Consider the following 72,089-nt stretch of genomic DNA (forward strand, 5'->3'; position numbering starts at 1 on the left):
AGCTCAACTAGCACCCAACATGTGGGATGGGTGCCTCCCCACCCTTGGCGCCTTGTGTTCTTTATGAAGCCCAACCTCAGTACAGGTCAGGCTGCACACACTGGGGAAATTCAACTGACATCGGTCACATAACTGGGATGGTAAACTGCCCAATCTTATTGGAGCGCCCATGGTTGCCAATCAAAAATAGACTAATCAGGTTTGAATGGCAGGCATCCTGAAGAGTATGTAAGTCAGGTCCCAGCCAGCTTCCAGTCACTCACACTCACCCAGACGCTCTCCCGTGGAGACCTTTGTAGAGCTGCAACATTAGTCCCTGTCCTCCTGCTCCACTACTTCAGTGACCTGTCTTCTGACTCTGCATCCAACATCACATGCCAAATGACACACTGGCCCTATGCTGGGCATCCTAAAAGGGCAGGAATGGGAGAGGATATTGGCACACCATTCATCTGACAGGGGACTGCTATCAAAGATCCACAAAGAACTCATATAAATCTGAAAACAAAACAAAACAAACAACTTCTTCAAAAATATGGGCAGGAGAACGAAACAGACAATTCTTCAAAGACAAGCAGACTGCAGACAGATGTATGAATTAATGTTACAATCACTAATTTTCAGGGAAATACAAATCAAAACAACGATGAGATAACAGTTCATATCGGTGAGAAGGACTCACATAGCGAAGACCAGGAAAAAATATTAAAAACACAAATACTGCCTAGAATGTGAGAAAAAGGAACCCACCTATACCGCTGGTGAGAACACAAACTGGTTCAACCTCTATGGAAAGCAGCATGTAGGTATCTCAAAACATTAAAAATATTATCTGCCTTTCAACCCAGTAATTCCACTCCTAGGCATCTACCTCCAATATTTAAATATATTCATTCAAAAGGAAACTTGCATTCCACTGTTTACTGTGGCACTAATTACTATAAGCTAAATTATGGAGAAAACCTACATGGCCCCAAACAGATGAGTGTATCAAACAATGTGCTATATATATACACAAAGGAATAGTACTCAGTGATCAAAGAAGATGAACTCACGCCATTTGCATCAACAGGGATGGAAAGGATAATGGTAAGTGAAAAATGTCAGAAGGAGAAAGATAAATACTGAATGGTGTAACTAATTTGTGAAATACAGAGTAGCTAAGAGTCAGATAAAGACAACCTTAAAAACTATTCAAAGCTGAGTACAGAACTAAAGCAGTCAGAAAGGGGAGAGGCTGGGGAAAGAACAAAGTGGGAAGGAAGCACAATGGACTATGGTAGTGGACGCCAAGTGATGTGGTAGTGGGTGTGCTATGCTGATAATATGTGGTGGGGTATCCAAACATTAACCTGATTGAAAATAAATAAATTTAAAACATTTAAAAATATTCCATGTAGCTGATTTTCATTCATCAACTGTATTCCTGGCATCATCAACGCTCCTGTTACTCTATGATTTTCTTCCAACACTCTGAGTAGAATACAGTTAATAGAATACTCTGAGTAGAATATTATTGACTTAAGTGGTCTCCCTGGCCAGGGATAGAACTCATGCTGCAGTAGCTAGTGATAGCTTGATAGTGCTGAGACTTTAACCCCTGTGACACCAGAGAAGCCCCAAAATAAAGGTTTAAATGATATTAACAAGTATATATAAATCTCACCTAAGTTTCCTATTCATCTTAGGGCAAGCTATGTGTTTCTGAGGGGGATGACATGTGGATGACTTTCACATTCCCTAACTTTTAAAATGAACAAGTGTTACTGCTGTTAAGAAGAAACTATAATAATAACACAGACAAGAACAGTTTACAGTCTTCACAGCAATGTATACCCGATCAAAAAAAAAAAAAAGAAAATATTGGTTGATGGCCTGGCACATATATTTGAAAGAATTTGTGACAATGCCTTCTGAATTATTATGAATGGACTCTTTGCATGGCTCCAATGTCATGCAAACTCACTAATAATATATAAGACTCGAATGGGGATGGATAAAATCAAGATCTTTCATCCTGGTGGGAAGAGAAATCTCAGTAAACTACCTTGCACTCATACTTATTGGACCAGAAAGGAGTCTCTTGATGGAAAGACATGGAAGAAGTGAGCTGAAATATGTAATGAGCTTTTCATGACAAAGAAAACTTGAGTTAAACATCAACCGTTTAATAAAAAGATGAAGTCATTGCCCACATCAGGCACTGTTTTCAAAATGTTTGCTTCCCATGGGGGGTTTTCATTTCTAACTTTCATCTTCCCTTCATATTTCAGCAAGGTCTTTGCCTCTTCTGTTCTTCAAATTGTAGTTAAGAATGGAAATAGTGAAAGGGATCAATTTGGTGGTGGGGAAATGCTATGGGTAAGTCCTCCCATTAAAAAAAAAATGCTAATAGGGAAGAAAGGGGGCAGGTCCCTGCAAAAACCAGGACACGGAAGATAAACTGGTGAGTCTGGCAAACTACCCGAAGAGGAAAATTGCCATAAAACAGGAGGAAAAGAGAGGAAGCTCAGAACCCTGCTACCCTCCCCCACCCATAACGCAGGTACACTCCAACCAACAGAAAGAAAAAAACAACAACACGAACAAACTATACATCATAAGGGACTGTGAGTGGAAAGGAACTATTGCAGGCACTGCACCCCGTGAACAGGAACTGTGGAGAACCGTGCGGGAACCGCCACAGAGGTGAGAGAGCGGCTCTGGGCGCCATTGGAGGAAAACAAGGACTCTTCTGACAGACCTGCAAATAGCACAAGGCCAGCCAGTAACCTTGTGCAGAAAAGCAGTGGCCACGAAAAGCATATGTGGATCGGCGGCCCAGGTGCTGCGCCCACGACCTAGGTTTGTGGGGAGATACATGGGGGCCCTCACTGAGGAGAATGTCCCCGCTGAGTAATCAGAAACCAGGCGCCCAGACATGGGAGCAGGGTGCAAAAGGCACCATTTCTGCAGACAGTGAACTGGGCTACAGCCCGCGTCCTGTATGCGAGGGCTTCGGAACTGAGACCCGGGGTTGAAATTCGGGGCATGGGATCCCCACGATGGTGAGGTGCAGGGCACACAGCACCCCCACGCCACTGAGGCGCTCCATGCTACCCCCATTCTGTTCCCCAGACCCAGGGGAGGAAAAAACAGTCCTGGAAGGTCACTAGGAAAGATCTCTAACGACCAGAACAAAATTACCAACATCCTGATAGTTGGAAACCAGGCATCCCAAAAACACCCTCAGGCTCTGAGAGAGGGTGGGCCAACCAAATGGGGGTAGGGAGGGGAATAAGGTGTGGAGCAAGACCCTATTCTGGAACTGAGAGCCAGGCACAGGATCGGGGGTGTGGGACGAGCCATAGAGTGGGCACTGTACAAGGTGACACCCAGCATTTTGGATCTGATAGCCCTGGATCTAAGACCTAGACGCAGAATTCAGGGTGCAGGATCCATTCAGCTGCAGGCACAGCACCAAGTCAACAAGGGGAAGACACAGCACCCAGCATAAGCAATAGACCCTGTGTGGAGAGAACCACTGGGAAAGAGCACAGGTCAGCAAGTACAGGTCTCTGGCGCCACCTCGTGCCCAGAACTAAATCACCAACAGGCTGATTCCCTGTTGGAACTGAGTAAATACAGAGGGAGGGAACTGTAAGGGACAGTGCCCAGCAACACAGCATCAACACCCTGGTGGAGTTTTGGCCTACCAGTGTTGGTCTCAGTCTGGTAAACAGTTTCTGACACCCCTAAAGCAGCACTCCAAAGAGATGCCCGCCAACACCAGTGGCACAACATCCCAATGCATAGAACTAATTAGAAAGCAAACAACAGGGAGAAGAAAAAATAAAAATAACCAAGAAGTTCTCAGGAGAAGGACACACCACAAGAAGAAATACAGTTACCAGAGCTCAACAATGACATGGAATAACTTCTCGGCCTATCAGATAGAGAATTAATAATCATCCTGATTAAAAAGCAGAAAGAAAACGAAAAGGGAAAAAAATGATTTGAGACAAATAATCACTGAACTGAAGAATGAAATTGAGACCTTAAGAAAGGAAAGAAAAGAAATGCAGGATACTAAAAGATTACTAGAGAAGATAAAGAACTCTGGGAAAAGCAATGAAAACAGAATCGATGAAAGGAAGACGGATCAGTACTATCGAAGATACAGAAATAAAAAAGCCAAAAGAGAAAAAGAGAAGTGAAAATGAAGAAGTATGAGGATAATATTAGACAATTATCGGGCTCCATGAAGAGAGGAAATGTAAGAGTTATAGGCATTTCAGAAGGTGAAGAGAGAGACAAAGGAACTGAGAAATTATTCAAGGCCTTAATCGAAGAAAACTTCTCAAGCATGAAAAGGGAGACGGATCTAGACATAAAATAAGCGAGAAGAACCCCCAATTACCACAATGAAAAGGAAACGTCAGCAAGACACATAATAGTAAAGCTTGCAAGAGTCCAAGACAAGGAAAAAATAATGACACTGTCAAGGAGGAAGAAACAGATAACTTATAAGGCAAAACCAATCAGGTTAACTTCAGATTTCTCCGAAGAAACATTATGGGCAAGAAGAGAATGGAGTAACTTATTCAGCAAACTTCAACACAACAAATGCCAAGCAAGAATATTTTACCCTGTAAAACTCCTTCCTCTATGAAGAAAAAATATGGGCCTTCTAAGACAAACAAAAGCTCCAGAAATTCATTACAACAAAACTTCCACTCCAAAAAATTCTACAAGAAGTCCTAAAGCAAAAACCAACAGAGGAATGAACAAGAAGAACAGAATAAAGCGAGGAACAAAATCACAAAAATGACCAAAAAGTGGCAAATACAGATGCCAACATATCAATATTATTAACTCTAAATGTAAATAGATTTAACTCATCAATAAAAAGACACAGAGTAGCAGGCTGGATTGAAAAACAAAATTCAACCTTCTGCTATCTCCAGGAATCATATTTAACCACAAAAGATAAACACAGACTGAAAGTAAAAGGTTTGAAAACAATCCTACAAGCAAATGGACCAAAAAAGAAGGCAGCAACAGCCATACTTATATCAGATGAAATAGACTTCAAATTAAAAAAGGTAAAAAGAGACATAGATGGACACTATCTACATTATGATCAAGGGGACAACACATCAGGAAGATATAACACTCATAAACATATACTCACTGAATGAAGGGACACCAAAATATATTTGACAATTATCAGCTCTGAAAACAGACATTAAAGAAAATACATATATAGTGGGAGACTTCAACACCCCACTCTCACCAATGGACAGATCAATGAGAAAAAAAAAATAAACAAAGACACTAGAGCCCTAAATAAAGACATAGAACTCACGGTCTTAACAGACATCTATAGGACACTGTACCCAAAACAATCCGAGTAAACATTTTCTAACTTGCACATGGATCATTCTCCAGAATCAATCACATACTGGGCCACAAGACAAATATCAACAGATACATGAAGATCAAAATCATTCCAACTATCTTCTCCGATCATAAAGGCATCAAGCTAGAAATAAATCATGACAAGAAAACAAGGCAACTTCCCACTTCATGGGGACTGAAATCCATACCACTGGAAGACCACTGGACTAATGAAGAGATCAAAGAAGAAATTAAAAAAATACTTTGAGTTGAGCGACAAGGAGGACACCACTTTTCAGAATGTATGGGATACAGCAAAAGCAGTGACAAGAGGAAAATATATAGCAATACAGGCTCACATCAACAAACAAGAAAGAACTCAAAGAAACAACCTAATCTCACATCTCAAAGAGCTAGAAAAAGAACAACCAAAAAACTCTAAAGCGAGTAGAAAAAAGGAAAGAATAAAAATCAAAGCAGGAATAAATGAACTGGAAACAAAAAAGAAGACAACCTAAAGATCAATGAAACAAAAAGTTGGTTCTTTGAAAAAAATAAACAAAAGAGACAAACCTCTAGCCAGGCTCACAGAGAAAAAATGGGAGAAAATACATATAAATAGGATTATAAATGAAAGAGGAGAAATCACAACAGACTCAGCAGAAATCAAAAGAATAATCAGAGATTACTATGAACACTTATATGCAAACAAATTCAACAACCTAGAAGGCATGGACAAATTCCTAGAATGATACAATCATCCAAAGCTGGGCAAAGAAGAAATAGAACAACTAAACAGACCAATTACAAGCAGCTAAATTGAGGCAGTAATCAAAGCACTCCCCAAAAGCAAAAGCCCAGGTCCAACTGGCTTCACAAATGAATTCGACCAAATGTTCAGCAGTGAATTAGTACCTATCCTACACAAACTCTTTCAAAAAATTGAAAAAGAAGGAATACTACTAAATACATTCTACGAAGCCAACATTACACTAACACCAAAACCAACAAAGACAGCACAAAAAAAAGAAAAATACAGGCCAATCCCCCTAACAATTATACAAAAATCTTCAACAAAACCCTTGCCTAACAGAATCCAACAATGTAACAAAGGGATAATACACCATGATCAAGTGGGATTCATCCCAGGGGCACAAGGATGGTTCAACATACAAAATCGATCAGTGTAATCCAACACATCCCCAGAGAGAAAAAAAAACAAAAACAAAACTTATGATCATATCAATAGATGCTGAGAAAGCATTCGACAAAGTCCAACATCCATTTATGATGAAGGCCCTTGAAATTCTCGGGATAGAAGGAACATACCTTAACATGATAAAAGCCATATATGACAAACCCACTGCCAATATTATTCTCAATGGCGAAAAGCTGAAGGTCTTTCCTTTAAGTCCTCTCTCACCACTGCTCTTCAATATAATACTGGAGGTCCTACCCAGGGCACAAGACAAGAGAAAGACATAGGAGGAATCCAAATGGGGAAAGAAGAAATAAAACTATCACTATTTGCACATAATATAATAATATACATAGAGAACCCTAAAAATTCCACAGAAAAATGACTCAAAATAATAACCAGTTTAGTAAAGTAGCAGGATACAAAATCAACACACAATAGTCAGTAGCCTTCCTATACACAATCAATCTGAAGAAGAAAAAATCAAGAAAACCATCCCTTTTATGATTGAAACAAAAAAAAATCAAATACTTGGGAATAAACTTAACAAAAGGTGTGCAGAACCTACACAAAGAAAATTATGAAACACTGTTAAAAGAAATAGAAGAAGACACAAAGAAATGGAAAGACATTCCCAGCTCATGGATTGGAACAATTAACATTATTAAAATGTCCATCCCACATAAGCAATATACAGATTCAACACTATTCCAATAAAAAATCTCAATGACATTCTTAAAAGAAATAGAACAAATACTGATGAAATACATATGGAACCATAAAAAAAAAAAAAAAACACAGATAGCCAAAGCCTACTGATGAAAACAAAGGAGAAAGGTGGTATCACACTTCCAAACTTCAAGCTATACTACAAAGCCATAACAGTTAAGTATTGGAACAAAAACAGACACACAGACCAAGGGAACGAAATAGAGAGCCCAGAAATAAAACCACACTTATATGGACAACTGATCTTTGACAAAGGAGCAAAAAATATGCAATGGAACATGGACAGTTTCAATCAATGGTGCTGGGAAAACTGGACCACCACATTTTAAAAAATGAAACTAGACCACTACCTCTGACCATGTACAAAAATCAACTCAAAATGGATAAAAGAACTGGACATAAGACCTGAAACCATAATATATATAAAGAAAATATAGGTAAAACACTATAGCTATGGAAACAACCCAAATGCCCATAAATAGATGACTGGGTCAAGAAGATGTGGTACATATACACCATGGAATATTACTCAGCATTCAAAAAAGATAAACACATGCAATTTGCAGCAAAATGGATGGAGCTAGAAGGGATCATGCTCAGCAAAATAAGTCAGAAAGAAAAAGAAAAATACCGGATGGTCTCACTCATAGCAGGGATTTAGAAAACCTAAATAAGAGACCAGGAAAAAAACTAATCAATACAAAGTAAAAATCAAAATCAACAAGCAACTATAAACCAGAGACACACCACGGGGGGGGGGGGTGTGGTTTTGATTTGCATTTCCATGCAAAGGGAGGGGGGGCCAGGGAAGGGGAGAGAAAGGACTAGGGTCAAAATAAGGGGGGGTGTAATTGTATGGGGAATATAACCAAAATAAAAATGCATACATCATACAAAAATGAAAAATGATGTAAGAATTATATAAAAAAATATTAATAAAAAAATTCAAACTCAAAAAAAATAACATACATCACAATAACATCTTTAAAGACTCATCACCCAAAGCAAAGAAAGTCAAGGAAAAGATGAACACCTGGGATTACATCAAACTGAAAAGCTTCTGTACAGCCAAAGAGACATTAACCACGACAGAGAGACACCCCACTGACTGGGAAAAAAAAAAAATCTTTGCACTCTATTCAAGTGATTAGCGACTGATCAAAAAGATATACAAAGAACTCACATGACTCAACAAAAATAAACAATCCAGTCAATAAATGGGCAGAAGAACTTAAAAGACATTCTCCAAACAGGAAATGCAAATGGCCAACAGCATGTGAAAAACTGTTCAACACCCCTTATAATCACGGACATGCAAATCAAAACCACATTAAGATATACCAGTTACACCAGTTAGAATGGCACATATCAAAAAACAAGCAATGACAAATGAGGATGTGGAGAAAAAGGAACTCTCCTACATTGCTGGTGGGAGTGCAAACTGGTCCAACCACTATGGAAAGCTGTCTGGCGGTTCCTCAGTCTACAAAAAATGGAGCTACCACATGACCCAGCAATTCCACTCCTAGGGATCTACTCAAAGGACACAAAAACATTGATTCAAAAGAACACCTGTACGCCTATGTTTATTGTAGCACTATGTACAATAGGGAAAACCTGGAAACAACACAAATGCCCAAAAATAGATGACTAGATCAAGAAGATGTGGCATATATACACAATGGAATATTACTCAGCAATCCAAAAAAGATAAACTCATGCCATTTACAGCAACAAGGATGGAGCTAGAAGGAATAATGCTCAGCGAAATAAGCCAGAAGGAGAAAGAAAAATATCAGATGGTTTCACTTATATCAGGAACCAAGTAAGACATCAGCATAAAAAAGTAACAACAGTACAAAACACAACAAAGCAAAAACAGACAATTATAAATCAGAGACATACTTCAGGGGACGAGGAGGTAGAGGGATCAGAGGAGGGAGGGGACTGTGGTGATGGTGCAAGGGTACACTGGTGAAGGAAACCCTACGGGGACTACACCTGAAGGGGTGGGGGGAAGCAAATATTATTTAAAAATAAACAGTGATGAAAAAGTAAAAAAAAGTCAGTAAAAAAAATAAAGGTTGCAAGAAATAAATAAGAGAGTGATACAAAAAAGAAGATATTTTCAAAGCTACAGAAGACAAAAAAGATTTTAAAGCTTCTATGAAACAAGATTAATAATCCAATAAAATGATATAGATAAAAGATTGGAGAAAATATTTGCTCATAACATGTTTGACAAAGGGCAGATATAGCCAAGATATACAAAGAATACATGCAACTTAACCATAAGAAAACAAATAACCCTAAACAAAAATGGGAAGAAGAGCTAAGTGAGCATTTCTTCAAAGAAGACATACAGGTGGCTACCCAACTGTTAGATGGGGAGGGGTGCCTCCCTGGCGGCACAGGGGCTAAGTCTCAGCACTATCAAGCTGTTACCAACTGTTAGATGCGAGTACCCACCTCCACATGGCTTCAAGAATATTCAGGAGTGCCCACAAGCAAGCTGTGGCTGAGATATGAACTCCATGGTCTCAAACATGCACTCTGGGCAGCTTGAGCTGATATCCAAGATATGCAAAGAACTCATACACACTTTCACACATTGCTGTTTACTGGCATTGCTTCGCAACCCCTGGTTATCCCAAGTGAAAGTTTCCAAACCCTCCTGGAGCTTGGCTGCTGGTGGGTTGTGGCGAGATCTCTGGCTCTTGAATCAGTAGTTGATTCCTCTAGCACTGCCAGTTTTGGGTGTTAGAGGCAGCAAACCACCCAGGAAGAGGGGAGGCTTCTCTGAAGTCCTGGGCTGTGCCATGAAGAGGTTCTCTTGACTGGTCTTTCTGGGGCTCCTCCTCCATTCTCAAAGGAAAGCTTCAGTAACCGTATTGATTCAAGGCAGCTTAGTTATGGCAACATCAAAGACAAAGGTCTCAAGAAGATCCACAGAGCTCTGGTTGCCGGTGATGTAGCAGGAGTGCAGTGATTCTTCTGCTGCAGAAATGTGGCTTGAATGGCCTGGACCAGCAGCTCAAGAAATAGGTACTGCAAGGTGGCAGAGAGCAGGCAGGAAGTACTGGGGAAAAGGCAAACTTCTTGGGCTCATCCCATTGGCACCAGCTCTCCTTTTCACTGCAGGCCTCCAGCCACACCTGCCCAATGAATGCCAACAATGCTCAACCATCAGCACCTAAGGAGCAGACTCAAACCCCATAGAGCTCATAGGGCCTCCTTCTATAGCAGGGCCTGATAGGGCCTCCTTCTACATCAGTGATCTTCAGCAACCCTCTGCCCTCCTGGCCACCAGAAACAGGGCTGAGCCACCATTGACAAAGTCATTTCTCAAGCTTTTGCTTCCTTGTGATGAGGAAACAAGGTTGGTTGTTTGCATTTTTTCTAGTTTCTTAATGTGGGCCTGTATCACTATATACTTCTTTCTTAGAACTGCTTTTTCTCTGTTCCGTATGTTCTGAAAGGTTGTGCCCTCATTATCATTTGTCTCAAGGTATATTCTGATTTCCTCATTAACCCAGTGATCATACAGTAGTCTACTGTTCAGTCTCCATGTAGTAAACATTTCCTTGTTTTCCTTTTGTAGTTGATTTGTAGCTCAGTACCTTTACGGTCAGACAAGATACTTGGTATGGTTTCTATCTTCATCAACTTGTTGATATTTGACTTGCGATCCAGCATGTGGTCAATCCTAGAGAAGGTTCCATGGGCACTTCAGGAGGCGGGGTAGGTGTGAGGTACCCTGTAAATGTCTATTAGATCCAGCTGGCCTATTTCTTTGTTTAGGGCAAATGTGTCCTTATTTACTTTCTGTCACACTGATTTTCCCCTTGGTGAGAGTGGGGTATTGCAATCTCCAAACATATATGTATTTTCTTTGATGTCTGTTTTTAGATCTGATAGTTGTCTGATGTATTTTAGCACTCCTTTGTTTAGTGAGTACATATTGATGAGTATTTGTCCTCCTCTGGTATGGTTCCTTATATCAATATATAATGAACATCCTTGTCTCTTTTTACTTTTTTAAGCTAGAAGTCTATTGTGTCTAATATAAGTATGGCTTTTCCTTCCTTCCTTTGGGTGCCATTTGTTGTCAGGATTGTTTTCTGTTCCTTTACTCTAAGTCTATGCTTATCCTTGGTATGTATGTGTTTCCTGGAAACAGCAGCAATTTAATTCTGATTCCTGATTCAACTATGTACTCTGTGTCTTTATATTGTTGAGTCCATTAACGTTTAGAGTGATTATTGATATGTGAAAGTCCATCACTGCCATTTTGTCCCGAGCTTGTGGTTCTTTTGATTTCTTCTTTAATTGTTTGTTTGTTCCTCTCTTCATTTTAGATCCTAATGCTTCTTTTAATATTTTTTGGAGGGAGGGGGTGTTTAGTGGATGCAAACGCCCTAAGATTTTCTTTGTTTGAGATGGTCCTTACCTCTTTCTCTCATACAAAAAGGAGAATCTTGCAGAGTAGAGTACTCTTGGTTGGCTTTTTTTCAATTGGAATTATTTGAATATATCATTCCATTCTCCTTGCCCTTAGTGGTTCTCAGAAAAATACAATGTTAGCCTAATTGGTGTTCCTTTATAGGTTATCTGTTTCTTCCACATCATCAGCATGTTATTTTTTCTTAGTCTTGGACTCTTGCGAGTTTTACCATTCTACATCTTGCTATAGTTTTCCTTTTAGCAAGGTGGCTTGGTGATCTTCGTGCTTCTTCTATTTTTATGTTCAGTCCCTTCTTCAAGTTTGGGAATTTCTTCTCCACTATTTCCCCAAACAGATCCTCAGTTCCCTTCTCTCTCTTTTCTCCTGCGATTCCTATGATTCCTACATTTACTTTTCTCATGGTGCCAGATAATTCACGAAGTGTTTATTCAGTCTGGTGTCTTTGTTTCTCTTTTTCTATCTTGCTTCTTACCCCTTTATCATCTTTGAGATCACTGATTCATGCTTCCATTTGATTTATTCTATCTCTATGGCTTTCTCCTAAAATTTTTGCTTCCTCCTGCAACTCTATTATCTTCTTTTAAAGGCTAAGTTTCAATCTTGCTTGTTTATTGTGCTCCTCATATAGCATTCTTATCTTTTTGAATTTTTTTTTTTGCATTATCCCAATTCTTGAATTTTCTTAACCCTGGCCATCTTGAATTCTATGTTTGATAGGTGAAAAAGCTTTTCTATGTATTTGTGGTTTGGCTCAAGGGTTTTGTTTTCTCTCTGTGGTGTACTCTTCCCACAAGAGCTGTGTCATTTGTATTCATCTTTCTCCCTATTTTTTGCTTGGTTTGGCACTGCTGTAATTCGTGATTTTATTGCGTATGAGTCCTTCTCTCCCACTGTTATAGGCATTTGCTTGATGGTGACTACAACTACTGGGATCTTATAGGGCCTTCCCCAAAAGCATATCTGGGCCTTGTTTTGGTGTCTCTGGAAAGGGTGGTGGAGGGCACTGGGTTGTGAGGCTGAATTTCTGTGACCTTACTTCACCCAGTCGTGGTGGCTCTGGGCCTGTTTCTGGTGGTTGGGAGGCCCGGGCTTGCTGGAGATCCCTGTTATGAGTAAAGCATTACACAGTTCAGACTGGAGCATGCATCTGCTCCAGAGGCAAGGGTAGTCGAGTTCTTAGTGGACTGCACTATTCTGGTGCAGTTAGGGACTCACATTAAAGTGCGCTGGCCCCTGCATGGACCAGGCTGGGTGTGCATCTTCTTCTCAGGTGCTGATGTCTGAGTTCTGAGTGGGTTGCTGGGTATGGCTGGGGACCTGCATTGAAGAGCTAGTCTCTGCAAGGCCTGGCCTAATGTGCATGTCTGCTCCTGAGGAGTAAGAGACTGGACGTGGAATCAACACTGCTTATCAGATGGCTGCTTAAGATCCCTTATGTAGAGCAATGCCCTGCAAAGCCCAGGCTGGGTCATGAGTCTGCTCCCAAAATGCAAGTGGCTTAGCACTGAATGGAATGTGTTGCAAAAGGATGATTGAGAGGCAACTTGCGGATGGCAAGGGAAAGGGCTCACCCAAACGCTGAGAAAACTCGCGTGTACCAGGGCAGATAACCACCTGGGAGGGACGCCCCAAATGTGCTTCATCCTTGGAAGTCTCCTCAGTCATAACTTAGCAACAGAGGCTCACAAGGACAGGCATGTCCCATAAACCCAAGGGCTCACACACATGGTGTGTATGAACTCAAGTACATGGCATGCGAGGCAAGGTTGTTTTGGCTTTCTCTGACTTATGATAAAACACAGATGTCTTTGTTCACAATTCTTATATAATCATGCTATGAAAAATAGAGAATGAATGCCTTGTAGTTGACAGCAGTCCCCCGTCTAGTGGGTCCTTCACAATCAGCGTCCCAAGTCTCAGAGCCCACTAGAGGCTCACAGAATGCAATTCCTGGGTGCAGCTAGGGGCCTGCATTGAAGATCTGGGTCCTACATGTCCCAGACTGGGGTGTGCATCTCCTCCTGAGTGCTGAGTCAGGAGTAAAGTTCTTTTTATACAATTGAAATTGTGTTCTTTCAATTCAAACTAGATTATTATAAATTTCATAGCTAATAGTAATCCCCTGGACAGCCTCCAATATGTAAATATGTACACAAAAGGAAATGAAAAGTGAATCAAATCAGTGCACAAACAAATCAACTGAAAAGAAAAGAAAGCACAAATGAAAAATTTTAGGGACAATACTGGTATAATGTATACAGAAAAGAAATAGCACAATTGCAGAAGTCAGCATTTATGAATAATTTTTTTTTCTTTTTCTGACTTTTTTTAATTTAAATACTAGTTTTAATTTAAATACTAGTTTAAATACTAGTATTTAATTTATTTTTTTGAGTTTTTTAAAAAGTTATAATTTTTTTATTTAAATTTTATTTTTATATTCCCCATAATATTACAACCCCCTTATTTTGACCCCAAGCCCTCCTTTCCCTGCCCCCCACCCCCTATAGAGTGTCTCTGGTTCATAGTTGTTTGTAGATTTTGATATTTTCTTTCTTATAGTTATTCTTTTTCCTGGTCCCATTATTCAGCATTCAAAAAAGATAAACACACGCAATTTGCAGCAAATGGATGGCGCTGGAAGGGATCATGCTCAGCGAAATAAGCCAGAAAGAAAAAGAAAAATACCAGATGGTCTCACTCATAGCAGGAATCTAGAAAACTTAAATATGAATAATTACTTTAAATGTAAATGGATTAAACTCACCGGAATCAAAATAGAGCGATTGTCAGAATGGATAATAACAAACAAAAATATGATCCAAGTATGTGCTGTCTATAAGAGAATATTTTTGGACTCAAAGTTATAGAAAGTGAAAAGTAAAAGAATGAAAAAAACATATCTATGCAAATAGTAACCAAAAGAGTACTGGACAATTATACTAATGTCAGGAAAAAAGTACACTGTGAGTGAAAATCTATTCCATGAGCTAAAGAAAGACATTATACACTGGCAATTCATGAAGGAACTAGATAAATCATAAATATGTAAGGGCTAAAGAAGAGAGAACCAACTCATATACCACAAACACTGATACATTTGAAAGGAGAAACAGAATTTTACAACAAACTGGAAACTTAATGCGAGAGACCGGGGACTCAAAAACAAAAGGCAGAAATATTTTTGCATATGTTATCCAATGTACAGAGAACATTCTAAAGAGTCACCAAAATAAAAAGGCTACAGATCTAATAAATTAATTCATCAAAGTCACGAAGAACCAAACCAACACACACAACCAGGCAGATTTTTATATCAACAATAAATAACTTTTGAGGCTTAGGAGAAGAAAGAAAAAAGACTGAAGAATAGTAAACAGGGCATCCCTGGTGGCACAGGCGGTTGAGCACAGCGCTGTGAAAAGCTGTCCACAGCCTCTGTAGTGCGGGTTCGATCCTGGCATGCTGGGGAGATACCCACATGGTGCAGCAGACCTCACCTGCCTCCCCCAATGCTCCCCTAAGCAGTGTATTTCAGTCAATCTGCCTGTTCTGTTCCCCACTCTTAACTCTGGTGAATCCTCTCACTCTCCCGCACACCTGGCCTGCACCCCGGTTCTTCTATGTATAAATAAATCTTTTTTAAAAAAAGTGAACAGAACCAAATGAACCTGTGAGACACAAATGAACAAAACAAAATAACCATTAGAGGAGGAGAACCAAGAAGGAGGTGAGAGAAAGGGGTATAGAGAATATTTGAAGAAATTCAAGTAACAAATGATATTCGAAGAAATAATATTCTAGTGAATCCTTTAAATTTTTGATGAAATACATGAATGTGAGCATGCAGAAACTGTGAGCAGAAATATGAGCAGTCCAACAAACTCCAGTCAAATAACATGTACAGAGAAACCCACACCAACATACATTATAATCAAACTTTCAAAAGAAAAAGAGCAGGGCCTCCCTGGTGGCGCAGCAGTTGAGCACTGGGTTGCTAAGCTGCCCATAGCCTCTGCAGCACCGGTTCGATCCCCAGCTGCCCGGTGAGGGTCCCACATGGTGCGCAGACCTCTCCTGCTGCCTGCTGCTCTCCTCAGCAGGGTATTTCATCCGTCTGCCTGTCCTGCTCCCCGCTCTGGCTCTGGTGAATTCTCTCACCCTCCCGCACTTCTGACTGTACCCAGTGCTTGTATAAATAAATAAATAAATCTTTAAAAAATTATTAAAAAAAAAAAAGACAAAGAGCAAATTTTAAAAGTAGAAAGAAAGAAGCAAATCATCACCTTTAAGAGGTCATCAATAAGCGTGAGGGTGGAGCAACATGGCGGCTAGGAGACGCTGCGAGTAACATGCGCGGAAAAGCAGCACGCTGGAAAAGCAAACGAGAATCGGGATCGCGGCTGCCCAGGTCCCCGCGCCTGCGACCTAGGCTTGTGGGGAGATGCGCGGGGGCCCTCAATGAGGTGAAAGTCCCTCACTGAGTAATCAGGAACCAGGCGCCCAGACACGGGAGCGGGGTGCAAAAGGCGCCATTGCTTCAGCCACTGAACTGGGCTACAGCCCGCGTCCTGGAACTGAGGGCTTTGGAAGTGAGACCCAGGGCACAAAATTCGGGACGTGGGTCCTCCACATCAGTGGGGCACAAGGCAGACACAGCACCCCAAAGCCGTTGAGGTTTTCCCTACCATTCCCACTCTGTTCTCTGTCCCACAAGGTGAAAAAGGCAGCTCCCCAAGAACAATAGGAGAGATCTCTGGTGCCACCTAGCGACCAGAAAAAAAGTCACTAACACCTTTCTTCAGAAAAGTCAGCTTGAAAGCGGCGTGGCCAGCTGGGAAGTTAGCCCACCCCAGGTCCATTCAGACCAGCAGTCTGAGCCCACAGGGGGAGCGGGCACCCACGGCCGGGGCAGACCGGGTGCACAGAAGACCGTGCCTGAGACCGGATGCGCAGGGAGTGCATCTCGCATCGCCACTTTAGAACAGGGACATTTCTTCAGTAAAGACTGCCTGCAGAAGGCTCCCTCAGGAGCCAGAGGTGAGAGGGGAAGCTCGCCCATGCCAGGCACCTTCTGGCCTGCAGTCCAAACCCAGAGGGGGGGCGGGAACCCACCACCGGAGCAGAGCAAGTGCACAGGGGAGTGTGTCCCCACATCGGCATTTTAGAACACGGACCTTTCTTCAGTGAACACTGCTTGATCCAACAGATGGCTCCTGGAGGAGCCAGAGGGGAGCAGAGAAGCTCACCCAAGATGCCGGACAGTCCCAGCAACACAGTGTCCCAATGCATACGACAAATTAGAAAACAGACAGTAGGGAGTAGAAGAACCACACAGAACCTAACAACTCCTCAGGAAAAAAGCACACCACGAAAAGAAAACCACCCCCCAGAATGCAATAACAGTAACTTGGAAGAACTCTGAACCTTCCAGAAAGAGAATTTAAAATTGCCGTGATTAAAAAAATGACAGAACTCATAAAGGAAAACAATGATCAGAAGAAGGAAATTGAGTCCCTAAAGAGGGAAAACAATGGTCAGAAGAATGAAATTGAGTCCCTAAAGAGGGAAGCAAAAGAAATGCAGGAGATCAAAGAATTAATAGAGGAACTAAAGGACTCTGGGAAAAGCAATGAAAGCAGAATAGATGAAATGGAAAAATGAATAAGTACTCTTGAAGACACAGAAATAAAAAGAACCAAAACAGAAAGGAAAGAGATGTACAAAGGAAAAAGAACGAAGAAAGACTTTGGGAACTATCTGACTCCATGAGGAAAGGAAATATAAGAGTTATAGGAATACCAAAAGGAGAGGAGAAAGATGTAGGAACAGAGAAATATTCAAAGAGATAATTGAAGAGCACTTCCCAAATGTGAAGAAGGAGCTGAAAATTGATATACAAGAAGCAGGAAGAACACCAAACTTCCACGACGAAAGGAAAAATACAGCAAGACACATAATAGTAAAGCTCCCAAGAATCCAGGACAAGGAAAAAATAATGAAGCTGACAAGAGGGAAGAAACAGATAACATTCAAAGGAAAACCAATCAGGCTGACATCAGACTTCTCTGAAGAAACACTGCGGGCAAGGAGACAGTGGAGGGACATAGTCAACAGACTCCAAGAAAACAGATGCCAACCAAGAATACTCTATCCCACAAAGCTCTCCTTCCTCTATGAAGAAAGATTAAGGACCTTCCCAGACAAACAGAAACTCTGGAATATCGTTACGACTAAACCCCCACTCCAAAAAATACTACAAGGAGTCCTAAAGACAGGACCTCAGAGGGACGAATAACAACAAAAGAAGGCCAAAAAAAAAAAGTTATTAAAAGAATAAATAAATAAAATAAAAGGAAAAACAAACACAATGGCAAATACAGATGCTAACATATCAATATTAACTCTAAATGTAAATGGACTAAACTCTTCAATAAAAAGACACAGAGTTGCAGCCTGGATTAAGAAACAAAACCCAACCTTTTGCTGTCTCCAGGAAACACATTTAGCTACAAAAGATAAAAATAGACTCAAAGTTAAAGGATGGAAAGCAATCCTACAAGCAAATGGACCAAAAAAGAAAGCAGGAACAGCTATACTTATATCAGATAAAACAGATTTCAAACTCAAAAAAAATAAAAAGAGACCCCAACGGTCACTACATTATGATCAAGGGGACAATACTTCAAGAAGAAATAACACTCATTAACATATACTCACCAAACGAATGAGCACCAAAATATATCAGACAACTGTTGTCATCTCTGAAAACAGATATCAGAGAAAACACATACGTAGTGGGAGACTTCAACACACTACTATCAACAATGGATAGATCAACAAGACAAAAAATAAGAAAAGAAACTAAAGCTCTAAATAAGGACCTAGAGCATTTGGGCTTAACAGACATCTATAGAACACTAAACCCCAAAAAAACGGAGTACACAGTTTTCTCAAGCGCACATAGATCATTCTCCAGGATCGATCACATACTGGGGCACAAGACAAACATCAACAGATACACCAAGACTGAAATCATACCAACCAACTTTTCTGACCATGAAGGCATCAAACTAGAAATAAACCATAAAAAGAAGGCAAGGAACTCTCCTACCTCATGGAGATTAAAAAACCACACTACTGGAAGACCACTGGACTAATGAGGAGATCAAAGAAGAAATTAAAAAATTCTTTGAATTGAATGACAAGGAGGACACCAATATCCTAAATGTATGGGATGCAGCAAAAGCAGTAATAAGAGAAAAATATATAGCAATAGAAGCTCACATCAAGAAACAAGAAAGAACTCAAAGAAACAACCTAATCTTGAAGCTCAAAGATCTAGAAAAAGAACAACAGAAAAAAACCCAAAACCAGTAGAAGAAAAGAAATAATAAAAACCAAAGCAGAAATAAATGAAATCGAAACTAAAAAAACAGTCCAAAAGATCAATGAAACCAAGAGCTGGTTCTTCGAAAAAATCAATAAAATAGACAAACCCCTAGCCAGGCTCACAAAGGAAAAAAGGGAGTAAACACAAATAAACAGGATCATAAATGAAAGAGGAGAAATCACAACGGACACAGCAGAAATCAAAAGAATAATCAGTAACTACTATGAACAGTTATATGGAAACAAGTTCAACAATCTGGAGGTGATGGACAAATTCTTACAACTCTACAATCACCCAAAGCTAGATAAAGAAGAACACCTAAATAGACCAATTACAAGCAGCAAAATTGAAATGGTAATCAAAAAGCTCCCCAAAAACAAAAGCCCAGGACCTGATGGATTTACAAATGAATTCTACCAAACATTCAGAGACAAATTTGTGCCTATCCTTCACAAACTCTTCCAAAAAATTGAGAAGGAAGGGACAATACCAAATATGTTCTATGAAGCCAACATTACACTAATACCAAAACCGAATAAGGACAACACAAAAAAGGAAAACTACAGGCCAATCTCCCTAATGAACACTGATGCAAAAATCCTCAATAAAATTTTAGCTATCAGAATCCAACAATGTATCCATAAGATAATTCACCACGACCAAGTAGGATTCATTCCAGGGACACAAGGATGGTTTAACATCCGAAAATCAATCGACGTTATCCAACACATCAACAAAAAGAAATATAAAAACCATATGATAATATCAATAGATGCTGAGAAAGCTTTCGAAAAAGTGCAACACCCATTCATGATAAAAGCCCTTGAAATTCTTGGGATACAAGGAACATACCTCAACATCATAAAGGCCATCTATGACAAGCCAACAGCCAGTATCATTCTCAATGGTGAAAAGCTGAAAGCAATTCCATTAAGATCTGGAACAAGACAAGGATGTCCACTCTCACCACTGCTTTTCAATATAATACTGGAAGTCCTAGCCAGAGCAATAAGACAAGAGAAAGACATCCAAGGAATCCAAATAGGAAAAGAAGAAGTCAAACTATCACTATTTGCAGATGATATGATAATATACATAGAGAACCCCAAAAACTCCACAGAAAAACAAATTCAACTCATCAATCAGTTCAGTAAAGTGACAGGATACAAAATCAACACGCAAAAGTCAGTAGCCTTCCTATACACAATAAATCTGAAGAAGAAGAAATTAAAAAAAAAAGCATCCCTTTTATTATCGAAACAAAAAAAATCAAATACATGGGAATAAATCTAACAAAAGTGGTAAAGGACCTATACAAAGAAAACTATAAAACACTGTTAAAAGAAATAGAAGAAGACACAAAGAAATGGAAAGACATCCCCTGCTCATGGATTGGAAGAATAAACATTATTAAAATTGCCATCCTACCAAAAGCAATATACAGATTCAGTGCTATTCCAATCAAAATCTAAATGTCATTCTTCAAAGAATTAGAACAATTATTGATTAAATTCATATGGAATTACAAAAAACCCCGAATAGCCAAAGCTCTCCTGAAGAAATAAGAAGGGAATGGAGGCATCACACTCCCAGACTTCAAACTATACTAAAAAGCCATAATCATCAAAACTGCATGGTATTGGAACAAGAACAGAAATACAGACCAATGGAATTGAATAGAAAATCCAGAAATAAACCCACAGATTTATGGTCAATAATATTTGACAAAGGAGCAAATACTATGCATTGGAGCAAAGAAAGTTTGTTCAATAAATGGTGCTGGGGAAACTGGGTTGCTACATGCAAAAGAATGAAGCTTGATCACTACCTCACACTGTGCACAAAAACCAACTCAAACCAATTTAAAATGGATTAAAGAACTAGACTTAAGACCTGAAACCATAAAATACATAGAAGAAAATATAGGCGAAACACTACATGACATGCACATCAAAGAAATCTTTACAGACACATCACTCAAAGCAGTGATAGTGAAGGCAAAGATAAACAGCTGGGACTACATCAAATTAAAGAGTTTCTGCACAGCAAAAGAGACAATAACCAAAACAAAGTGAAACCCCACCAACTGGGAGAACATTTTTGCACACAACACTAATGGTAAAGGACTGATCACAAAAATCTACAAAGAGGTGATGAAACTCAACAACAACAAAGAAAATTATCCAGTGAGAATGGCACATATTAAAAAAACTAGCAACAACAAATGCTGGCGAGGGTGTGGAGAAAAAGGAACTCTTCTGCACTGTTGGTGGGAGTGCAAACTGGTCCAACCACTATGGAGAGCTGTGTGGAGATTTCTGGACCTACTAAACATAGAGCTTCCATATGATCCAGCAATTCCACTCCTAGGTATTTACCCAAAGGACACAGAAACATCAATTCCAAAGAACACCTGCATCCCTATGTTTATAGCAGCACAATTTACAATAGCTAAGCTTTGGAAACAGCCCAAATGCCCAAAAATAGATGACTGGATCAAGAAGATGTGGTATATATATACCATGGAATATTACTCAGCATTCAAAAAGATAAACACATGCAATTTGCAGCGACATGATTGGCGCTGGAAGGGATCATACTCAGTGAAATAAGCCAGAAAGAAAAAGAAAAATACCGGATGGTCTCACTCATAGCAGGAATCTAGAGAACTTAAATAAGGGACCAGGAAAATGAATAACTATAAGAAAGTGAAAATCAAATCAACAAAAAACTATGAACCAGAGACAGTTTTGGGGGAATGGGGTGGGAGGGGAGGGATTGGGGTCAGAATGGGGCGGGGTTGCAAATGTATGGGGAATATAAAAATACAATTTATTATTTAAAAAATAAATAAATAAATAAAAATGAAAAAAAAATAGAGGTCATCAATAAGATTACCTTCAGATAAACGATGGTTACAGTTGCACAACACTGGAAATGTTTTCAGTGTCACTGAATGCCACACTTTAAAATGGTTAAAATGTGCATTCACGTTAATATGTATTTTACCACAATTTTTTTTTAAAGATTTGTTTATTTATTTATACATACAAGCACTGGGTACAGTCTGAAGTGCGGGAGGGTGAGAGAATTCAACAGAGCCAGAGTGGGGAGCAGAGCAGGCAGAAGGACCGAAGTACACTGCTGAGGAGAGCAGCGGGCGGCAGGAGAGGCCTGTGCGACATGTGAGACGCTCCTCCGGTGGCCAGGGAGCAGCCGGGGATCGAACCGGTGTTGCAGAGGCTGAGGGCTGTTTCGCCACCCAGTGCTCAACGGCTGCGCCACCGGGGAGGCCCTGACCACAATTTTTACAAGTGGAATCTTTTGTCAGACTCTGCAAAGCTTCAGATTCTGCCCATTTCCCAGGGCAGAGCCTACCTCCCCCTACTCACCACCCTAGATCACCTGGGGCCTACACAGCCTCACCCCTTCTTTAAACAACCATGAGTCCTTATGTCGGCACACTTCATTTGAATCACGTCATCACATACTTTTGACATCTCTTTCCATTTCCCCTGGATTAAACAAGAATTGGTCACTTTACTTCTATCACTTCTTTAGGTAACTGCATAATCATCATTGGAAGGTTCACAAAGTCACCTAATGGAGCCCACCAAGAAATGTTTTTATGTTCACAACTCAGTAAGTTGGGAGACCTGCACTGACCTACATGGCATTCTGCCCGAATATATGGTAAGTGGCCACACAGTAAATTTAGGCTTTTGAGTTGAACAGTCTGTCACACCACTCAAATCTGCCTCGAAATGCAAGAGCAGTCACAGTCATAAAAAATTGAGCATGGCGTGTCCCAATAAAACTTTGTTATTGTATAATTTTCACATCATAAAACATTCCTTTTGGTTCTCAACCATCTAAAATTATTTAGTTTGTTGCCCATGGTGGGGGGAGGGGAAAGGCAGCAGGCTAAATTTGGCCCAGGAACTGTAATTTGCTGAGTTCTGACTTACACTTACCCTGATGTTAACTGTTATTTCTTTCTACTCCTTACTATGAATTGCAGATATCTTATAAATCTCACATAACCATGCTAAGCAAAACTGTGAATAAATAAACAACTCACCTGGTATGTGATCATTTTTTGCTGGTCCTGGAAGGGCCAAGGGTCTGTGAGGGTACAGCTGAGAAAGAAGTGAAGAGCATGAGAGAACACTCCACATAGGCATTGGCAAAACACCTCTGAAGGAAGAGGCCTTCAAAAGGGGCAGAAGTGAGGGGGACCCACATGTCCATGCACAACTTTGGATTGTTATATAGTGCTTGGATACACTACTTTTTAAATGTAAAAGCATCTCTGGGCCTCCCCGGTGGCGCAGGGGTTGAGCGCTGGGCTGCGAAGCTGCCCGAAGCCTCTGCAGCTCCGGTTCGATCCCCAGCTGGCCGGCGAGGGTGCCACATGGTGCCACAGACCTCTCCTGCCATGCCCGCTGCTCCCCTCAGCAGTGTACTTCGGTCCTTCTACCTGTTCTGCTCCCCGCTCTGGCTCTGGTGAATTCTCTAACCCTCCGCGCTTCTGACTGTGCCACCAGGGGAGGCCCAATAATAAATAAATCTTAAAAAAAAAAAAAAAAGCATTTCTACTGATTTGTTAACAGTACATGTTCTCCTTTAACCTAGAAAAAAAAAAAAAGTATACAACCCAATGAGCAACTAAGCAAATTAGGAAAAGTCCAGGACTGGAACAAAATGTTTTCAGTACAACTGATGCTGAGGAAAAAAAATATTCTTGGACGGTTATGTTCTCTGTTATAAAACACAGAATCTCAACAAGGTCCTGAAAAAAAGGAATGGGGCGTTTTAATGATCAAACTTTTGGTTATAGGTTCTGTAAATTATCTTTTGATTAAAAAAAAAATCTGGTTTTGGTTTTGACTTATCTCAAAAACCTGCCCAGGCTATGAAAAAACTCAGTGTCTGCTGTTGATTCTGTCACAATAAAACATGTGGCTGAAAGCAGGCACCTAACATATTACACCCCTTTCCTGCCCACCACATCACATCCTGTCTTTTTAGTCAAAGAAATAGGTCAGAATTAAAGACCTATATCACAGTACCTCCTCTGATTATTCTGAAAGACCAGGATATGGGGAGCGTTAGCATGACTCTAATCCTGCCATGGTGTGCAAGCAGCTCAGAATCTCCAAGGAGCAGAGAATGAAGAGAAAAAGGAGGAGATTTCCTTTATCTCCCCTGTATGAGCTTCCTTCCACCTGATGCCTTCACAAGTCTCTAAGAGAGTCTTTTTTTTTTTCCTTTTGCCTTGGCCTCCTCTCCCAACCATTGTTCACAGGGCTCCTGAGAGTTGGTTCACAGTTTCGCCCTCACTGGATATGACAGAGGTTCTAGCAGGAAGGTCCCAGGTGTTTCTGGCTGAGCAGGTGAGTCTCTGCTCCTTCCAGCAAGGCCCTGGCTCTCTACTAAGGCTCAGGCAACTGGCTGTCCTAGGAGGGATTCCGGCCCCTGGGCTCCCCCTCTGACCTCACAAGAGCTGCTCTGTTCCGAGAAAGCTGGACCACATTTAAAACCCATCTTCCAAGGCACATAAATCCGGAGTATTTACCAACTGTTGCCACCATCCCACATTTGCTATTTTCCTCTCAAGTCCAATATTGTTTAACCATTGTGATGCAAATGTCTTCGACCCCACTGACTACAGGATAGTTGTAGGTAAGAAGCTTATGACCAGGCACATTCCTTTCAGATCTACAGCCTCAAACAGGTTAAGCCTTTCCTGAATGGTTGTCAATTTGTCTAGCTGTTTTCCTCAGCTAATTCCTTGAGACTTCTCTAAAGTGAGCCGCTAGGTGCGTCTTATAACTGCTCTCTTTGCAAGCACGCAAAACATTGATTGAACGTCTATGTTTAAAATCTTTTTAGTTAAAATCTTTAACCAAGATCTGAAGCTCTCCGATTGTCCTGTCACCTTGACCATAATAAGCTGGGCCTTCTGTAAATGCAAAGCGTGCTTCAGAGGGCACAGGCAGGGCTGGAGGGGCTCGTGGGGTGCAGTCCAGCCTGTTTATGTGCCATGCCCGCAGGGTCTTTAGAAAGAAGATCCCCCCAACCTAATGCCTGTCCACTTCTGTTGCAGGCTCAGGCCAGGAGGCCGCCAAGGGCCGCGGCGGCTCAGGCCCACCTGCCCGCGGGCAGAGCGCGAGCACTTGGGGTGATCCTGGCGCCTCCCGAGGCTGTTTCCCGTGAAAATGGCCGCTGGCCACAGATGGCAGCCGGATTCCACGAACCCCGCAGCGGCAAACAACGTCCTGGGGAGAGAGAAGCGCTCACCTGGGCTGTGTCGGGTCAGTTTCCTCCGGCCCATCCGGAGCCTGCACGACCCTCCCCCTCGGAGACCAGCAATGAGGCCTCGCTGGTCCCCGCGCCGGCCGCGCCGCCTCTCCCCCTGGTGAGACGGGGCAGGAGTCCCGGGGCCAGGAGCAAAGCCGCGTCCTCCTCCACCCGCCCTCCCGGCGGGGCTTCCCGGCCGCCCGCCCCAGCGCGCTCCTCGCGGGTACCCTGGCCTGGGCCTCCAGCCACAGAAGGCTCCAGAACCTTCTCCGCAGGCCCCGCGGCCCCTGAACCCTGCGCCCAGGAACCACAGCGCACATGCGCAGAAGGCCTGAGCGGCTCCAGAGCTGGCGCCAAAATGCTCACGGGACGTTTCCCATAAGCCCGCGCGCCTCTCTGGGAATAGGGTCTTCAAGCTTTTTTTTTTTTTTTTTTAATTTTGACAGAAGAAAAATTAAATCATCCTTAGTCCTACCGCAGAAATATAAACATTGTTAAGACTTTTTTCTTCTTCCTATGCACAAACATTTCTAAATATACGAATATTTTGCACTTTGCTTTCCTCATTCACATTTCCAACATCATCCAGTAGCAATACCTATGTGCCTATAAATCATTTTGAATTGCTATATAATATTGCATTGCATGGGTTAACATAATTAAATGGTGCTGGGAAAACTGGGTGGCTACATGCAAAAGAATGAAGCTTGACCACTACCTCACACCATGCACAAAACCAACTCAAAATAGATTAAAGAACTAGACATAAGACCTGAAGCCATAAAATATATAGAAGGAAATACAGGCAAAACACCACACCCCAGTAGTCTCTTTATTTTATTTTATTTTTTAAAGATTTATTTATTTATTTATACAAGCACTGGGTACAGTCAGAAGCCTGGGAGGGTGAGCGAATTCACCAGAGCCAGAGCGGAGAGCAGAGCAGGCAGACCAACGAAGTACAGTGCTGAGGGGAGCATGGGCGGAAGGAGAGGTCTGCCTGCCATGTGGGCCTCTCGCCGGCAGCCGGGGATCTAACCAGTGCTGCAGAGGCTGGGGCTGCTTCCAGCTGTGTGCTCACCCACTTCACCACCAGGGGAGGTCCCTCAGTAGTATCTTTAAAGAATCATCACCGAAAGCAGTGATAGTGAAGGCAAAGATAAACAGCTGGGACTACATCAAATTGAAGAGCTTCCACCATCTTGATACCCTCTTGAGGCCAGAACAATTAGACTCGACTGGAAAGACATGCAGGCATGTACATACGGACACAGCTCCCTTAGGTTTTTATCTAACCCAAATGAAATGTCTTGTGTAACTGCATTTTTTTGCTCTTGACAGCAAAGACACAGAGCTTCCTCTCTGAGTCCTTATGAGGACAAACCATAGTTTTCTGAAGTTAGATTCTTTTCACCACTGCCTGATGGAAAGGCATTTTTATTCTCATTGAAATAGTCTGTTCGCCAAATCTACCTGCAAAAGCATAGAGACAAAAGATTCACTTAAAATTGAAGATTAAAGCCAAAATAAAAAATGTCCCCCCATGGAATCAAAACCAAATTCCCAAATTGGGGAGAGTTGTGAGCAGAGGAAATGTGGTTTCAGATGCTATCCTGGACACCTTACCTAGACTTTGGAAGGAGAAAAAGAGTTTGGTTGCAGCAATTACCAAGAAAAGTTCATAACTGTGTGCGTTGTCTCAGGGTCCAGTGTTCACCACAAAGTTAATCTTGGGGTGCCATAGAAACTGAAATTTTAAAATACAATTTCTGTCTTTTTCTTAAGTATCTAGATCTTCAGTGGGCTCACAAGACTGGGGGTTTCTTCATCCTAGAGTGATGTTCCCAGGTTTTAATGACCGCAAGTGTTAAGGAAATGTGAGTAGCTAGCAAAACTTCATAAGGACCGTACTATTTATCTGAAACATCTCCATTCTACCAGGTCTGGAGTAAGTCCTGATCACCAGATCTGAAAGGAGGCCGTGGTTCATTGGGAGGCATAGACATCCTAGTGTGTAGACAGTGATGAGTTACAGCTGAAACCTCCTGGGTTATGTGTTACACTCTGTTTGATGCTACATAATTGCTCTGTGTCTGACACAATCTTCAAAATTGAAGTTTGGAATAGTGCTCCAAAGGACAATTGCAAAGGGGCTTAACCCCAGCCCACTTCTGGGAGCCACTCTTACCCAAAGAGGGCTCTGCACAATACCTAACCCTGACACAAATGTGTTCCTGCATGGATTTTTCCAAAGGTTTTATCAAGGTTTGGTTCATGGTGGATTTTGCCATATTCTGCTCTCCACTGGGTCCCTGAACTTCCTAAATGTTTTCAGTACGCGCACAATTGGGTTCTGTTATTATAATTAAGTTTCCCATAAGCTTTGGCAATGCCGTAGTGTGATATAGTCGCCACCGTGAGGCAAGGCCTCAAGAGCCTCGCAGGGCAGCAGCATTGGGAGCAGAGCAAGATGGGGGAAAGACAACTCAAAGTCCAAGTAGAGAGAAAGAGAGAGACCTAGAGGGGCGCACACCGGAGCAGAGCAGGCCTGGAGGGACAGCCCCTCATGACATCCGGTGCCTTGTACAGTGCAGTCTCACCCTTATGGAGGAGCAGGCTCAGGGTAGGCGGTTGAGTATGTCGTGGGGTGTCCTGGTGGACATGTGCATTTGGGATCCATCAAGGTCTGGCACAAGCTCAGGGGGAGAGAATAGGAGCTGTGCCTGGGGGACTACATTTTTTCCCCATGATCAAAGCATCTGAACTCTAGTTTCTGTTCTCATTTACCTTCCTGTCAAGGTGGTCTAGCAGGTTCTGCTAATCAGGCCATGAATTCTGCCGGCTGTTTTCAGCAGATACTGGATTCCCAGAGAGAGAGTCATGGAAAGTCTGAGTATTGCTGCTACTCTAGCCATAACACCTGTTGCTGTCTCTGCACTTGCTGTTTTCGGCATGTATAGATCCTCCCACCAGGACTTTTGCCCTGAGAGGTTCCCTATCTCAAACTTTCCCTGTTTCTGCACATTGAGAGGCACAGACTAGTGAAAGCAAAGAAATATCTAGGCAAAGACACAGCATAGTCGAGGCGCACTATAATCCGCTCTCCACAGTGCCTAAAGCTGGAGGAACATCAGCTGGACAGGGAGCCGAGCTGCTGCCTGACCCATGTCCCTGCCCACACCCCGGTGTTCATGGCACATGACCCAACCTGAACTAATGATGAGGCGCTAACTAATCAACTAATGATGACTCACTATTCAGTGAAACAGCCATCACTGTTATCTCCTATGAGACCCAGATTCTCCCAACTATGCAATTACCCCCCAGGTCCAGGGAGACTTGCCCTGTGTTACCCAAACCAGAGAGCCCCCTCCTGGCTCGCAGGACAGTATCAGCAGAGATGAGGAGAGTGATGGGGTTCAGGCATCCTGAAAGCATGGGTTCAGTATCAGGGACCCCTCACTGTGGAGGGTTGTTGTGTGGGTGTGATGTCTGGGAAACCAGACACAAATGATCCCCTCTGGGAAGTCAGCCTGGACACACCAATTTGCTTGTTTGTCCTGTATGTCCCCTCAGACAGTGGCAGCCCCCTGAGCCTGGGCAAGGGCCCTTCTTGTCCACACTGTGTGTTGAGCCCCTAGACCCATATCTGGCACATGCTGGGTGTTCAGTACGTGTGTGGAAGCACCCCACCTGGGAGTCAGCTCCCCCATGTCACAGGTGGACTCTGTGTCCCTGGTGCTGCCCGTAGCATTTGATATCGATGACTGTGTCCCCTCAGTGTGGTCTGTGGATCCCTGAACCCTAGTATCACTGCATTTGCGACAAGGCATGGAAGGAGGTGATTCAGATAAAGATGGTCATGAGGGTGATGCCCTCATCAAGAAGAGCAGGTGACTTTATAAGAAGAGGAAGAGAACCAGGGGTGAGCCCCACAGAAAAGCCCATGTGGGGGCACCATGAGACACAGCCATTGAAATCCAGAAGAGAGATTGCAGAGAATCCAAACCTGCTGACTCCTGATTTTGGGTTCCAGACTCCAGCAGTGGGTCAAATGAATTGCTGTTGGCTAAACCTTCCATTCTGTTAAGGGGGCTCCAGCCAACCAGCTCACCCCTCAAGGAACTGTCCCCAAGTCAACCATCCCCCATTAAGATTTGTGCTCAATGGGCCTCCCCAGTGGCGCAGCGGTTGAGCGCTGGGTTGTGAAGCTCCCTGCGGCCTCTGCGGCGCCAGTTCGATCCCCAGCTGCTCCCCGGCCACCGGAGGAGGGTCCCACATGGCGCAGACCTCTCCTGCCGCCCGCTGCACCCCTCAGCATTGTGCTTCGGTCCCTCTGCCTGCTCTGCTCCCTGCTAAGGCACCGGTGAATTCTCTCACCCTCCCGTGCTTCTGACTGTACCCAGTGCATGTATAAACAATTAAACAAACAAACAAATAAATAAATAAAATACGTGCCTCTTTAAAAAAAAATTAAATAAATAAATAAATAAATAAAAAGAATTTGTGCTGAAAACCCGCCCAACAACTACGGAAAGCTGTGTGGAGATTCCTCAACCTGCTAAAGATGCAGCTTCCATATGATCCAGAAATTCCACTCCCAGGTATTTACCCAGGACACAGAATCATTAATTCAAAAGGGCACCTGCACCCCTATGGTTACAGCAACACTGTTTTCAATAGCTAAGCTTTGGAAACAACCCAAATGCCCAAAAACAGAGGACTTGATCAGGAAGATGTGGTACATATACACCATGGAATATTTCTCAGCATTCAAAAAAGATAAACACATGCAATTTGCAGCAACATGGATGGCGCTGGAAGGGATCATGCTCAGCGAAATAAGCCAGAAGGACCGGATGGTCTCACTCATAGCGGGAATTTAGGAAACCTAAATAAGAAACCAGGAAAAAGACTAATTATAATAAAATCAAAATCAGTAAGCAACTATAAACCAGAAACACACCACGGGGGTGTGGGGGGCGGGGAGGAAGAGGAGGAGGGATTAGGGTCAAAATAAGAGGGGTGAGAATTGCATGGGGAATATAATCAAGATGAAAAGGTATACATTGTACAAAAATGAAAAATGATGTAAAAAAGGCATAAATTTAAAAAATAAATATAAAATAAAAAAAAAAAACTAATCTGTGCTCAATTTGAACAATCAGACAATTTGTTATCACCAAAGACAAGCTGTCTGGTCAGCTTTTGTGAGGATGAGGACTTGATTTTACCAAATTCACTGGGTCTCACACTGCAATTTTTTTTTTTTTAAAGATTTATTTATTTATTTATCCAAGCACTGGGTACAGTCAGAAGCATGGGAGGGTGAGAGAATTCACCAGAGCCAGAGTGGGGAGCAGAGCAAGCAGAAAGACCGAAGTACACTGCTGAGGGGGCAGCAGGCTGCAGGAGAGGTCTGTGCACCATGTGGGACCCTCCTCCAGTGGCCGGAGAGCAGCCGGGGATCGAACCGGCACTGCAGAGGCTGCAGGCAGCTTCGCAACCCAGCGCTCAACCGCTGCGCCACCGGGGAGGCCCTCACACTGCAATTTTTGACCAAACAAACAGGGAGCAGCTGTGCTGTTAGAGGGTGTACAGAATAAATCCCCTCCGAGGGGTTCCTGCCTCACTTCCCCACAGTCCTGGAGCACAGTGTGCCACCCCACCTGCTGCTTTGTGACTGGCAGTGGTACTCAGCCTCGTCCTCAGGCTGTAGCCCAGGGATGGTCAGCGAGCCCGAGGTGCCAGATTTGGAGCCTGAGAATCGATCAGGGACCCCTGAGGGTCTATTGCTGTTATCATGTATCAGGAGTTTGGGGGTTGTTCCTGGGAGCTGTTGGTACCATTGCACATTATAACCCCCGATGTTGAGGCTGCTTCCAGCACAGGTGATGACGATGCTCTGGCCCAGTGCCCCAGACACTGAAGACAGCTGAGTCAGCTCAGACTGGGCCCAGGATCCTGGAAGTGGGAAAGATGCACAGAGGGTGATGCTGGGGTCTAGAGTCAGGAGGAAAAGTTAGGCCCTATGGATCCTTACCTGTGCAGTGAGAGAGGATCATTAGGAGGAGAGGCATCCAGGCCATGGTGCTCACAGCCTCTGAGCCCCACATAGGGCTGGGCTGCCCCAGGCCTCCTTTACTTTCCGACCTTCTGCCAAGGGAGGGGATGTGCATGCAAATGAGTTTTCATCCAGGGACTTCCCAGCCCTCCCTGATCCCTGATGCCGCAGCCCAGCTCACAACCCACACTTGAGGAGTGGGGATGTTTCCTTCACCCCTTGGGAGAGCCTTGGGAGGAAGCACCTGCTGCCACACATGGGTGGCTCAGGGACTGTGCCAGGCCAAGAGGACACAGCAGCTGATTGCACATCAGGGAACATAAGCACCAACACTAGGCCCAGGCTGCTCTGAGTGAATCATCATCACTGAGCAGCTGTGTAGCTCAAACAGGCAGCCCCGCAGTGCCCCCTGCTGGTCGCAGGGCTCACACACACCATGGCCCAGAGCCCTGGGAGCCCAGCTATTAAATGTCTTCAGCCACCAGGTCACTGTCTCTGGTCGCACACCCAGGTCTGATCCAGGGGTGCTGTGGTTCCAGGACACGGCACTGGTTACTGTAGGTTCTTTTCCAACAAGTTTCTTAGTCCATGGAGGTGCAAACATGTGCATTCAGAATATATTTGACTGCATTTGAGAAATAACAAAATGATCCAAATGAGCATCAGATCAGATAACACAGAATAAGGGAGAGAGAGCTGGTTGGAAGAACTTGAGAGGAAGGGCAGATAAGTGGCACAGCATAGAAATTCCCAAGAATAAACAAATGGCATATTCAAAAGAGGACAATTCAGCAAATATTTCCAAAAATTATCTAATTTTGGGTACAGATTAGATTTTTTCTCAGTGATTGGTGACAATAAAGGCTTTGGAAGACTTCACACATGACTGTGGATACCTATCACTTTTTTAAACATTGTGCATCAACCTTTATATTTGTAATTCTCCGTTTTCTGCGGACATATTAATACTATGCATATTTTCCATATACATGTGACTCAGTAGGAAAGACAAAAGTACCTTTTATACCAGTAGTTGCTTTTGAAGTCAACACACTAGACAAAGTATTGATACCCAACATGGTAACACAGACAGACACAGAGATCTCTTGATATACATTTAAAATTTTGGACATGTCTACCAATTTTAAGAGATAGTCATTTTATCAATATTTGTGAAGACACTAAGAAACCTGTTATTGATTTAATTTCAGTCCTTTAGCAACTCTTTTCGATTAACCATGTCCTAAATTTGTATTTTAAGAGTGACTCTTTGGCTTTAAGGAAGTTGTGCACAGAGAATTTACATTAGTATTTTTAGACCAGAAAAAAAAATTTCTTTTAAATTGTAAAAGAGACTTCATAAAACACCTTAACCTAGTTTTTGAAATACCTTAGATTTTATTTTAAGTTTGATACTCTAATTTACCAAGTTTTTAAATACATTTTTATATGAAGAAGGTTTTCAATAAGATAGAAGCTAAACTCTTTACTTGGAATAAGTGTCTAATCTTAATGGTTACTAAGGACCTACAGCTCGAGACCACAACAATTTTAAAGTCAAGCAGTTTTTACTAACTTTTTTTACATAAGGAGTTTATATTTTAAAGAAAGGATCCTTTGGCTTTAAGCTGTTACCCTTTTATCGCACTGAGAACAAGCATATTTTTAAGGCAAAAAAGAATACTTTTCTGAGGACAGGAGAAGAGGTACATTTTTACAGTTTACCCGTTTTTAGACATTTATCAATTTTGGGGTTCAGATTTAACTCCAAAATGTTGCATTTTCACTCTGTATTTTACCAGATTCATTAATCTTAACCAAAAAACTGAGACTTTTACAGGCCCAATAAGCAAATAAAAAAGGTTTTACTCAACCAATAAGCATGTTGAAGGACAAAGAGGGAAATGTAATCTACTTTTTTATCTTTTGAACAGACTAGGATAGTATCTCGAGATGGACAAAAGGAGAGTCCAGTCCCCCACAGCAGGAAGGCAGTAGAGACATGCCAGTGATCTCTACATTGGAGAAAAATTCCAGCCTGCCGCAGTGGGGTGATACTGTTTTAATAAAAGTCTTTTAGTCTCATATAGTCATGTTATATCCATTTCTTAGAATCTTAATAATTGCGAATGAACTTTAAATACCATTTTTAGAAATATCATTTTTATTTTTCTTAAAAAGAACAAATGGCTAAACCCTAGTGTCGGGGACCCTGGCCTCCTCCTCAAACAATTAACAGGAAAAGCTTGAAGCAATTCTCCCTCCAATTGTTTTTCATGAAACATTTTTCAATGAGTGCCTCAAGATCTCCTGGAGACAGAGTTCTTGCTTTTGGGTCTGGGCCGCACCCATACTGCCGCTGTGGCGCAGGAGGACAAGCGCTGGCTGTGTTCTGGCCTGGCTCTCTGCACTCATGAAAACGTGTTCACCCTCAATAGACTCCAAGGAGGACTCCCCATCTCCCGGCAAAGGAGATCAGATTCCATAATGACCACACTGATAGCAGAATAGCCTCCTCTTGATGGTGAGCAACTCTCAAACATATACCCATTTCCTTCCATGGTTTCACTTCTACTGTCCCCTCCACGGGAAGAAGAACAAGTTGCTTCTGCAAAGCAAAAGAGTTCCTGAAAGGACGACGCATGCCCTCTCCACCCAAACCTGTCAGCAAAGTTTTAAGAAGCTTCACGGACTCGGATTTTTTACTTCTATTTTGTTCCATGGTTCCCCTGTGAATTCCGAAGCGTATTTTACTCCCAGGAAGGCTTACCTTTGGGTGTTCAGTCTCCTGCGTTTCTTTTTTCAATTCCCCATGTGTTTCCCCCACTCAAGTGGGCAGATCTTATCCTCCCTCAGGTCCCAGTTCGGGCACCTGTTGCTGGAGTCCAGCTCTGTGAACAGGGTTGAGAGAGGAATCTGAAAGAAGTGAGGAATAAAGAAATGACAGGCATAAAATAGAGTTTAAGGGTGGGACCCAGGGCACGCCAGGCCTCCCATTCCATGCTCCAGCGTCCGAGTGCCTGGAGCAACTCATATTTATTGGGATAGACTGCCCCCTACTTCCTACAAGACAATGGATTATTCTTTTATTTCTTAGTATCCAGCATTATTCTGGCACACATGCACCACCACGTTCTGCGTGACCAGGTTATTCGGTTCTTTCTTCTAATCTAGATTGTCTCCCAGGCAGTTCTGCTGACACAAGAAAGAGCATCCTGATGGTCCTCGGGCCAGTCTTCCCACCTGGGGTTATGAGTCTTTTAGCCACAGCCATGACCTTGTTAGTTTCCTTGTCTCAGCACTTTGTGCCTTAGGGGTCTCCAACATATCATGACCTCATGTTTCAAGTAGATCACACACACACACACACACACACACACACACACACACACACACGCAGAGTGTCTTCCTGGGCTGGATCTGTGGCGATGGATGGACCCATTCCCTGGGATCCTCCCGGAGACTGTCACCGATGATTTGTCCCTCTCCAGGCCTAGGTAGCTCTTTCCAAAGGAGAAGGATTCTTTCCATTGACAAGGAAAGCTCCGAATTCCCAACTCCCTGGTCCCTACAGAAGGGCGGTAGGAGTTGACATGTTGATGTGGCGCGGGGAGAGCAAGAGTCCAGGGTTCTTCTTGGCCTCCACTTGCCCTTTCACTCCCTCCAGCAGTTTTCTTCAAGGTTTCAGACACACATGTTGGCCTCCCCTTGCTGCTCCCTGCTCCCCACAACCTGCTCCTCATTATTTGCCACCATAGTGGAATCTCTGCCACCATCATCATGATCTGAGTTCTAGCAGGAGACAGAAAAAGACAGCATGCCATCTGTCAGGACACAGGGGCACAGGGGATGACTACCAATGTGGGCAAGTTGATCTGGAACACAAGAATTTTCATTCTATTCTGTCCATTCTTTTTTTTTTTTTTTTTGGAATGGTTTATTTTTTTTTATGCTTACAAGAACTGGGGTACAAGCCAGCAGTGTGGGGTGTGAAAGGATTCATCAGAGAGAGAGTGGGGACTAGAACACACTGCTGAGGGAAGCAGCCCGCCAGTCAGGGGTGGTGTGCTCCGCCCTGTGTGTCAGCTCCCTCCCTGTGGATCCAAGGCATGTAGTGGATAACTTCAGAGCTGCCTCTTAACCCCTTCCCCACCAGGGAAGCCCTATTTTGTCCTAGTCTTTTTTGTGGTTTGTTTTTTGGTAAAGGCGATGAACCAGGCAGAGGGAGGCTCTCTCAGCTATTTCAAATGTTGTTTTATGAAAAGTCATGGCTCCATTCATCATTTGGTCTTTTTCATTCCATAGGTATGAACAGCTTTCAGAACTCTTGTATTAGAAAGCTGGAAGGGTCTGGAATGTGAATGCTTGTCTTAATTTCCCTTTTTATTTTTCTAAATCAAAGCATATAAAGCTGTGGGGTAAAAAGACTACATTGATAATTTAAAAACAAATTCAAAAGGCAAAATGTGCTTCTTTGGATTTACAAGTGAGCAGGAGCCTAGGTTCAGGGCAGAAACCCAAACCCACTCACTACCATCAATGAGATGACCTTGACATTCACTCAGGTGAAGCTGCTCTGCCCACGACTGCCTGACTGGCAGGAGGGCCATCGATTCACCCTTAAAAGTAGTTTGTTATGACCGCAATGGAATGATTCACTTCGCAAATAATTTTCCCAGCTCCTTTTCACCTGCCCAAGATCGGGCATGGAAGTTCACTGGTGAGCTTTTCATTAGCTTGGGTCAAGAGACCTGTGTAAATTCTAGGAAATTTCCACCATAGAATAAAATAAAATGACCTACGGTCAACAATGATTTTTCATCCAAAGAGAAACACTTTTATGAGTTAGCTCATAAATTGTGAATTAGACACCTGTGTGCAAGGGCAGCTCATATCCATGTAGAGTTTCAGAATCACAACATTTTACAACGAGAAAAAAATTAAGGCAATTAAAAAAAGATTTTGAATAGGAGAGGGTGCTAGAAGAAATGAATAAATATCCCCCAAATGGTGAAATATTGTGTACTTATTCTTGATTTACATACACATAGGTCAAATAATGTATCAATTTTGAGAATAAAGAAATTTTTCAGCAAATTTCCAAAAGTTCTGCTCTAATGATCTCTTTCGTCAGATGAGGAAGCCTGCAAATCTCAGTATCTAGATCTTGGAAAAGGCAAATATGGGATCCTGAATACAGAACATTTGACAAAGGACAATGTTAAGGAGTATTTGGATAATGAGATGACAAGAAAAATCAGATATAGGGGCATCTTTGGATACATAGTGATTCTGATTTAAGAAAGAAAACAAGAAACTGTGAAGGGGGATTGAATATAGTGAACATATTAATGGGCAGGAATTTTCCTTTATAAAACTGCATTGAGAAGCCATGTGAGTCTATTGGTAGTGTGAAGAGTAACAATAGGTCCACAGAGAAATAAACATAATAAGAGAAACTGATTAAAGGGAAAATGGAAAAGCTTTGGATTATTTGACTTAAAGTAAAGGATACTTGTGTGGTCGTGATTTTGTCAGTATTGATTTAACCAAACAACGGGACACAACTGTATTGGTTAGAAGCAGGAAGAGAAATAGAGAGACCTGACAGTTTATATGAACTGCCTAAGCCATCACAGCAAGCCAAGAGATTATGCTGAGCAATGGTAAATAAAATAGCAAGAAAATCATTGCAGTAAAAAGAAGAATTATGCCAGATGAAAGAGATAGCATAATAAAAGGGAAAATAATGGAATCATCAGGATTTGAGTAGAGGAGGATAATTCAGTCATTAGGATTTTTAAATTTTTTTGAATTTTTTACATCATTGTTCATTTTAAAAAAAATATTTGCTTTCCCCCACCACCTCAGGTGTAGTCCCCATAGAATTTTCTTCACCAACGTACCCATGCACCATCAGCTCAGTCTCCTGTGATCCTCGCTCCCTCTCTCTGATCCTTCTCCTACCTCTTTCATACAGAATATCTCTGATTTATATTTGTCTGTTTTTGCCTTTTGTGTTTTTTATTGTTATTATTTTTTTACACTGAAGTTTTATTTGGTTCCCCTATATTCCTGCTATAAGCAAAATCATCCAATATTTTTCTTTGACCTTCTGGCTTATTTCATTGAGAATAATTTCTCCTAGCTCCATCCACATTTCTGCGAATGGCATGATTTTATCTTTTTCATTGCTCAATAGTTATTCCATTGTGTATGTAGGCCACATCTTCTTGATGCAGACACCAGTTTGGGGGCATTTGGGTTGTTTCCAGGTTTTACCTATTGTAAATAGCGCTGCAATGAACATAGGGTTCGTTAGGATTTTTTACTTTTAGAATTTGGTCTTGTTTTAGTTTAAAAAATTAAACTTAAACTTAATTTTACTTTCTCCTTCATAGCTGACTTAAATAAGAGCAGACCTTCCATTACAGCAGACTTAAATAAGAGCAGACATTCCATGCTCTTAAATAAGAGCAGACATTCCATTAAATAAGAGCAGTACCTTCCAGTACTGCTCAGTACTCCCAAGCAGAGGACTGTCAAACTTACTTTCTACTCTGGGACTTAGTTACTGATCCCCTGTGTGGGATATGGAATAAGTGAATACCAGCAGATTCTCCAAAAGTGGCCAAGAAACCATGCAGGAGCCATTGCCTTGACGGGAAGGTTAAAGAATGGAGGCAAAGCATTTCCAAGTTGTCAGGGACTTGAAAGAGTCCCTGATTTTTAAATATGAGCCAAGGAAATTTGTGAATTTTCAGCCTGGGATTGAGAGATCAGAGTGACTGGTTCCCACTTATTTCCATCAGTGTTTTTGTGCTTATCACCAGAGGCACGGAGAAAGATTGAACACTTGATGATGAGTATTTTCTGAAATATGTTTTCTAGTTTATATCCTATAGCAGAGGTCAGGAAACGAGCTTGTCAGCCAGATCCCATATGGTTCCTAATTGTGTGTGGATGGTCATTTACATTTCCACAAGGTGGAATAAGAAATCACAAGAAGAATCTTTTTGTGACATATGAAGATTATAAGAAATTGAACCTTCAGAGTGCACATGGCCATGTTCAATCCTGGCTGCTTTGGCACGCAACAGCATGAGGAAGCAGTTGCCAAGTTGTCTACAGGCATGCTTCCCTTAAAACTCTATGTGACCCATTACAAAAAAAGGTTGTCATCCACCCTCTGTATTACAAGACAGCCTATTTCATTAGGATATGTAACTTTTGAAAAGAATATGTCTATTCATTTTCCATGAGAGGAATTTTGATCAACAATTTTGATAAACAATGAAATCACAGGATCCGTTTTGGAAATTAGTGGCCACAAGTCTTTTTTTAAATAGTTTTATTTTCTTACATCACTATTAAATTTGGACTGTATTTAATTTCTCCCTTCAAGTGTAGTTTCCACCACCACAGCACCCATGATCCATCACCACAGTCCCTTGTGCTCTTCCCGCCTCTGTTTTGACTCCTCTTGCTCCTTCCCTGCTGTTTGTCTCAAGTTATATGGTCAGCTTGTAAACTCTGTCTTTTTTCTGACCCTTTATTCAGTTTCTCTATTTTCCATATATAAGTGGAATCATCCAATATTTATCTTTTTTCTTCTGACTTACCTAGCTTAGCATCATCCCTTCCAGCTTCATCTTAGTCTAAGCTCTGCTGTTATTGGAGAAGTCTAATGAGTAAGTACAGAAAAACTCACCCACAACAAGATATCAAGGTAGATTTTGGCAAGATATAAGCTTCATTATTTCTGAATCAAATCATTGACCCAGGACCTGGGGATTTGTATGTCCGAGCAAGTTTCGGGGGTCTTATGGACAATAGGAAAGTTTTCTAGGACGTGAAGAGGAGCCACTTGCACAGAATGTTATCGGTGTGGATATCCTACGCCATTGTTCATTATTCAATACATTGATATTCATTTCTTCCAAATGTAGAAAGTGACTTTTCAGATGGATCTAAAAAATGCCACTGAAATTTAATTGAAGAAAAATCTCCTGAAATAGCAAAAGAGGAGGGGACTCCCTGGTGATGCAAGGGGTTAAGATGCAACCTATAAAGCTCACCACAGCCACTACAGCACAAGATCGATCCCCAGCCAGGGAGGTGACTCACATGGCACAGCAGACCTCTCCTGACTTGCCCGCTGCTCCCGTTAGTGGTATGTTTCGCTCTATCTGCCTGTTCTGTCCTCAACTCTGTCTCTGGTGAATTCTCTCACCCCCCAAAACTCTGGCCTGTGCCCCAGTTATTGTATGTAGAAATAAATACACCTTTAAAAAAAAGGAAAAAAGAAAAAGAGGAAACAAACCGTGATGTGGGTTTTTGAAACTGAACTCCCGGTTGCTTTCACCAGCCCTTTAAAAGATCACAAGGGCGTCAGATGATCCCAACTGAGGCAATATGATGACCAAGTTCTCTTCCAGAGGGCAAGGAGAGGATGAAATAACATATTCAGAATAGAGATAAAATATACCAGTCACAAATATCATCACCTGCAGGATTCTCCTAACAGAGACGAGAGAGTAATAATGTTCTTCCCAGACAAACAAAAGCTGAAGAAGTGGTTCGCTAACACTTGATCTTCCCTGAAAGAAATGTTTAAAAGAGATCCCCTGTATAATTCAAAGAGAAGAAAATTCATTAAAAAAAAAAATGCTGAGCAGGGAAATAGGACTAGAAAACTAAAGTCAAAGAGGCAGTAGAAAATCCTCTATTCTCATTTATCAATAATTACCCTAAAAAACAGAAATCAACTGAGCTCACCAATCCAAGAGCAGAGAGAGGCCAGCCTCGGTTCAGACAACAAAACCCAAGTTTATGCAGTCCCCAGGAGACCCATCTGAGCCCCAAAGATGAGCACAGGCTCATGGCTCAAGGTTGAATGTTACAAAGGGCATGGGCGTCTACGTTTCCTTATGTTCAGTGATTGTGCAGGTCCTGGGAAAAATCCCTTATATTATCACAAGCTTCCAGTAGAGTCACATTGCATTCTTTTTCTCCCCAAAATTTTGGAGCTACTTTTAAGTCTAGCCAGATCCCCTTCTTCTAGACATGAGTGACAACTAAGGCGATGATGCAGCTGGATAACTCCTTAGTCTGTGGAAAGTAGATGTAGACAAAATAGAAATGAACATACGAAAGGATGGTTGCTTAGTGATTGTTGCTGGAAGCCTGAAAAAACACTCTCTGTAAGCTGCCTCCTCTGATGATTGTTGGATGTTTCACAACTAAATTGTCCCTCATTGAAATAAAGGTAGAAATAATGGAGTATGTTTTTCCTGAAATAAATCTGCAGCTAGCATCACTTTCAGCAATACAGCACACAGATCTCTGCACTTGGCCTCTACACCACATTCAGTAATTACAAATAGTGAGACCACACATCTTAGAAAACAAAGGAAAAAATAAAACTTCATAATGTAAATACATGGTGTTTGAATGGCAGACAAATGAGCACGCATGCATACATAAAATGGTCTGGTCACACAGCCAACAATGTGCAACATGATATTATAATGGAAACATAAAGGGACATTTACTAGGTACTGCTATAATTAAAGAAGTTTTAGTGGCACAGATGATGAATAGGGTCTGATATCTCTTATGTGGTGGACTGGGGTTTCTCTTTTTTTTTTTTTTTTTAAAGATTTATTAATTTATTTATACAAGCACTGGGTACAGTCAGAAGCGCAGGAGGGTGAGAGAATTCACCAGAGAACGGGTGAGCAGAACAGGCAGAACAGGCAGAACGACGAAAGTACACTGCTGAGTGGAGCAGCGGGCATGGCAGGAGAGGTCTGTGTGACATGCGGGACCCTCGACGGGGGCTGGGAATGGAACCGGCGCTGCAGAGGCTGCGGGCAGCTTTGCAGCCCAGCGCTCAACTGCTGCGCCACCAGGAGAGGCCCCAGCTTTCTCTTAAGACAAATCATGAGGTAAGAGAAAATGGAACTCAAGGAAAGAAATACAGTAATCTTGTAAAAATTGACATTAAAATTTCCAAATAGAAGAAGACAAAGATCTCATGAAGTTCATTGATAAAACTGGAAGCAGACATTTTTTGGAGAGAGTTTTTGCAAATATCCCAAAGCAGACAAAAATGTGTTTTATCTTTCCAGGGCAAAAGAAGTTAATAGGAACATAAAAATTAATATATTTTTTTCAGATTTTTTTCTCTACTGATTTGATATTGCTCTCTTGAGTATATAAAGGAGTTTGTTAATGGATATCTAACAGCATATCATGTTATAGTTCTTTGAGTTTCAAACATTTTTACATGCATCTGTATATCCATTATTTTTCTATCACTACCCACAGCTTTATTGTAGATTGTCCCTATAATCACTTGAAAAGCCCAGGTCTACTTTAAAATTTTTAATTTTAATTAGAAGGTATCTGACATAAGCATTGTGATACATGATTTTTCATGTTCTCATTCCTCTAAATCACATGAAAGATTTTCTTAATCTTTTTATTTATTTATTTATTTTTTAAAATAGAGGCATTTATTTATTTATTTATTTATCTATTTATTTATTTATTTATTTTGTTTGTTTGTTTGTTTGTTTGTTTATACATGCACTGGGTACATGCAGAGCCTGGCCCAGGACCCTAGAATTAAGGGGAGAAGGTGACAGAAAGAACAGATGGCCCACTGCTTGTGCAGGGTGCCAGGATGAAAGGCAGTGGACATGTCACCCCCATCACATCCTTTCACACCCCACCACAGCGAATCCTGTAGTGAAATGAATGCCTTTGGTTATGATGGAGGGGCCTGTGTCCTGGCAGGGAAGCCCCAAAGCTCTGCTTGTGGAGGTCTTGTTGTTGGAATTGAGACTCTTGCATCTCCAAGTATCTGCTGTGCTGTGTCCAGTCAGAAGCGCGGGAGGGTGAGAGAATTCACCAGAGCCAGAGCGGGGAACAGAGCAGGCAGAAGGACCGAAGTACACTGCTGAGGGGAGCAGCGGGCGCCAGGAGAGGTCTGCGCGCCATGTGGAACCCTCCTCCGGTGGCCGGGGAGCAGCCGGGGATCAAACCAGCGCCGCAGAGGCCGCGGGCAGCTTCGCAACCCAGCGCTCAACCGCTGCGCCACCGAGGAGGCCCGATTTTCTTAATCTTGACTTTCAACATCCTTTAGTTTTTGCTGTGTGCTATGTATTCAACTCATGTGTACGCTCTCCTCAAATGTATCTTTTTTCTCTTAAAAGTTTATCATATACAATATATATGTGTTTGTTTGGCATCTTACTTTCATATTTTGTTTTTCCAGAATACGTTCTGTATACTCTTAGGTGTGTCCAATGGTACTAAAAATTATGTTTGCCTGTTTTCTAATGGAAAACTGATCTATAATTATGAGTCATATGTATATATATTCACTACCCATGCCTTGAAAGAAACATTAAAATGGTATTCTTAAAAGAAGCAGGAAAAGGTGTCCCATAGTCTTCTAACTCTTTTCCATCTCCAAACCCATCTAAATCTTGCTTGGTTTCTTTTTTTTTTTTTTTTTTCAGCAAAGTCTTTGGCTTTACTTTTAGCCCATAATGTTAGTTGAATCATTATTTTTTAGTAAAAATTCAGTTTTGAAAGCAAAACATTGTACATTATTTAAATATTGCTCTATTTCTAAATTTATTGTACTTTAAAATTGCTTCACCATTTCCATTTTCATTATCGAGATGTACCAATCTTTAGATAATCTTAAATTTACAGTTAATTTCTGAAATTTTACTCTTTTCCTCTTTCTTTCAGTCTTAAATAATAACTTGCTTTAATATAATCAACCTAAATCTTTCCGTCTTCAGAAATCTGAGAACCTGTCCCTTTCAATTCTGCATCTAATATTTCCAAGAATGTGTGACTTTATGTATTTCTTTACAAGTGAACAGAATTCTCTCAGTGATCTCTGGAAATTTAGAAGATTCTTTCCTAAACTTGAAGTTTAGAAACGTCATCAAATTCATCTATCTATTTCTCTACTCCCTGTTTATCAATCAACCTATGAGCGAGCGATAGATCCATCCATCCATCCACCCATTCATCATCAATCATGTATCTAGTGATTTCTCTTTGCTATTTGTTTTTCTTCTCTTTTACAGTTGCAACAACAATTTTTATGTTGGTTTTCCATTGGTTATGCTCCCTGAAATAAATGAGAAAGAGCAGGCAAGTAACATACAAAGAAAATGACAGTTGTAATACTAAAACATTAATTCCATGCTCATCATGAGTAAACTGCATCATCACAGTTGCCAGAAAGGCCCCCGAACTCTGGTGGGAGCCCTGTGTCACCTTTGCATTTTGTCTCAGTTATCCTCAGGGCCCCAGGGTCCAAACCAATTCTTTCCTGGTGGGGGAGTCTGGGTGGCAATCAGGAGGTAGGGGTGACTTGAGGATTGGAAAGTTGCAAATGACAGAACCAGGGCCCAGGAGGCCATCCCAAGGCAGGAAGGAACAGAGAACTGCTCCCCCTGGTGGCTCTGGGTGAGTCTGCCTGACCCAGGGATGTGCTTTCTTTGGGCTGTGCTTTTTCCATCTGAAGGTCCAGGCTGATGCCTGTCCCCCTGCTCAGGCTCCAGAATCCAGGAGTTACACAGCATGGCATCCAAAATATGTATCCTTTTCTCCTACAGCGTGTCAAAACGCCACTGCTGAGAGCACTGAAGTTCTTTCCTGAACGGACCTATGTCTGACATATGCCTCACTTACACTACTGATTGCTCTCCCTCAAAATCCATGTTCTCCATTTGAGACTTCTCAAATGCCTGAGCCTCAACCCAAATCCTCCTTAGGCCAAGATAGATCCTTCTTGCTATAACATGGTCTCTACAATAAAGTGAGGCATTTTTACACTTATAATGACGAATGATATTGTCCTTAAAGTTCAAATATGACACAGTTCTTGTGAGACTGGATGTCCTGGTTTTTATTATGTCTAAAGACATAAAAGATGGCCTCTTTCTTATGTCTTTGGAATAGCTCCTTGCATATTTAGTAAAACTCTGTCATGATGCCTCTGGCTTAGAAGAGTATTAGAGAAGATGGTGCTCACTCATCTCTCTCTCTCTCTCTCTCTCTCTCTCACACACACACACACACACACACACAGACTTTGTGCAAGACAACAGGTCTAGCACAGCCTGGCCCAGGACCCTAGAATTAAGGGGAGAAGGTGACAGAAAGAACAGATGGCCCACTGCTTGTGCAGGGTGCCAGGATGAAAGGCAGTGGACATGTCACCCCCATCACATCCTTTCACACCCCACCACAGCGAATCCTGTAGTGAAATGAATGCCTTTGGTTATGATGGGAGGGGCCTGTGTCCTGGCAGGGAAGCCCCAAAGCTCTGCTTGTGGAGGTCTTGTTGTTGGAATTGAGACTCTTGCATCTCCAAGTATCTGCTGTGCTGTGTCCAGACAGCCTCACCCATCACAGTTCGTGAACATTTATCCCTGCGGTGTGATGGTCCATCATCCTTTTCTGCAAAATAAGCTTGGGCAACGACTCCAAGATGGGAGGAGTTGAAGTAGGAGGCAGGGAGTAGTCAGTGCTGAGTGCCCATGTGGCTCAGTGCAGGGCGGGCACTGCTATCCCAAGTATGCAAGAGTCAATGATGCATTTTCTGAGCCTACCTAACCAGGTCCCCTGAGCTCTCAGCACCAGTCCACAGCACCCCCTATTAGGCTCAGAATATAGCACATCTTCTAATGCTTTTCACACTCCCAGCTCTCCTGGTGGGTGCTGATGTTCTCACGTCATTGACTGTCACTAGTTGAGGCAGTAGAAAGAGTAGGTCGCTTCAGGGGACTCCCCAGTTGCACAGCGGTTGAGCGCTGGGCTGAAAAGCTGCCTGCACCCTCTGTAGCACTGGGGTTCGATCCCAGGCCCCTGGGTGAGGGTCCCACATGGCGCGCAGACCTCTCCTGCCGCCCACTGCTACCCTCAGCAGTGTACTTCGTCAGTCAGCCTGCTCTGCTCCCCGCTCTGGCTCTGGTGAATTCTCTCACCCTCCCGCACTTCTGACTGTACCCAGTGCTTGTATAAATAAATAAATCTTAAAAAAAAAAAAAAAAGAGTAGGTCGCTTCCAAGGTGTGCGCATCTGAGACATTGTTTTTTCAGGTCACTGAGGACCAATAGGTAGCAAAATGTAACATTTATGTCACCCAATAGTTTAAGATGACCTGGCCACTGGGTTTGCTGCTACATTGTCCCTGGTTCATAACCAAAACATCACGAACTAGAGCCAAGGTCCAGGCTTACGATCCCCAGAGCACGTGTTGGTAACAGTGGTAATCATTCTATCTGGTGAGCTCTAGGTTTAGAGAAGTGATATATATCCAATATCATCCCTAATGAGGGAAAGGAATTAGGAATAAGGGGTGAAGTGATATAGTGAGTGTCAGGTCTGAGAGACCTGTCCCAGTGGGGAGGGGTCTCCTGGTGACCAGAGAGCAGGAGCAGCTCAGGAGAGCAGTCTGCAGGGCAAGAGAGAAGCCCAGCGTCCTTACACGGTCAGGGTTATGGGGGGAGAAGAAGGCCTGGACCCGGAGTGAGGACATGCAGGTGCTGGGAGAGGACACCTGGGTCTCCCAGGTCCCAGAGGTGGGACGTCTGTTTTCTTTGCCAACCATCAATGGGATTTTGTATCTGGTAGCAACTGCATGCGTCTGCACTGGGAGAACAGTAAGAAAAGAAACGTTGTCACTTCCCTTGTGAAGACAGAGCAAGGGAAGGGGGTGGACCTGACGGAGCTCACAGCTACCGTGCCAGCAGGGCCCAAACTGAGCCGTTGGGTCTGCAACAAGGACATGGCCTTCATAACAGAGGTGGTGTGGACACCAGGGGCCAGAGGATGAGTTTGAATCTAGGGGTCAGTAACATCTGTCTTGGGTCACTCAGCAGGGAGTATGCCTTTGAGGCTTAGGTAACATTGCCATGGGGACCCCCAATGTTTCTTCTGCTCCCTGGGCAGGAGAATGTCACCTGGATTCTGGACTCATGAAAGGCTTCACCAGAGGAGGCTCACAGACCATTATTGGGGAGCTCCTGCTCTTGATGCTCACAGCCCACCCCACACGCTGCACTGTTGGACAGGAGAGGGGCACACCACTCACGGGAGTCCCCAGGGGTCCGGTGTGGTGTCAGCTCTAAGAGCGTCTCTATTTCACCCCTTTCCTTGGTGTAGACTCGGCTGGTTCACATTGTGGAGAATCGCTCTTACCCTTTCATGTCCCACAACGGGGTTTGCTGTCCTCACGTCCTGAGTCATCAACTCCCTATGCCTGACCCCCATCCCGACTCCACAACTGAAGGCTGAGGTGCCCATGAGAGCGCAGGGCAGCTCTGTCTGAAATTCCTGCTGGGCCTGATCCTCACACGGCATCTCACCTCTTCGTGCCTGTTTCTTGGGACACAATCTCGTGGGCCCTTCCTTCCCCCACTTCCTGGGAGGGAAGTGTCTCTGGGGAGCAGAGTCCCCGCTGTGAGGACTGTGCACCTGCGGGGGGTGGGTCTCTGGACACTGAGAATGAGAGTGGGGAAGTCTCCTCTTCCTTACCTGGGTAAGAGAAAAAGGGCAGCTTCACGATTAATCACATTAATAACTTGGCAGCCTTCCAGAGTCATTCGTTAGTTTATTCTTAATGTTAGTTATTTTTCCTGAGGTTTTAGAAACACTGAATGTTTAATTGTAGCAGATCCATTATGAACTCAGAGGTATTTCAACGTATAGTGTGCATATGCACAATTATTTAAAAATGGCCACATAACAATACTGTGAGCAGGCTGAGGTTCCTGTCCCATGTCCCCTTCTGTGTGTGTCACTGTGAGAATCACCGCCATGGGAGACCACGCAGCAGTAGTCGGCCTCGTCCTCAGGCTGCGGCCCCGAGACGAGCAGGAGCCCTGCGTTGGCCGAGGTGTCCTTGGCTCCAGAGAAGCGGCTGGGGACCCCGGGGCCCTGGCCCTTATCTGAGTCTGTGTGGTAGTTCAGGAGATAGCAGGGAGGGCTCCCTGGCTTCTGCTGGAACCAGAATATCTTTTTGCTCTGGACACTGACGTCATTGCTCAGGGTGCAGGTGAGTCTGGCTGTTGCTCCAGGAGACGCAGAGAGGGAGGGCTGCCGAGTCAGCACAGGCTGGGAGAGGGAACCTGCAAGTACAGACACTCATGGGTGAAGGGACAAGGACCAGATACAATTTTATGAATTACTGTGTGAGACAGACTGAAAAAAGCTTGCAGTGACACCTGGTCCTTGAGGCCTGTCCCCACCTGTGCAGTGAGAGAGGATCACGAGGAGGAGAGGCGTCCAGGCCATGGTGCTCACAGCCCCTGAGCCCCACATGGGGCTGGGCTCCCCAGGCCTCCTTTTCTTCCCCACCCTCTGCCACAGGAGGGGCTGTGCATGCAAATGGGCTTCCATCCAGGGACTTCTCAGCCCTCCCTGAGCCTTAGTGCTGCAGCTCAGCTCACACCCCACACTGAGAAAGACGAGGGTTTGCTTCACCCCTTGGGAGAGCCCTGGGAGGAAGCACCTGTTGACACCACACACAGGGCCCTGCTCAGAGGGCTGTGCCGGACCAGGGAGGACACAACAGTTCAATCTCCATCAGGTAGCCAAGCACTCAGCCCCCAGGCCCTGGCTCCTCTGAGTGAATTGCCCAGGGGCCATCCCACAGTGCCCCCTGCTGGTCATGGGGCACACATTCACCAGGGCCCAAAGTCCTGAGACCCCCAGCTCATGTGGTCACTGTCTCTATTCCCACATTCACAGCCTGATTACCAGAGATTGCTATGCTGACATGCTGTGCTAGACTCCTGTAAAGTTTTCATTTCCAGAAGGACTCCTGGTCCATGCAGGTGCCTAACAGCATGTGTGCGTGTAGTCATATGTATGTATAAATAGTCAAGCACATTTAATGTTATAACCCTTTCTCCTATAGTACATTCTAGAAAAGTCGCATCATCCACAAGTGTGTAAAAGCAGCATAGATGACGACGGACAGTTGAGTTGGTTGGACTATGTCCTATGGAGGGAAAGGACTTTTCCATTCTACATGGAACGTCAATGTCACATTTGAACATGAAAATTCAGCAAACGGTTCAAAAATCATGGAATGCTTTTAGACTTTTGATAATGATTAGATTGATTTATAAAAAAACTAATGGTTTGCTAGGCATACCGCTTACTCAGCACTTACAAGTAATGATGTAACACATTTCTTCATTCATGAACATAATAGATGGCTGGGTACAAGGAGCAATCAGATCCACCTGACTCAGGCACATTGGCATTGTCCAGGTGTTTCCAGAAGTGAGATTGATACGAAGCCTACAGAATTCTTACTTGATCTTTTTTTTGAACACATCGTTAATTGTATTTACTTTTCTGAACAAGCGGCTGCATCCCTGGTCCCTGGCTCTCCTCTCTGCATTCAGCTGCCCCATGTAGATCTTCCCATTGCTGGGATATACATTAACAAACATTCTTTTCCTCCCTCACACACACTCGCTTTTTATCTTTATTTTTTTTATTTTTTTAATAAAGATTATTTACACATACAAGGGCTGGGATACAGGCCAGAGATGCCGGGGGCAGTGAAAGGATTCACCAGAGACAGCATGGGGAGCAGAACAGGCAGACTGACTGAAACACACTGCTGAGGAGATCAGCAGGTGAGACAGGAGAGGTCTGCCTCACCATGTGGGTTTCTCCCTGGCCGGCGGGGGATGGAACTCATGCTGCAGGGGCTGCAGATCGCTTCATAGTGTGGTGCTTAACTCCCTTGTGCCACCAGGGACACCCGAGACTTTTTATCTTTAAATAGGAACTCCAGACTCCGGCTTTGTGTGTTCGGAAGATGTGCCTCATGTTATAAACAAACTGTGCAGCCACCAGGGAGGGAGGGAGGAAGGGAGGAAGAAAAAAGGCAGTCCCACTGTTTATTTAGTCCCACTGTTTATTTACACTGGCAGTAGTTTTCAAAGCACAGACCTGGAGAACAGCAGCTCTGCCACCAGGAACAGGGGCTTATGGTCCACAGTTCTTCATTATTTGTTTCTTTCAGATAGTCTTATCTATCACCTGAAACTTGATAAGCCTTTTTCATGATACATGCAGATCAAGGTCACATAAAAATCTTCCCAAGCTGGATTCTTGCTGAGTCTGAGCATCTCTAATTAAATGCACTCTTTGGAAGAGCACCACTGGCCCTCTTCAGGCCAGCAGGAGGAGGGCAGTGCCCCCAGGGACGCACTAGCTGAAATATCTGGACCCAGAGAGTAGGGCAGGACAACAGGCAGGCTCCAATCTGGACTCTTCCAATAGTTTCTGGAGAGGAATTCTTTTGTTTTGGCTTTGAAATATGAAAAGAAAACAGGATCCTGTCCCTTGTGGTCTAAAAGAACACTGCAGAACGAAGGCGGCAAGTGTCACCTGGACTGAGTGAAGGAGTGAATTTGCTGTGCTGCTGCTGGTCTGACCACTGGCTCCAGTTGTTGGATGGAAGCTTTACCGAGTTGCTGGAGGCTTGGAAACTTCTGAAGCAGTAGGGGAGCTTTAGTTTTTCCAATCCCTGAGATCTGTTGCACGGTTCTAAGAAGGTGGGGCTCAGAAATCTGAGCCTGTTTCTTCATGAGAAAAGGGTTTTTACTGGGATCTTTGGTTTGCTCTTGAACTAACTTCATAATGAGGCAGGATGCCTCCCTCTGGCTGGCCACTGGAAGCAAGACCATCCCTAGGTCCAACACAGTAAACTTCTGTATGGCTGGGAAGTACTGTTCACTCATTTGAGTTTTTTCAACTGCTACAATCCCTTGAAGAGTATTAGAATTTCTAGCCCGAACAAGCCACTTTCTGTAGCCATTCCCTGCCACCAAATCAGCGTCGTTGATACAAAGAATACAGGATCTGCAGGATAGGTAAAAATCTACCAGTGGCAAGCCATCCTCAAACACGAGTTTGTCTTTCCCTTGCATCTCCTGTACCTGCTGGCACCCGTGCCATTTCTCATTAGCCACATGTGACCAAAGGGCAGGTGCATGGTGCCTGCACCATTAGGAGGACTCCTTTCCATTGGTGGCCTCAATCGAAGGAGGGAACCACAGAAAGTGTTGGAGCGGACTGACCTGCACATGGTCCCACATTCCACTCCCAGCTGGGAGTGGTAGGAGCCCATCTGCAGTGTTGTTCTTTAAAGGACTGAATCATATGCCAATGTCTAAGACGCAGGAGATTGGAGTGCTGGTTGCCAAGTCCCTCATTTATGCCGCCTGCCTGGTCCCTGTCACTCTGGCTCAGCCCTCAGTCCACCTGGAGCCCATCACTATTTGTTTGTTTGTTTGTTTGTTTGTTTTTTTACAGAGTTCTTACTTGACAAGTTACAGGTCAAGTGAACAAAGTGTCACTTGAATCATAAACATAAATTATCATGGCCCCTAAATCCATTCCAAGAAGTGAGTCAGTTTATGATACCACGGTTCTTTGAATGAAGACAGCCAGGTCAACTTGATTAAAACCCCTGATAACTGCCAAAAATTATCCTATGATCTGTCTTCCTGTCATCCCCAAAAGGACCTTTAATCCTTGATTAGGTGAATGCGCAATGTGGAAATGGAAATAACCAGAAACCTTGGGAACACAGGACATTAATTCTGAGTTAACATTGACTCCAGGGAACCACAATGTAACTGTTGTCTCCCAGAACACACATTTATGGAGACTGGGTGCTAACTGTGTGGTTTTAGTGCATAAATGTCCCAGAGGGTCCCCAAACCCACCCTATATTTTTCTTCCAAGTTCCATACATCATGATCAGGATACGTTATAACTCAAAGCTGATAGATTCTCAACAAAGGTTACTGGCTGATACTGATTGACCTCTGGAGAGAAGACTATTATGGCAAATTGGAAGTTTCTAGACTGGTGCCTACCTAGACATAAGCAATATCACATTTTTAGAGGAAATGCAAGCTTTAGTATCACCATGAAGAACTCGAAAAATGCCGAGTTGGTGATTCCAACCACATGCTTGATGTCGTGTTGCACAGAAGATATTCTTGGACAGTGACAATGGATTATCATATGGTTGACGAGGTGGTGACTCCCACTGCAGCTGCTGTTGCAGATGTGGTTACAATTCTTGGACAAATGAACACATCCTCTGCTAACTGGTGTGCAGCTATGGATTGATCACATGCATTTTTCTTGCTAGTTCTTCACAATGTGCAGGTATGATCATAATGAACATGGCTACCTCACTGCGGTTTCTCTCTGAGACACCTGTAGCACATTTTTAAAGAAAATCCCTCCCAGTGAGCTGAACTTTGAGAAGACGACCTGGCTCGTTACTTTATTCAAAAAAAAAAAAAAAAAGCACAAATAAATAAGAGGCCAGATGTGAAAGCACACAGGTTTGTGGGATGAAGCCAATGGTTTACCTGGGTGACCTAGTCTTGGAAGGAACATGACTGAAAAATCATGTTTGGAAAAACACTACACAGAATTATAATCTTGAATGCATAAATAAATGATTCTTAAATAAATACTTTGCCAATGACTAAGATAACTTGTTAAAAAGAAAATAAAGCAGAGCCCTTCATCAGTATTCAAATGAAACGTTATTTATGTGCCACTACATTCCAAAATAAAAGACGGCAAATGTAATTTGTCCATTGCACATTGAATCAATGGTTATTGTGGCTAAGGATGAGAGCTTCCGATTTTCTCATTTCTCATTTATTCAGCAAGCATGTGCTAAGGTACTGTGACAACCACTGGAATGACAATACAGAGATGGCATGGTCCGCTCCTCAATGATCATGTATGCAGCATGACAGGTATGAACAGGGTGCTTCTGGAACACAGAAGGAACTTCACGGTTTTGTGTCACTATTTTCCAGCTTTTTGGTGGAGGTGATATATGAACTGATACCTGAAGGGCAAGGCAAGGATATGCCAGACAGAGAAGAGATGCGGAGCCAAAGAGCTGTAGAGAAGGTAATGCACTGTGGCTTTATACAGTCTCAGTCGGTCAGATGCTAAAGTAAAGGGGCAGCAAAGGAAGTAGTGGGAGATAAGGATATGTAAGTTGGCAGGACCCAAATTTATTTGGCTGCTTTTATTCCATGCTGAGGATGCTGGAACTTCCCCTGGGGGCAAAAGATAAACCCATGACAAACTAAATGAGTGTAGATTTAAATGTCACCTATCAAGTGACAGCTATTGCTGGACCGAGGACTAGTCGATGAGTATAGGTTTTTGTTTTGTTTTGGACCTTATTACTAGAAACACAAGAAGCTGATGAAGCCCATCTTTTCTGAGAAAAGTTTCTGTGTGCAGGTTGCTATTTCCACAAGGATGAAAGAAGTGAAGGAAGGGTAGAGCCAGAAATAAATAGAGCTAAAGCAATCCTGAGGAAAGAAGAAACATGGAGGCAAGTTACCTGATTTTAAACACTATGATTTAGTAATTAACACAATAGTGTATAGGAATAAAAGCAGACACAAAGCTTTGGAACGGAATCAGAGGCATGGCAATCCAGCTACACATATATCAATTCCCAATTTATGACAAAAACGCCACAACCATGCAATGGAGAAAAGGACATCTCTTTAACAAGTGGGGCAGGAAAATCAGACAGACATGTGGGGAAGAAAGACCTTAGACCCACTCTCTAACTCCAAGTACAATGATAAGTTCATAAAGGATGAACAATAAAATACATAGAGGTGAGCATTGTTGATAGGTTTCAAGGCATCACTGACATAGATGTCTTTGGAGTCTATACTCTTAAGGCAAGGGAAACAAAAGCCAAATAAACAGATGAGATGACATCAAAATAAAAACCTTTCACACAGCAAAAGAACATATTAGCAGAGGAAAAAGACATCTCACAGAATGGATAAAATATCCACACAGCATGCAACTGACAAGGGATTGATATTCAGGTATACAAAGAACTCATCCAAAGTAACTCTTAGACAACTTTTTTGAGGCATTTGAAGTCATTATGAAGACATGTCTTTCTGTATCTTGATAGAGTAGTGATTTTTGATCCTTCTTACTGAGACTAGCATAATTGGGCAAACCAGTGGACCACGGACTTGGAACCACAACATTAAACCTAAACTGCTTTTTCACTTATCTAAAAATATTAAAAACAATCAACTTTTTCCCCAAAAACAGACAAAGAAATTTCCTCAAAAATCTTCTCTAACATTGCTTCTGTATGTATACTCTACCTTATAAAATGATACATTATCTGATTTTTTAAAATTTTCATGAGAAAAAGAATATTTAACAATTTAAAGCCATATTTGACTTTCATTTTCTTTCTCTATCAAATAATCCAATTTCACAACTTTGAAGTTTCCACACCCATTTAGCAGCAAAGCTGAGTAAGAATTCTTAGCTTTACTGTTCCATGATTTATTATGACAAGAACCCAAATGCAAAAAATCATGTGAGATCTTTTAAAATGAGCTGTTGCTGCTTTTATGTTCATTAAGAAGAACATGAAAACACCATCAAAACCATAAGTTAATGTGCATTGATTGAAGTAGAAATTTTAATAAAAATGATAGCCAATAAAGCTAGCTGGTATTAAAAGATTCCTTTACATTGTTCTTGTAGTGGTCATTCAGTGATTGCAAGTTATAGAAACATAAGTTAACTCGTTTTTAAAAATTCAAATATTGGCCTCCCCGGTGGCGCAGTGGGTTGAACACAGGGCTGTGAAGCTGTCCAGCCTCTGCAGCGTGGGTTAGATTCCCGGCCAGCCAGAGAGATTTCCACATGGAGCAGCAGACCTCTCCTGTCCTGCCCAGTGCTCCCCTCAGCAGTGCTTTCAGTCAGTCTGCCTGCTCTGCTCCCCACTGTCTCTGGTGAATCCTCTCAGCCTCCTGCACCTCTGGCCTATATCCCAGCTATTATATAAGTAAATAAATCTTTAAAATAAAATAAAAATTCAAATAGTTGTTTGATTTGACTATTTGGGAAGTGGTCCATATTTTATAAAAAGAGATTAAAAATGTTAAAAGATAAAATTGTGCTTAAGGATGTATTCTTATGTAAGATAGTGACAACAGAAATTAATTTTTAATAATTAATTTATGCTTAATTCATAAAAAGGAGTTACTATAAATGATAACATCTGTTTAGATGTCAGTCATAAACTTATTGCATGGTGGAAAAATGAGACAGGTAATGTACAGAGAAACTTTAAAATTCTTATGAACCACAGTCCAACTGAAATCAATCATAAAGTAAGCCAAAGTATCTCAAAGTATACTTCCAGTTATCAAGCATTAATATTTAATTTCTAAGATCTAATTAAACACAGATTTCAAGAAATTTTAAATGTGTTGATTTAGTTACATCTAATTCAATAATGTCAGTGATTTTGAAAATGAGAGCACCAGGGACTTGTAATTTTAAATTTTATGTCTACTTTATTAGCACAAGTAACTGACATTTACTTAGCGTGTATAAATAAGTCAGTTGAACAACTAAGAATTTTGTCTAAGTACAAATGAATATTGCATCAGAAATTTGAAACCCAAGGTAATATAAAATTTGTCAAAAGGTAATATAACTAACCTTGTCATAGTTATGTGTCTGTGCTTTCATTTTAAGGCCATGGGTTGAAGGTAGGAAAAGTTGTTGAATTTCCTCTTGTTGTAAGATAACTATCAAGCATGAAACGATTATTAAGACTATTAATAGAATGTGTAGCAGAAGATAGCAGTAGGTCTAGCCTTGGAGGAGGCACGTTGAATACATATTCCTGATGTGTTTCCTTCACAAGAGGTTCAGTATTGACTTCTGTTAGCTTCTTGATGGCCCCGTGAAGACTGAAAAATCCAAATCCTTATATTTTATTTTTGCCTAAATAATTTGCACTTTAAAAACAAATGTTGCCATAACATGAATTTCCCATAAAACAATGTTTTAACACTCAAAACGTGTTGGTGCATACCTACTATTTACAATTAGGGGTTTAAAAGTGTGGTAAAGAAGCCCATGTTTCCGGGAGGGTTCCTAATAAGTAATTCAAAGCAGGGAGGGTGGGCAGTGTTGGAGGCGGCTTCAGGGATAATGCCAAGCATTTCCTTTCACTATCCGTACACATTTCACTCAGTACCTCTGACAGTTAAACCTTTGGCACTGAAGATTAACTTAGAACAACAACTTCTAGGGGAGAACAGGAGAGCTGCCTGGTGGCTGACTAAAGAGAACTAAACAGCTCCAAGGAAAACAAAGCCCCTAATATTGTTACAAAGGCACTGGTGTTGAGATCTACCCATTTGGGCTTCCACACACCTCCTCAAGCAGAAGCAGAACCCAATATTTATTTGTAGTCAGTCTGTAAATGATACTACCCTTCACCTCCTGCAGCTTTCCTCATTTCACTTGTATGCCTTTCTGGAGAGCAGAAAATCTAAAACTCTGAAGGATAATTTGTCTCAGGGTGCCCTCTAGCAATAGTGTCAAAGATCACATTAAGAAAATTAATTCACCAGTAACCAAACTGTGCTAAGTGTAGTGACACTTGAAGACCACTTGAATTAAAATGGTAATCTTCAAAAAAAATAAACTCATTAATATTTCTACTGGGAGAATTATGACAAGCAATTTTATAACAATAACACTATTTAAGTTATAAAGTTTCAAATATCCTTATCTTAAAGTCTATTAGATCAGGTTAACTAGATGAAATTATTTAGGGCTAAAAATTAAGTCATGTAAAATCAACAAAAGAGGAGATTCAAACAGTCCTGCAGCAACATTTTAAAGATAAGTTCACTTATTAACATTATTTTCCAAATAATAACCTCTTAGTAATTACATGAACCTGGATCTATAACAATTATGCTTTAGAGGTAAATAAGTGAACTAAGTTTCTTTCCCATAATTCCTGTTTTTACAACTTACGTGTTTACGGTAATTTGCAATGATTTTCTAGAGTTTGATTCTTCTAGATAGAGTTGCCTGTATTTTCCCAATTTTATTCTCTGTGACTCTAATTCAGTTTTCAGTCTGCAATTTTCAGTTTCCAAATTTGTATTTTTGACTTCCATTTGATTTATTGAAGTAGTCTGAGTATCTCCAAACAGTTCTTGGGGTTCTATTTGTGCCTAAAGAAAATTAAAAAGCATTTTAAATGCTTATAATCTGGTTAATTATACAAGTTTCTTTCTGAGTCAGTGATTCAGAGAGCAATTTCAAACATGAAGGGCCTCCCTGGTGGCATAGGGGTTAAGTTATCAGTTCTATCACTGTGACCTGAGTTTGATCCCTGGCCAGGAAGCTAACCCACACATGGTGCAACAGACCTTTCCTATCTCACCTGCTGTTCCCCTTAGCAGTGTATTTCAGTAAATCTACCTGTTCTGCTCCCAATTCTGTCTCTGGTGAATCTCTTAAAACATCACCCCCGCCAACTGTACCTCTGGCCTACACTCCGGTTCTTCTAAGCAAAAATAAATTTTAAAAAATTGAAAATTTTTAAAAAAATTTTCAAATATGAAAAAGTTAGTTTAAAAATACCAATATCAACTGAATTTATTGTGAATTATAGAAATGAAATTGAATCATGCCCATAGTTGTACTCATGTAATCTGATAATCCAAAGAATAATAGAATCAATTTTAAAAGATGGTAATTGAACGATATAAATTTAGAATAGTCTGACAGCATGGTACTACTTTTAAATCATCATATTTTCTTGCAGCTACCTAAATAAGATATTTCTGTTCCTGATTTTATATCAATATGACTTTATTATGTTAATAATATACAATGCTAACATGTGTACTTTGAAAAATATCATCCATTGACCTTCTTTATCATACAACTTCTTCTTTACTGAATTCAGTTTAAGTAAGAGAAGTTGTTATCCTCTTGCCTAAACTGCTATGTAGCTTAGACAACAGATTCAAACCCCTAACCATTCTTCCCTGATCAATTTGCAAAACTTGACAACCCACTGAAACTCTCAAAGGGAAGTGGAGATGGAGGCGAGACTAATGGTGGCAAATTCCACACTGGGGAACATTTTCCCTCTTTTGTATTAGATCTTTACATTAACTTCAATTCTCGGCTTAAATCCTTCTGTCTCAGAATAAAAGTGAAGACATTCCAATGGCCTTCAAGACACTTAGGACTCTGCCTCCACCTACCTTCCTGACCTCAACCCCTACAAATTTTCCCTCCTACACTGCCACCCCTCATTTGTCTGAAAATGGGGGTCTGGGGCCAAAGTAACATATCACAGAGTTATACAATTCTCTTAGTGTTGGATAATCTAGGTCCAAATGATAATAATTGAGCCTTAAAATGAGAATTATCAGAAAATTATTTATAAAAATGTTCAAAGTATAAATCACAGTGAGACGATTAAATCAGAATTTTGCCAACATTTGTCTCAAATTATAATTTCATGAAAAATAGATGCCTTTAAAGTGCTGAGCAGGTCTTTAGAACACATAATTTGAGACTAAAATATTTTCAAATTCAATTCAAACTGACATGAGTAAAAATAAAGCTATATCAACTGTTATCTAAAATAACCAAAAAAAAAAAAATAGTAAAGTTCTGAAAGAAAAGTTCTATGAGATGCAGCCTCTACATCTCAGTTCATCTGAAAAATCTGGAAAACCTTGACTGTCAAGGTAATACACTTACTTGACTATTAATTCCAAAATATTCATTTTAGGTATGAGCAATTTTACCTACCTGCCTCATCATAGTACAAAACTGGAGTTACAAAGATTCATATTTTTATTTTAGCAGAATGACTAAGTTATTAATATCAGTCTGTACCTATTGACAACTTATTGTTTGGCCTTTTAAAATTTCATAGGTGAGATTAGAGAAAACAAAGACTCTGCGGTGCACTTGAAAAGCATAGGCGGGACACAACTGCCCAGGTCCCCGAGCCTGCGACCTAGGCTTGAGGGAAGATGCTCAGGAGCCCTCATTGAGGTGAATCTCCCTCACTAAGTAATCAGGCACATGGATATGGGAGCAGGGTGCAAAAGGCACCATTTCTGCAGACACTGAACTGGGCTACAGCCCGCATCCTAGACCTGAGGGCTTTGGAACTGAGACCCGGGGCATGGAATTTGGGGCATGGGAACCTCACAATGGTGGGGCACAAGGCAGACGCAGACCCCCATGCCGTTGAGGCACTCCACGTCACTCCCACGGGGTAAAAAAAAAAGTTCCCTAAGGTCACTAGCAAAGAGCTCTGGGGCCAACTAGCGACGAGAAAAAAATCACCAACACCCTATAGTTGGAAACCCTCTCTCAGGCACTGAGAGCATGTGGGCCACGCAAACGGGGATAAGGAGGGAAATCAGGCGTGGAGCAAGACCCCATCGTGGAACTGAGAGCTAGGCACAGGATCCAGGGCGTGGGACGTGCCATAGCAGTGGGCACTGCACAGGGTGACAGCCAGTGTTTTGGATCTGATAGCCCAGGAACTGAGACATAGAGTGCAGAATTCAGGGTGCGGGATTCATACAGCAGTGGAAGAACACCGGGTGAACACAGGGCAGACACAGCACCCAGCTTGAATAAGAGCCCGTGCTGTGATGCTCCCCTCCGCACTCCCTCTGCTACTCAGAGAACCACTCGGAAAAAGCATGGGTCAGCAAGCACGGGCCTCTGGTGCCACCTCGCTACCAGAACTAAATCACTAACTAGCTGATTCTCTGTTGGAACTGAGTAAATATAGAGGGAGGGAATGTACGGGACAGAGCCCAGCTTACAGCATCAACGCCAGGTGGAGTTTTGGCCTACCAGTGCTGGTCTCAGTCTGGTAAACAGTTTCCGACACCCTTAAAGGAGCACTCCAAAGAGATGCCCACCAACACCAGTGGCACAGCGTCCCAACGCATAGAACTAATTAGAAAGCAAACAACAGGGAGAAGAAAAAACATAAATAACCAAGCAAGCCCGCAGGAGGACACAACACAAAAAGAAATACAGTCACCAGAACTCAACAATGACACGGAACTTCTCGGCCTATCAGATAGAGAATTAATAATCACCCTGATTAAAAAGCAGAAAAAAAATGAAAAGGAAAGAAAATGATTTGAGACAAATAATCATTGAACTGAAGAATGAAACTGAGACCTTAAGAAAGGAAAGAAAAGAAATGCAGGAGATAAAAAGATTACTAGAGGAGATAAAACTCTGGGAAAAGCAATGAAAATAGATACGATGAAATGGAAGAACAGATTAGTACTATCAAAGATACAGAAATAAAAAGAGCAAAAAGAGAAAAGGAGAGAGAAGTGCAAATGAAACAGTATATGGAGACTCTTAGACAATTATCAGACTCCATGAAGAGAGGAAATGTAAGAGTTATAGGCATTCCAGAAGGTGAGGAGAGAGACAAAGGAACTGAGAAATTATTCAAGGAGATAATTGAAGAAAACTTCCCAAGCATGAAAAAGGAAATGAATATAGACATACAAGAAGTGAGAAGAACTTCCAGTTACCATAATGAAAAGAAAATCACAGCAAGATACCTAGTAGTAAGCTTGAAAGTGTCCAAGACAAGGAAAAAATAATGAAACTGGCAAGGAGGAAGAAAAGATAACTTATATGGGAAAACCAATCAGGTTAACTTCTGACTTCTTCGAAGAAACATTACGGGCAAGAAGAGAATGGAATAACATATTCAGCAAAGTTCAACACAGCAAACATCAACCAGAATACTTTACCCTGAAAAACTCTCCTTCCTCTACGAAGGAAAAATATGAACCTTCTCAGACAAACAGAAACTCCAGAAATTCATTACAACTAAACCCCCACTCCAAAAAATTCTACAAGAAGTCCTAAAGCCAAAACCAACAGAGGAATGAACAAGAAGAACAGAATACAGCAAGGAATAAAATCACAAAAATGCCAAACAAAATGGTAAACACAGAAGCCAACATATCAATATTAACTCTACATGTAAATGGATTAAACTCATCAATAAAAAGACACAGAGTAGCAGGCTGGATTAAAAAACAAAATCCAACCTTCTACTGTCTCCAGGAAACACATTTAACCACAAAAGATAAACACAGACTGAAAGTAAAAGGGTGGAAAACAATCCTACAAGCAAATGGACCAAAAAAGAAGGCAGGAACAGCCATACTTATATCAGATGAAATAGACTTCAAATTAAAAAAAGTAAAAAGAGACATAGATGGACACTACATTATGATCAAGGGGACAATATATCAGGAATATATAATACTCATCAACATATACTCACCAAATGAAGGGGCACCAAAATATATTAGACAATTATTATCAGCTCTGAAAACAGATATTAAAGAAAATACATATATAATGGGAGACTTCAACACCCCACTCTCACCAACGGACAGATCAACAAGACAAAAAATAAACAAAGACACTACAGACCTAAATAAAGACATAGAACTCACAGTCTTAACAGACATCTATAGGACACTGCACCCAAAAAAATCCAAGTACACATTTTTCTCAAGTGTGCATGGATCATTCTCCAGAATCAATCACATAATGGGCCACAAACAAATATCAACAGATACATGAAGATCAAAATCATTCCAACTATCTTCTCCAATCATATAGGCATCAAGCTAGAAATAAATCATGACAAGAAAACAAGGAACCCTCTCACTTCATGGAGATTGAAATCCACACTACTGGAAGACCACTGGACCAATGAGGAGATCAAAGAAGAAATTAAAAAATACTTTGAGTTGAATGACAAGGAGGACACCACTTACCAGAATGTATGGGATGCAGCAAAAGCAGTAATAAGAGGAAAATATATAGCAATACAGGCTCACATCAACAAACAAGAAAGAACTCAAAGAAACAACCTAATCTCACATCTCAAAGAACTAGAAAAAGAACAACCAAAAAAACCCTAAAGCCAGTAGAAGAAAGGAAATAATAAAACTCAAAGCAGAAATAAATGAAATGGATATTTAAAAAAACAACCAAAAGATCAATGAAAGCAAAAGTTGGTTCTTTGAAAGAATATAAACAAAATAGACAAACCTCTAGCAAGGCTCACAAAGAAAAAAATGGGAGAAAACACATATAAATAGGATAATAAATGAAAGAGGAGAAATCACAACAGACTCAGTAGAAATCAAAAGAATAATCAGAGATTACAATGAAAACTTATACGCAAACAAATTCAACAACCTGGAAGAGATGGACAAATTCCTAGAACGATATAATCATCCAAAGCTGGACAAAGAAGAAATAGAACAACTAAACAGACCAATTACAAGCAGCGAAATTGAAGCAGTAATCAAAGCACTCCCCAAAAACAAAAGCCCAGGCTCAGACGGCTTCACAAATGAATTCTACCAAATGTTCAGCAGTGAATTAGTGCCTATCCTGCATAAACCCTTTCAAAAATTTTAAAAAGAAGGAATACTACTAAATGCATTCTACGAAGCCAACATTACACTAATAACAAAACCCAACAAAGACATCACAAAAAAAGAAAATTACAGGCCAATCTCCCTAATGAACATTGATGCAAAAATCCTCAATAAAATCCTTGCCAACAGAATCCAACAATGCATCCATAAGATAATTCACCAAGTAGGATTTATTCCAGGGACACAAGCATAGTTCAACATCCAAAAATCAATCAACATAATCCAACACATCAACAAAAAGAAATATAAAAACCACATGATAATATCCATAGATGCTGAGAAAGCATTTGACAAAGTACAACACCCATTCATGATAAAGGCCCTTGAAATTCTCGGGATACAAGGAACATACCTCAACATCATAAAGGCCATCAATGACAAGCCAACAGCCAATATCATTCTCAATGTTGAAAAGCTGAAAGCATTCCCATTAAGATCTGTAACAAGACAAGGATGTCTACTCTCACCACTGCTTTTCAACATAATACTGGAAGTCCCAGCCACAGCAATAAGACAAGAGAAAGACATACAAGGAATCCAAATAGGCAAGGAAGAATTTAAACTATCACTATTTGTGGACGATATGATAATATACGTAGAGAACCCCAAAACTCCACAGAAAAACTAATTAAACTAGGGCCTCCCCGGTGGCGCAGCAGTTGAGCGCTGGGTTTTGAAGCTGCCCGCAGCCTCTACAGTGCCAGTTCGATCCCTGGCTGCTCCCTGAGTGGGGTCCCACAAGGCACGCAGACCTCTCCTGCCATGCCCACTGCTCCCCTCAGCAGTGTACTTCAGTCCTTCTGCCTGCTCTGCTGCCTGCTCTGGCTCTGGTGAATTCTCTCACCCTCCCACGCTTCTCACTGTACCCAGTGCTTGTATAAATTAAAAAAAAAATCTTAAAAAAAAAACCCAAAACTAATTAAACTAATCAATCAGTTTAGTAAAGTGGCATGATACAAAATCAATGCACAAAAATCAGTAGCCTTCCTACACACAAACAATAAATCTGAAGAAGAAGAATTCAAGAAAACCATACCTTTTATTACTGAAACCAAAAAATCAAATACTTGGGAATACACCTAACAAAAGTGGTAAAGGACCTATACAAAAAAAAAAAAAAAAAAAAACTATAAAATGCTATTAAAAGAAATAGAAGTAGACACAAAGAAATAGAAAGACATCCCCTGCTCATGGATCGGAAGGATTAACATTACCAAAATGGCCATTGTACCAAAAGCAATCTACAGATTCAATGCTATTCCAATTAAAATTTCAATGTCATTCTTCAAAGATATAGAAAAATATTGATGAAATTCATATGGAGCCACGAAAACACCAAATATCCAAAACCCTCCTGAAAAAAAAAAAAGAAGGGAATGGAGGCATCACACTCCCAGACTTCCAACTATACTACAAAGCAATAATAATCAAAACTGCATGGTATTGGAACCAGAACAGATACACAGACCAATGGAAACGAATAGAAAAGCCAGAAATAAACCCACAGATTTATGGTCAACTAATCTTTGACAAAGGAGCAGGAATATGCACTGGAGCAAAGAAAGTTTGTTCAATAAATGGTGCTGGGATCACTGGGTCATTACATGCAAATGAATGAAACTTGCCTACTAACTCACACCATGCACAAAAACCAACTCAAAATGGATTAAAGAATTAGACATAAGACCTGAAACCATAAAATATACAGAAGGAAATATAGGCAAACCACTACATGACATGCACCTCAAAGACATCTTTACAGGCACATCGCCCAAAGCAGTGATAGTAAAGGCAAAGATAAACAGCTGGGACTACATCAAATTAGAGAGCTTCTGCACAGCGAAAGAAACAATAACTAAAACAAAGAGAAACCCCACGGACTGGGAGAAAATTTTTACACACAACACTAATGAGAAAGGACTGATCTCAAAAATTTACAGAGCTGATAAGACTCAACAAAAATAAAGTAATCCAGTCAAAAAATTGACAGAAGAGCTAAAAAGAAACTTCTCCAAAGAGGAAATACAAATGGCCAACAGGCATATGAAAAAAATGTTCAACATCACTTGTAATCAGGGAAATGCAAATCAAAACTACCATGAGATACCATCTCACACCAGAATGGCACATATTAAAAAAAAAACTAGCAACAGCAAATGTTGGTGAGGATGTGGAGAAAAAAGAACTCTCCTGCACTCTTGGTGGGAGTGCAAACTTGTCCAAACACTATGGAAAGGTGTGTGGAGATTCCTCGACCTACTAAAGATAGAGCTTCCATATGATCCAGCAATTCCACTCCAGGTATTTACCCAAAGGACACAGAAACATTAATTCCAAAGAGCACCTGCACCCCTATGTTTATAGCAGCACTGTTTACAATAGCTAAGCTTTGGAAACAACCCAAATGCCCAAAAATAGATGACTGGATCAAGAAGATGTGGTGCATATACACCATGGAATATTACTCAGCATTCAAAAAAGATAAACACATGCAATTTGCAGCAACATGGGTGGAGCTGGAAGGGATCATGCTCAGCGAAATAAGCCAGAAAGAAAAAGAAAAATACTGAATGGTCTCACTCATAGCAGGAATCTAGAAAACTAAATAAGGGACCAGGAAAAAGAATAACTATAAGAAAGAAAAAATCAAAATCAACAAACAACTATGAACCAGAGACACACTATGGGGGAGGGGCAGGGAAAGGAGGGGCTGGGGTCAAAATAAGGGGGTTGCAATTGTATAGGGAACATAAAAATTAAAAAAAAAATTGAGGACAAAAAGGGTGATTAGATACGCAAATTGTAGTAAATCTCTCCAATGCAATACTACTCAGTAATAATTTTAAAAATACATGTTGATATAAAAAGTCTATTAAAATTATTGAGGCACAGCAGTATATTTCAGTCATCTGCCTATTCTGCTCCCCATTTTGTCTTTGGTGAATCCTCTCACCCTCCCATGCCTTGACCTGTACGCCAGCTCTTGTATAAAAATAAATAAATCTTTAAAAAAATAATAAAATAAAATAAAATAAAATTTCATAGGTGACTCCATGCCTTTGTATTGTGTAAAGCACCTCTCAAGTCTAATTTTTATTTACTGAACACAATAGATGGTTGTAAGCTGACAAAGCAAATATGATTATAGAGTCTATATATTTCTCATATTCACTAGATTCAATCTTTAGCCTTAACCAATTACTTCTTTTGAGTTTTCCTTCAGAAAGTTTGAAAAATATCATTCTTAATGGAATACTTACTTCTCTTGCTGCTTTTTCCTTTTCATATTTATATGTTCTTATTTTTAAACGATTACATTCATCAATTAACTCAACATTTGTTTCTTTTTGCTTCTCATTTTCAGTTTGAAGCCTTCTTATAGTGTCCTGGAGCTGGCCTTGAATATTCACTAATATCTCCTCTTTATTGTCAGCTTTGTTGTAAGCCTCATTCAGTTGCTGTTGAAGCAACATGTTTTCCCTTTGTATTTGAGATAATCTCTCCTCTAAATGTAGCTTCTCCTCTCTTGTCCCTTGGAAATGACATTCTAGGTCTCTCTCGGACTTGTGACTTTGACCACGATCTTGTACAGCAGCATCCAGTCTATGACGGCAGGATTCAACTTCTGATTTCAGTGTTTCTGTTTTTAGTTTTTCATTTTCCAATTGAGTGCTTAGCAAGTTATTTTCACACTTTAGAACAAGAAGTTGTTCACAATGTTGAGATACCGTTTTTGTAAGTCTTTCCTCACTCAGTTGTATTGTTTCTCGCAGAAAATCATTCATTTCTTCTAAAATTTCAATGGTCTTTTCTTTTTCCTGGTTTTGATTTTTCATTGTATTTATTTCCAGTTTTAGCATACTGATTTCATCCTGCAAAGTGTGGCTTTTATGTATTGGATCTTTCTCTCTTTCATTACTCTCAGAAGCCTAAGTAAAATATAGATTTTGTTAGCAGTCAACAAAATTACAATTTCTCTGAAATTAAAAGCAAATGATATGCTCATAAATGTAAAGATGGCAATAAAGGCTATCCAACTAAAAAAAAATCAGTTGGACATCAAAATTTACATAAGTATAACTGCCCCAAAGTTCAGGAATTTAACTGAAGACTGAGTCCATGACGATAAAAAAAGGGAACATGAGAAAACTAAGAATCTCAGAATTGGAAAGAGACTAGCTATGAATTACAAGAAATGCAGAAGGCATAAAAGATTAGTGTATATCTTCAGACTGATTCAATTTCCTAAAAGTTTTCTTCTTCCCTGAGATTCCAATTACATTGTACTTATTCAGCATTTTTAAGGTCAGTTATAAGGATTCAATCTATTGTTAACTGGTAAACCCAGGCATGGTAGTATGCCTGAAGTTCTAAGCTACACATATGAATGGACTCATTTAGATGTCAATTCGGGAAGGGAGAAGTTAAAAATACAAGCAAACTAGGGCCTCCCCGGTGGCGCAGTGGTTGAGCGCTGGGTTGCGAAGCTGCCCGCAGCCTCTGCAGTGCCAGTTCGATCCCCGGCTGCTCCCTGGCCACCGGAGGAGGGTCCCACATGGCGCGCAGACCTCTCCTGCCGCCCGCTGCTCCCCTCAGCAGTGTACTTCGGTCCTTCTGCCTGCTCTGCTCCCCGCTCTGGCTCTGGTGAATTCTCTCACCCTTCCGTGCTTCTGACTGTACCCAGTGCTTGTATAAATAAATAAATAAAAATAAATGTTTAAAAAAAAAAAAAATACAAGCAAACTACAGGATTTCCCCAGGTCCTCTGACTCTACTAGCTAGTGTACCAAACCACATCTGCTTCCTTGGAGTAAATATATTGATACAAAAGAAGTCTTCCGTTTGAAAGCACTAAAGGTAAATAAGGTGAAATTTATATGCTCTCTTTAAAAATCATGAGATTATTCCCTGGTGCTGTTAGTTTTATTTCTTCTTCAAAATGTTTAAAATGTGAAATAGAAAACCACTGCAGAATTTGTGGTAATAAAATAATTATTGATAAATTGTCACTAAGTATATATTATGGCATATCATTTCTAAAACTCCTTATATGGACATAGTTGCTATTTAAGAGGAAAAAAAAAAGTTACTTTTCTCGAAAATAGGAAAGTTACATCCAAAGTATTATCTTTGACAATACTTCTGACGAACATAGATGCAAAAATTCCCAACAAAAATCTTAGCAAACTGGATTAAAAGGACTGAAAACAAGAGCCCCATGGCACCTAAAGGCCTTAAGGCATGGTGATTTGGGGGCTCTCTGGCTTGGCATGCAGCCACATGGGGGCAGCCCTTCCCCCACTCCATACCTCATCCATGTTCTCTCAACCCCCAGCCTGGCAGGCTCCAACTGCAGTGGCGGTGGTGGGTTCCTTGCTCTACCAGCTAGTCCTGGGGCTCTGGCAGTGAGACTTGTCCAGGCCCAGAGTGAGCTGGGGGAAAGAGTCCTACAGGCTGTGCACATGGCCATCATGGCAGGCTCTGAGCAGTGGTGCTATAGGAGTCCTTGCTGCACCAGCCAGATAGGACACTGGCAAGCAGCTAAGAAAAGGGCCTCACACAGTGGGGCCGAAGCTCAAAGAGCCTCACAACGTGGGGCTGAAGAAAAAGGGCCTCATCACGGGGCCAAAGACTTTTGAAGAGCCTCACACCATGGGGCTGAAGAGTCCTTGTGCCTCACACCGTGGGGCTGAAGATTAAACATCCCTCTGTTTTTTGTTCTTGGTCATAAGAAGAAAGAACTTCTCAGTAAATACATTGGGCAATAAATTATACATATAAAAATATTGTAAATACATGGCATGGAGAATTACCTACTTAAAAATTAAACACTCAATAATTTGGCCCACTTGACAATGGGAAATTATTATTGTGCAAGGGCATGCCTGATAAGTAACCCAGAGCTGGCCGCAATTTTCCTTATATGGAAGTTCCATAAAGAAGCCTCCTAATGATTCATAAAGTTGATTACGCTAGGAGTTTCTAGGTAGAAAAAAGTTCTAATAACTGATAACTGGGAAGCAACTGGTCTCTAGCTGCAGGCCATATAGATAGAGGAGTCTCCTGATACTGTAGCCTTGGCGGATAGGGAGGTGCCAAGGACTATTAGCTGTCTTAGGTAGTTGTTTAGGCTGAAATAATGAGTGTAAGTTTTAATTATCTAGTAACTTTAAAGGTCACCTCTTTTCTCAAAACACGTGGGCACCAAAGGTCCATGGGAAAGGAATGTACTGATTGTTTCTGTTTTGTGTCTATGCATACAATGATGTAATCCCACCGCTTGCCTTAATGTATAAATATCTGCTGAGACCCTCAGCAGAGATAATTGCACCAGAGAGAGTGTCTGTGTCTGCCTCACTCCCTTTCCCCTCAGCCCTCAAGTTTCGCCAACACTGTCGCATCCTTTCAGGGACACCTGACCTGACATTTTGCTGGAGCTGGTCTTCGGCACAGTGGCCTGCTCTCCAACAGCTCAGACTCATCAAAAAGCTCTTCTGCAGAGCCATATGCACGACCACACCTAGCCCCACTGAAGCATGCCAGCTCTTCAAGACTCCAGCCCCACTAAAGCTGGTTCTGAGGCCCACCATCAATGAGCTTGCTTGTCAGGTCTGGACAAGCAGTCACAGTTGCACTTTTTGAATACGACACTGGGATTGAAGTGGACCAATCATGTTTAAGCTCTCAATGGACAATCTGACTGGTTCCATTCCAGGATTTTTTGAGCCCATTGAGGATTCTAAATTAGCCAATAAGGTGGTGTTTGAAAGGTGGGAACCCTGATGAGGATAAAAGCCCGCACAACAACTGACTTGATGCATTGAGCAGATCCTTTCATCAGACCCTTCACAGACAAATTTAACGGGACAGCAAGATTTCCACAGATCTTCACAGAGAACTCCACAGCTCTTTGTAGAATTTTGTAGGGACCACTGACACCTCCATAGTCTTCAACACTTCCAAGACCGCTGCAGACTGTGAGACCACCACAGATCTTTGCTTCAATCTGCAGTCTTGTAACTGGATCCTTGCAGCCTCCAGAGGTTACGAAGCAAGGTGACTGTGTTGGGGTAAATTGTGCTGGCCTCAGCCCACTGCCTGTGGATGGTCCCCGCCCCAGACCCCAGTTAGGCTAGCTCTGGCCACACCTCTCTGGAACCAACAAGCCCTGACCTGAGTGCAGATCAGATTGGACATTTCCCCCTTTAATATCAGGCTCTAGGAGTCAAAACTGAACCAATCAGGTGTGGGCAAAATGGACCAATCAGGAGGGACTTAAGAGAACCAATCAAGTGCCAGTCTACTTCATTAATTATTCAGATTGAAAAATGGAAAATGAGCTATTAGTGCTAAATGGTCCAATCAGATGCTTAGGATTGAAAATGGCCTGTTCAGGCTTATTCAGTGGGGGCCCCTGAAGGGGATACAAGGCAGAACAAGAGCCAGCCTGAGGCAGATGCAGCAGCGGTTTCTGTGGAGGTCTATTGACGTGTGGAAGTCTAAAGTCTACAAGGTTTACATTCTACAGAGGTCTGGTGAGTCCCATGGAGGTGGACTGCTTGATGCATCTCTCTTCAGAGTCCAGAAGCAGAATCTTTCTTCTTTGAAAATGGTTTGATGAAAGCTTTCTCTTCAAACAGCAATATGACTCCTTCTTTCTTCTGAAGCTTGGAGCAGAATGCTTCTTCAGAGGTGGTTCAATGAATCCTTCACTCTTCAGAGGATGGCTGCACACTGACTCAAGCTGGCTTTTGCTCTGCCTGGTATCTCCTTCAAGGCACCCCCTTCTACAAGCCTGACTGGACCATTGTAAATCCTAAGCATCTGATTGGAATGTTTGAAACCTGAACAATAGACATCAAATTAACATGATACTATAACTAGTTTGGATTATAGCGTTAGAAAGATTAAAAGTTTGCCAGGGAGGAACTTGCCTTCATTAAATCACTTCTTAGAGCTCTCAGTTCCACAGCTACTGCTGACAGTGTGGACTCCAGCTGCTGCTTCACTTGATCGCCACTCCTATAGTGCTCTTCTTCTCTTTGCAGTCGATCCCTAAGTGTTCCAATAAAAAAGTCAGTATATGAAAGGTACATATGACTCTAGGAAGTATTGCAGAGAGAAAAATTTTGAAATGATACTGTACAGTTAGGGTTAAAGTTAACCTTTTTGCTCCACATAGTTATTGGTACTGTCTTTGCATAGTTTAGTTACAAATTTAAAAGGGAAGTTTTTTTTTTTTTTTAACAAGCTTACAAATACACTAGGAAAAAAAGTTCAACTTCACAAAATATTACAGTTACTACTAAAAATGATTCACAGTGTAGACAGCATCTGCAGATTTCTTTCACACAACATCCATCTGTAGATCACTATAATCCAAGACTAGGTGAGGGAGTCTGTTAGCTGTTGTCCTACTCTTTTTATGTTTCTACTTTTGCAACACTTTCCACTGAGCTTGTTGGTTACTAGGTATTTTAGAAATCATTTTTATACTCCTTTTGGAAAAAGACAACCCATATTCATTAAGTATAATAAAAAGTAATATGTGCTTTTAGCACAGACCTAGAAATAATTTGATATAGTAGGAGAGAATTGTTGAATACATTATTCAGTAATCACTTTCCACTTTTCTTTTTATTCCATGCATAGTTTAAGAATAAGACTACATAATTTTTTGTTTGCAGTAATTTTATTATTTATTAAACTTTTTATTTTTTAACATGATTATTTATCTTTATACAATATTTGATTTCCCTGCTCATATGTAGTCCCCATAAATCTCCCACCACCACATCACCCATGGATTATACATTTTTAAAAACATCTTCTGTCTTCAGAAAAGTGGCCATTTCATGTGTGTTGTTGGAAATGGAAATTCATATAAACTCTTGTGAGAACAATTTAGAAATATAGATCAGAGACATTTCAGCATTGCTGCACTTCAGCCAAATACTATACTGAAGATTATTTTTCTTCAGTATACAGATTAATACAAAAGGAAATCCTTGCAGCAATAGTTATAACACAGTATTCCATATGGTATACTTCTATATGGTCATTAAAAGCATGATTTGGAAGACTACACAGTAAATTATTAGCAAAAGTATTCACTATCAAAAACTTGCTATACTATTTCCAAGAATTTCATATTCCACAGCACTAAATAAAGGTTTCTACTCTGAAAAATCCTAGAAGACAAGTTGGCAATTACAAACTTCTCTCTCGGGCCTCCCCTGGTGGTGCCGGCAGTTGAGCGCTGCACTATGAAGCTGTTCGCAGCCTCTGCAGCACTGGTTTGATCCCGACCAGTGAGGGTCCCACATGGCACAGCAGATATGTCCTGTCTCACCCGCTGCTCCCCTCAGCAGTGTATTTCGTTAGTTTGCCTTTCCTGTTCCCTGCTCTGTCTCTGGTGAATTCTCTCACCCTCCCATGCATTTGGCCTGTACCCCAGTTCTTGTATAAATAAATAAATAAATCTGAAAAAAAAACCTTTTAAAAAAATTAAAAAAAAAACTTCTCTTATGTATTTGTAGTATTAAACGAAATAGTTGAAATATGTCTTTAAAACCAAAATGCTCAATACCTCAAATTGCAGCAGCAGTATTCTTGTTTCAAATTTTGCTGCTTAAGCTGTGAGCTTATGTCTTTTGTTGCTAATAGCTCCATTTTTAGTGCACAATTCTCATCTTTCATTTTTCTATATTTTTTCTTAAGTAGTTCACAGTGATTATCTTTAATTTCACATAATCTTTTATGTGGACAAATTAAATCCTGGCACTTTGAAAAGTTAGTAAAATCTGAATCAGGGAGAAAACACAAAGAGAAAAACAAAATATATAAGTACTCTTTTTTTGCATATAAATGGCGGTACATTTTCTCAGTCACTCATCCATACCTTAAACAGATACATACATATTGAGTACTACAAAGTGGAAAAAAATATATTAAACTCTGCAGACAGAACAGATGGGAACACTGGCTCTTATTTAGCATAAGGGACAGAAAAAGTTTAGCGTAAAGTCTAAATTCATACAGATACTACAAGAAAACAAAATTCTATGCTCACATGACAGCACTTGATCTAG

At 41.4% G+C, this 72,089-nt stretch overlaps 1 pseudogene and 1 gene segment (V, D, J or C); both read right to left on the reverse strand.

The window, feature by feature from the left end:
* Positions 1–26,936: 26,936 nt before the first annotated feature.
* On the reverse strand, positions 26,937–31,556 carry LOC311184191 (immunoglobulin lambda variable 1-40-like). The segment is given in 3 exons: positions 31,511–31,556; positions 31,164–31,431; positions 26,937–26,940 (listed from the first exon to the last, which is right to left on the reverse strand).
* Positions 31,557–49,980: 18,424 nt separating this feature from the next.
* On the reverse strand, positions 49,981–50,624 carry LOC311183722 (Fanconi anemia core complex-associated protein 24-like; annotated as a pseudogene). Its single transcript has one exon. The product of its transcript is annotated as a Fanconi anemia core complex-associated protein 24-like (transcript).
* Between the last annotated feature and the right edge of the window lie 21,465 nt (positions 50,625–72,089).

Source organism: Talpa europaea, assembly GCF_964194135.1.
Source record: "Talpa europaea genome assembly, chromosome: 14".
Classification (NCBI taxonomy): domain Eukaryota; kingdom Metazoa; phylum Chordata; class Mammalia; order Eulipotyphla; family Talpidae; genus Talpa; species Talpa europaea.